General features: G+C 51.6%; 2 protein-coding genes across 2 annotated transcripts; one reads left to right on the plus strand and one right to left on the minus strand.

Annotated features, from left to right (window-relative positions):
- Nucleotides 1-47792: 47792 nt before the first annotated feature.
- On the minus strand, nt 47793-52923 carry LOC308277284 (cystatin-C-like; the record flags this gene model as incomplete). Its single annotated transcript, XM_080716447.1, has 5 exons — nt 47793-47888; nt 48797-48910; nt 49664-49762; nt 51587-51721; nt 52885-52923. 5 exons carry the CDS (start codon nt 52921-52923, stop codon nt 47793-47795), a joined length of 483 nt encoding a protein of 160 aa, XP_080572573.1.
- A 2778-nt stretch (nt 52924-55701) lies between these two features.
- LOC308277285 (cystatin-C-like) lies at nt 55702-57921 on the plus strand (the record flags this gene model as incomplete). The annotated part of the gene is made up of 3 exons (XM_080716448.1): nt 55702-55929; nt 56655-56768; nt 57826-57921. The coding sequence occupies 3 exons, from the start codon at nt 55702-55704 to the stop codon at nt 57919-57921; spliced, it is 438 nt and encodes a 145-aa protein (XP_080572574.1).
- Between the last annotated feature and the right edge of the window lie 13019 nt (nt 57922-70940).

Genomic DNA, 70940 nt, shown 5'->3' on the forward strand with positions numbered 1-70940 from the left:
ATCTTCCTATCTCAGCCTCCCAAGCGCGAGGATTACAAACATGCGCCACCACGCCCGCCTATTCTTTATTTTTGAAACAGGGTCTCAATGAGTTGCAGAGGGCCTAAGTAGCTGAGGCTGTCCTCCAACCGCGATCCTCCTGTCTCATCCTCCCAAAAGCTGGAATTACAAGCATGTACCACCATGCCCTGCGAAAACGACACATTTTTGTTCTTTACGGCGGCTGTGTTAGTTTGCAGTCCCACCGAGAGTGGGCAAGAGTTCCTCTTTACACAAGCATTCACCATCGCATGTGTTCTTGGTAATTGTCATTCTAACTGGAGCTAGATGGAATCTCAGGGTCACTTTGATTTGCGTGTCCCTGACTGCTAATGATGTCGGGCGTCTTTTCACGTATTTCTTGACCATTTGTATATCTTCTTTTAAGAACTATCTGATCAGTTCCACTGCCCATTTATAATTGGGTCATGTGTTTTTTTTTAGCATTCTGTTTTTTAATCTTCTATAATATATTAATTTAACCCTCCACAATACATATTTCAACCCTGATAGTCCTCTGTCAGAGGAGTAGCCAGCACAGATCTTCCCCCATCCGTGGGCTCTCTTCCGACTCTTGGTGGTTCTTGGCTGAACAGAAGCTTTTGACTTGATGTCATCTCAATTTCCTGTTGACACTTACAAGAGGGAATAAGTTTAATATACTTTTCTTGATACACGGTAATTACACATCCTGATGAAGTTCACAGGGACGGAAACATACGTGTGTGTGTGTGTGTGTGTGTGTGTGTGTGTGTGTGTGCCCAGCACACACACAAGACACAGTGTGTGTGTATTTCCTTCCGGATCCCACTCTCCTCCCTCCGCCTTCCCATCTGTATCATCGAAATTGATACCGACAGCATCCTTCTGAAATGATATGACTGGTAGTAGGAATGGAGGTTCTGTCCCGAAGGCATTTGTTAAAACAAGCATCTACTGTTACAAGGCCGTCGTCCTGGCTGTGGACCCGCCGGGGGCCTCTGAGCAGATTTCTTAAGCAGTCTGAATGCTCAGCCTTTAGTCTGACATTCTTCACTAACCGTCCTGGATAAATACAAGCTTTGTCCCTTCTAGAATTTGAATTTCTCTTCATGAGAACAGGAGAGGGTCGCATAAAGCACTTTATTGTCAGCCCGCTCTCTTGTATTTAAGACCCAGAGGCAGGATGCTGGGGCGCATTGGCAGGCTCCTTGGCTGGGCGTGGAGAGGCAGCCTCTGGAACGTGCTGGGAAGGCCATCCAGCTGGAGCACGGAGTGCGGGCCAGGAATTGGTCTGTAACCAGCTACAAACTCTGCCCTCTTGTAAGACCCGGGCTTGCTCAGGTCCTGAGCCCTCCCTGAGCACACAGGCTCCCGCAGCTCTGACCGGCCTCCTTGGGCGGGCCAGCCTTGGGAGTTTCTTCTTCCTTCCCCTGCCACCGTGAAGGCCTGCACCCACTTCCTTCGCACTCTGCCTGGGGCTTGGGGAAAGGCAGAAGTCCCGTCCTTCCCTCTTTCAGTTCCTGCTGCCAAAGCTGGAGCACAGGCGCTGAGGGGCTGGGGGTCCCGGCCCTGCTCCCGCGCTGTCTCGGGGAGCGGGGCAGTCTGGACAGAGCTGCAGGGTGCATGGGTGGGGTCTACAGCTTGGAATTAGCTGAGAGCTTTAAACGTGTTGGATGACATGTTGCGCTTATTGCTGGGGTACGGTATGACATTTGATGCAGGCATACAGTGTGTAATGACGCACTATAAGAACTATCACCAAAAGAGACAAAAATAACAAATGCTGGCTCGGGTGGGGATGAAGGAGACTCTCGCATGCTGTTTGTGGGGCGATAACTTGGTACCGCCAGTTTGGAGAACAACGTGGAGGTTCCTCAGAAAACTCAGAATACAAGTGCCGAGTGGTCTAGCTAGCCCTAGCCCGTCACTGCATCTGTAGTCAACGTGGAATTGGCCCCAGAGGAGCCGGGAACTCCCCTACCAGAGGGCGAATTTCTTCCCTTTCCTTGGGGCCGCTCCACCCCGCACGTACTTACTTGGAGAAGGCAGGGGAGTGACTGAGTCCAGGAAGAACCCTGCCTGCGGTCCCTGGCGTCCTCTCCCTGGTGACGCAGAAAGTACGTCAAAGTCGAGATGACGAGAGGTCAGGCCGCAGTGCTACCTGCAGCTCGGGGCTGGGACCCAGTCAGCGCAGAAGCACGTCGGGGCGGACACCGCACCCTAGGTCTGACCAGGTGCTTGTGCAATGACAAGGGTTTGCTTCCGTAGTCGGGTGGAGCCGGTGATTCTCCCTCCTGCTAGGCTCCCGCCGCCGCTGCTGCTGCTGGGCGTCCAGGGCCACGGCTGCAGACAGCAGGCCCGGCCGGAGCAGCGAGCTCCTGGGAGTGCACCGGGGCGGTCTGTTGCCTCTGACCGGCGGGCTGGCAAGCTTCATGTTGGAGGATTACAGGTTCCTTGTTCACTATTCTGGTACTTACAAGCGAAGGTCCACAGAAACTGGCTGCAGCTTCCTACCTGTCTGTGGACTCACTCTCGCGGGCTTGTCAGCCAGCGCCCTCCTGAACACAGCGGGCTGTTCAAATCCTGCGCGAAACGTTTGCACACCTTGACGGACTAGCGTAAAGACAGTGAACTCAAGCCGGCCCTTACAAGGACTGTCCGGTGCTGGTCAAATGCAAGTCCTCGCTATAGTTTGGAAATGTGCCATGGAAAACAACTCAGAGTAACCTAGTAAACCTTTTACTAGGTTAACTTACACGAGTGAACCAATCTCATATTTTGAGACTCGTAGCCAAAGCTAGCTAAATAAAATTGAGTTTCTCCACTGTGATTTGTAGCTGTGTGTGTCTGTGTGAGAGTGAGTGAGTGAGTGTGTGTGTGTGGGGGGGGGTACTGGGGATTGAACCCAGGGGCATTCTACCCCCGAGCTATACCCCCAGCCCTATTTTTTTTTTATTATTATTTTTGAGACAGGGTCTCACCGAGTTGCAGAAGGCCTCACCAAGCAGCTGAGGCTGGCTGCCCCTGCATGCTGTCAGTGATAGGCAGGCAGATGTTCCCCCTAAGTTGGCGGTTGGCATCTTAGTAGTTCATCAGGACTTTGTTTGCAGACAGGATCGGGCACGTCAGCCTTAAATCAAGTCATGACGATGTTCTCTGGTGTAGGATCGGGCCTGTGCTGCTGAGACGTCCTTGTGCATGGGTATTCTCCAGTACCTGCCGCAGAAAAGCCCAGCGGGGTTAGGGCTAGCAGACAAGGGAGAGGAAGTCGCATGGGCCTGCGCCCTGCGTGTTTATACCATGGGTGCAGGTGTAGCCATGACGCTAGCCCAGGCCAAATGTCATTTCAGTGACGGTGAACATTCATCGCCACTGACAGCAACCTGCGTACAGGTAAAAATGTTACCTGGTACTGCCTGCATGTAAAGAAAAACAAGAATGCAAACACCTTTAATGCCAGAACCCAGCACAGACCCCCCATTGCTTGACGAGGCCCCTGAAGTCACTCGAGAGATTGACTCACATCTTAGTTTAATAAACGGTTTAGGAATGCCAGTCGTGCACCGGGGAAAAGTTATGTGATGTCAGGCCCTGTGCCAAGCCCACACACGCCCTCACGAGGACCGGTGTCCTGGGCCTCCACTGGGACCTAGGCTGCTTCTCCATGGCCTCTTTCCTTTATCATCCATGTGGCCTGTCCCCTGGCCGGCAGCTTCCCCCTGGTGCCGATGGGGAGCCCTGAATCAGAGGCCCAGGCAGCGCAATCACCGTCTTTAGATGGCTCCAAGGGTTTGTCTGAATAAGGAAACCAGACAAGCGAGAAGCTTTGAAACACTACGGGAGTTTCGAGATGTCTCATTGTTTGAAGCTGATAGGGCATCGTGCGGCTTTTGAAATGCAGGGCTTTTTGTTATATCTGATTTTGCTGGTGCGCTGTAATTATACATGGTAGGATTCAGAGACACGTTAACAAATGCACACAGCACTTGGTGTTTCCACCACATCCCGCCCCACTGCCCCTGGTTGACAGTGACACCTTCCTGGGGGACATGGCGGCACTTGAACTTTTCTGCCTCTCCTCTTTCCGCTCCTCCTCCCCCACTATTCTCTCAGCCGCCCTCCTCACTGGAGCCGTCTCTCTCCTTTGTCTGTAGCTCCCACGTACAAGAGGAAACATAGAACCCAACCCTTGGGTTTCCAAGGCTGGCTGATCTGATCCGGCTTGGCATGATGGTCTTCAGGCCAGCCATCTCCCTACAAACAACACACGGGAAGAGCCCGGGCTTCTGAGAGCCAGCTGCCCCCAGACGAAGCATGCGCTCCAATGGACCGTTTGTGGCATCTCTGTGGACTCCAGGTGCGGCGTGGCCCTTGGCTCGGGACCTCAGCACCAGAGCAAGCCGAGGAGCCATAACCCCGGCCTTCGATTTCAGCGGGGACTGGGTCGCCCAGACACCGGGGCAGTGGGAAGCGGCGTCCCCAGAAAGTCGGCATCCTGGGCGGAGCGTCTGATGACACGGACCTGGGAGCCTGGAGCAGGGCATGGGCGGAGACAAGCCACAGGTTCCGGGCTTGCACTTTCATTTCTGTTCATTTTATCTGTGATCTGGCTGACACGTTGCTTGATCTCAAGCAGGACTTCGATACGTCTCCACGGTTCTGCCCTTGAGTTCTTGCTCTTGCCCCTGGCTACAGCAAACATTTTCTCTGGGTGTCGTTTCTCGGGATGCCCCTTCTTCTCCCTCTTTATCCCACTCTCCGAATTGCTCAGGTCCTCTGAGGAGAAGGAAAGCCGGCAGCAGAGGATTACCAGGATCTGTGGGTGGCCACATGACAGCTCGGCTTTGTGTTCCCCCTGACACCACACCCAGGCAAAGTCCCCTGAGCCACGCTGCTGGGGCAGAGATTACCCAGAAGAAAACGTCAAAACCACTTCAACACTGAAAGCAGTCATTCAAAACACACGGGGTGTTTGTGGAACAGAGTATTCCTGCCAGGTCACATCTCTGGTCAAGTCCCCAAGGGAAGAGGCCAGAGTGTGGTCCACACGGGCGTTCTCAGGAGAGGCTGCTGCTGGGCAGACACACGACAGGGCAGGTTTCAGCTGTTTATTCTTTCTTTCTTTCTCTCTTTTGCTGGGATGAGGGCTGGGGACGGAACTCAGGGCTGTTTCATGCAGCTTTTGCTGAGTTACAAGCCCAGCTTGTTTTGTAAAAGATGTTATGTTATTATCTCTCAGGCTCCTGTATTGAAAGCATGTCTCCAGTGTGACAGTATTCAGAGGTGAGATCATTGAATCAGGGCTCTAATCTCATTGATGAGGTAGAATAGAAGAAATAAATTTTAGGTAAAAAGGAGACACATTGGGAAGGAAAGAAAAATATGGTTTTAAAATTGAAATCTCCAGTTTCTTTTCACAGAGCTTGGTTAAAAAAAAAAAAAAAAGCCAGGCCGTACTTTTAAATCATAATGGGAACTGGCTCAGGAAGTTCCCGAGGTGATTAAACCCGAGAGAGCTTCACCTTTTGCCAAAAGTTCCCTTCGCCTCCAGGAAGATCCCCAGAAAAGTCACGCCTTTTTTTTAAAGAGCCTTGAACCCTGGCAGCCCCGACTTCCTGTTTCCACTTCCAGGAGTCCTGTCCCAAAAGAAATCCCCACCTTTTGGGAACCAGAAAGCCTCAAAGAGAAGAGGCCACCATCCATTTCCCTGTGCCCCTTAGCCAGCCCCTTTCTGGGTACCCTATACAGAGGGATTGTGGATGATCCTGGGCTCTCACGCTCTCTGAGGTGGCCCACCTTTCCCCTGAATGTGTATCTTTACTTTACTTGAATTAAAACCTCTGCCTTTGTCTCTGATTGGCGTGTGCTGAAATTCTTCACCATGGAAACCTTGAGCCCAGAGGAGTTATCATGCTGACCCGACATCATCAGCGGGGCAGCCACCAGAGGATTGAGAGTGTGGATGGATGTGACTGAGACAGGTGAAGCAGGATGAAGGAGGTAGGCCCCTGGGGCTGTGGCCTTGGGGACTCCAGCTGGCCGCTCCCTCCCCCCACCGCACCATCAGGCTGAGCTCGGCGTTCCTCTGCAGTGCTGGGTGATGGTGATGTCTGCCTTGGCGTGGGCCAACTATGAACTGTACCCTGAAACCATAAGCCAAATAAGCTTTTCTTCCTCTATGATGCTTCTGGGAGGTTCTTTGGTCCCAGCGACGGAGAAGTGGAGCAAAGTAGTGTTCTATTCATACTGATTTCCTTCGGGCCTCCTAGGAACTGCGTCAAGGAACAGGGCGCCCTGTGCCCTAGCTTATGCTCACAGCCCGCTCCCTGACCCGTGTCAATCAAAAGATACCTCTAGGAGAATATGCTGCTGTGCGCCAGCCAAACCCCTTCCTGAGCTGATGCGCCCGCCCCCAGCTCGCGGTTGCGTTCTCCAGGGATGCGGGCTTTGCTGGGGGAGCCTGAGAGGAGAGTCTCTGCCTCCCAGGGCAGCCCTTGCTAATGACTGTCGGGGGCACGGGGCACCTGCAGGGACCCTCAGGCTCCATCCCCGGGATCCCCTTTGCCTGGCTGCACCCCTGGTCTTTCCCTGCTTCCTTCACCACGATGGAAGCTTCTCCCAAGAATACTTGACAAGAAGAAAAGAGTCCAAGTGTGGCATAGAAAATAAACACCAAGGGATCCACACAGCCCATGAGTTGAGGGTGCCCCGTCCTGGAGCTTTGCTGTGGTTGGTGTTCAAAACAATCAGTGAGTGTCAATTATCTGTGGTTTCAAAAGACCCCCGCCCCCAGGCTCCCAAAGTCAGCGGCTTAAATTGCCAAGGCGTGTTGTTGCTCACAGCTGTCGTGTTGCCTGGGTGGCTCCTGGTCTCCTGAACTCATCCACGCAGCCGTGCTCAGGTGGGGGCAGGCCAGGGGATGGCGGAGCAGGGATGGTCCCATGCAGGCTGGCCGCCTCAGGAAGCCAGGTGACACTTCTTTGCATGCAGAAGTGCTCCAAGAACCCATAAGCAAGCCTGGCGCCAGCTGTTGCAAACATCACTTTCTCTGATGTCTCATTGGACAAAGCAGGTCACACGGCCAAGCCCAGAGCCAGAGTGGGAGGGGTCTCACAGAGTGTGGTTGTTGAGGACTGATGCAGCAGGGACCTCGACCTCCAGCATCCTGTGTGAATCCAGGGAGGGAGTCGTGAACTACACCCTCTGGTTGCAGAAAATATGGTATTTTAAAAATATTTTTACCTGCAATCTCAGTATTTGGGATGCTGAGACTGGGAGGTCACAGGTTTGAAGTCAGTCCCAGACCTCAGCAACTTAGTGAGACCCTGTTTCAAAATAATAAATAACTGGGAGGTAGAAATAAATAAATAAATACTTTTATTGGTATAATGTAATTATACAACATTGTGAGAGTCAAATAAACATGCACACACCACTTCGTCTATTAGAATATATGGCTTTTTTTTTTTTTTTGGTGGTACTGGGGTTCCTGGAAACCTTCTACCTCCAGGCTACACTCCCAGACCTATTATATATGTATGTATGTGTGTGTGTGTGTATATATATATATATATATATATATATATATATATATGTGTGTGTGTGTGTGATATATATATATATATGTGTGTGTGTGTGTGTGTGTGTATATGTATGTATATGTATATGTATGTATATGCATATGTATATATATGTATATATGTATATATGTATATATTTTTAAATTTGGAAACAGGGTCTCTTAAGTCAGCAAGGCTGGCTTCAACCCTGCGTGATCCTCCTGTCTCCACCTCCCAAGCGTGGGGATTACAAGCGTGCACCACCACGCCCAGCTAGAATATACGGCTTTTAAAGACTTCTTATAGAGGAATCAGGCTTCCCCTTCTATCTGGACAGAGATCGGGTCTCCTTGGGGACTGTATAAGGTGTGAAGGAAGTGTAATATCCACCTCTCTGTTGTGCTGGGCAGTGGGACAGGTTGCCAGGAGACAAAAGAAGGTATCTGAAGACAGCATGTGAGCTCCGAGGTTTATTGAAAATGTGTATGAGGACGGTCCGCTGGCAGAAGCTGGACGGGCAGCACACCTGTCCCTCGCGGGCTTTGTGGAGTGACACCTCCATCCCTTGTGAAGTTATTCTAGAAACTGGGTTTCCGTCCCTCACAGTGCCTTGCCTGGTGGTGGCCAGCTGGACGAGCACTTAAGTCGGTCTGCACTGAGCCCTCCACTCTGAGCCAGTTTCTGCAGGGAGGGCGGTTGTACAAGCTGGGCTACAGAGGCCACCACCTCACCTGGCTTGTCTGCCGGGGACCAGCAGCCCAAGGGACCTGGCATGTGTGAACGAAAGCAGAGTCTCTACAAGTAGCATCACTCGCTTTGATTCCCCGCAGGCATGAGAGAAAGCAGGAGTCCTTTGAGATATTTCTCTAGACTTCGGCTCCAGCTGGCTCTCCGTCCCTGCGTGTGGCCAGCTCCTTGTGAGGTGCTCCAGGACGTGTTGTTTTACTGTCCTACAGGTATGACCCAGGAAGAAACGGAAGCCAGGAGTCAAGAGAGCCGAGTTGACCTCGTCCCTATTCATTGTGTGACCTAGTCCAGTGGCTCCTCTGGATAGACTTAGAGGATTCTAAAATACTGAAGAAGATCATCAAACCGAAATGGAGGAAACAAAGCTGGGAACGTCACCAGGTCCTGCCTCTATTTCTCTCGTGTACCACATTATACAAACTAAAACTGGATTCCAGTTTATTTAATTACTCTGCATTTTCCTTATCTACAAGGATAGCCCTACCATGGCCTTCCCACTCGAAGTCCATTTTGTGTTGCTATAACAGAATACCTGATTCTGAGTAGTGTATAAAGGAGAGGTTTATTTCACTCGTGCTTCTCGTGGTTGGAATGTCCCATCCGCACAGCACCAGGGTCCTGTTGAGGGCCCTGAGCTGTTACGGCAGAGCAGAGAAGCAAAAAGGGAAACAGCTCCCGGCAGGAGAGGCCAAGTGTACAGAGACGTCTTGCTTTATAATAACAGGCTGTCCTGAGGACCGGGCCGCCCCTGCGGGCCTCCCCCACTCATGGAGAACAGCATTAATCCTTCCAAGGGTGGCGTGCCATGACTCACTCACCTTCCACCCGGCCTGCCTTCTCAAGATCCGCCGGCCCTCCACCTTGCTACGCAGGGACCGAACGGCCAGCACAGGAGCCTTTGGAGAGAAAAGCCCGGGCGGACCCCAGCCCGTGCCTTTCGCCTGTGTTTCAGCATTTGGTTTTAGGTGTAGAGCACAGCTTGGGAGCGAGAGCTGGGATCCGCTTCTTGGCTGTGTGCTGCACAGACGTGCGGTCTGGGGCCGGTTCCGCGCCAGCAGCCCCACCCCGCATACTCTGTGGGTTGCTCGTGTGCAATGGACGCTCTTAGACGCTGCATCTTCAGGAGAGAGGCACCAGTTAGGACTTGCCAAGAGGAAACGTTTAAAGCTCCCGATCCTTGTCTTGGTAACAACACCATAAGTATGGTGTGCAGGTTGTGAAGGAGGTAGATAGTCAAATGCTCATTTGGAAAACACTACAGGAGACGGAGTGTGGACAGCGCGTGTGTCCTGCCTTCTCTCGCGCGGTCCTGCAGCCAGCCTGGCCATCCGGCAGCTGAGCAAGGCCTTTCTTCTCATCCCGTGGGTCTGCAGACGCGCTGGAGTTTGGGGCTCTGCCGTGGATTGGCTGAGCCTTGGCGCTGCATCCCTGGCGGGAGAGAACGGGCCCTCTGGGTCAGGCTCTTCTTGTGGGGTTCAGAGGTGAGCAGCCAAAGCAGCAGAGTCCCGCGTACAAAGTTAGTCTCCGCCGTTGTCATGCACACTGACGTCCAGTAGCCCAGGCAAGTCGCAGCACCATGGGCAGCGAGACCCGGCAGGATGCTCTACTCTCCCGGAGAGAGAGCCTGCAAAGCTACATGGCTGAAGAGAGGGAGACAGTTGTCCATTCCTCCTGCCACACCTTCCCTAGTGAAACGTGCTCCTCCGGCTGGGCTGTGCCCGCGCGTGGGCCCCCGGGCAGCCTGTGGATCTCATGCTGGTCAAACTATGGCACGCCCCTCTACGCCTGCATCACTGTGAGGTGTCTGGGGAGCCCTGGGCGCTGGGCGGGGCTCCTCCCAGCAAAGACGGCTTCCCTCTCGGGGCTCCGCTTCCCTCTTCGTAAAAGCGAACACTCATGGGCTGGCTGGGTCCTTTCCAGCCAGGTTCTGTGATTCATCACTTGCTGAGTTATTCACAATGGAGACTGCCATCTTTACGCCTCGCCCTGCCAGCCATGGAGCCGGATCCTGGCATGGGTGTGTGTGCGGGGGGAGGTGTTCCGGAGAGAACCCAGGAGCACAGAGCAGGGCGGGCGGGGAGCAGCTGGGACCCATGCACTGGCAACAGGAGGGCCCAGATGGGCGAGGTGGTCATGGCGGCAGGCACCCCGTGCGACCACAGCGAGCCAGAGGGAGGACCCTCTTTCCTCAGCCCCTCTCCCTTGACCCCACCTCTACCACTGCTGTAGTCCCTTTCATCCTAAACCTCCACCACCTGCCCCACGGGGAGATAAAGGGCGTGGGAGCCGGTTCCTAATAATTAACTGACCCGGCTTAACGTGACCCAATTAGCCGGCTTGGCTCTGTGCTCCAACACCCATGTGATGTTGGGTAAGCCGTGAGCTGCCTCTGCTGTCTCGCCATCCAGGCTGCGGGCCGGGATTCCTGGGGCTGAGGCAGGCGCCACACTGCAAGCTTGCAGGGCGTGGCAAGGATACACCGCCCACATTCTCCACCTGCAGACATCTTACACATCTGCCCCCCCCTTTCTGTATGCATTGTATATCCACAGTGTACGCTATAAATACATGTGCATGTGTGTGCCTGTGTGCATGCATGTATGCGTAACAGGGTTTGGGGATCACTGAAGAGCTCGTTGCAGGCATGATTCTTGGCTGTGGTTTGACTGTCTCTCAAAGCCCTTGTGTGAACAGACTCGTTCCCCGCCCAGTATTTTGCGGGATGTTATAAATTTGGGTTTGTCCATGGGTTCAAGCACAGGCTATCCGTTCTGAGCAGGGAAACAATAAAGTGACATGGGGCCCTCAGCACCAGAGAGAAAGCACCGCATCAGCTTGTCCTGTCTCTGATCAGTGACCGCGTCGATCGCCAGGGCGGATGGTTTCCACCAGGTTCCTCCAGTACCAGGCTCCTCTTTTCCCTTTATAATTAATAGGCATTTCATGGCGCAATACTTCATTGGGACTAGCTTTAGCATATGATTATAATTCTTGCCCAAATCAATTATTGTGACCTTGTCAAATTGATGTGCTTCTAATTTCACAGTATTTTCTTATATTTATTATTATTACATTTGTTATTATTACACTTATTATCATATTTATTATTATTTGTTACATTTATTATTTATTACATTGTACTGTAAGGAAACCTCTAGATATGTGTGTATGTATGTGTCTGCCTATTATCAATGGTTTATCTACTATCCACCTGGCTCATGGTCTCTTATTTTATTTGGTGAATGATAACCACTGTCATCACTTGTTCTAATGTTGAAGTGATCTCAGACTTGGCTGTTGGGGGCCCCTAAGCTGCTGCCCGTGCACTCCCCCCACATCCTTTGAAGCTACTACCTTTACTTTTTGACGTAACATGAGGTTCCAGATCCGTGGAATTCGTGGTGAACTTTAAAGCGACTGTCTGAGTGCAAAGTTGCCCCTCGCAGCTGAATGCTGCTCTGCCTAGGGCGCTGGTCCTCAGCTCACAGGGACTGAGATGCTGGGCTCAGGAGACAGGTCTGGTTGTCACTGCTGGGGCAGCAGGTACTAGCGGCATCTCCTGGGCAGAGGCCAGGGGCACTAATAAACACCCTCAGTGCACAGGAGGGCGCCCAAGCAGAGGATCATCAGACTCTGCTGTCCATGCGGGAGGTTGGGGACCGTGTTCTAGGGCTTCTCCATCGCAGAGCTGGAGATACACACAGACACACCAGAATGCTGAGGTCTATTCTGCACTAGCAATAGCTCTATTAAAAGCCATGCTTTATCAGAGCCTGCCGAGGGGTTAGGCCGGTGCCAGGGCCAACAAGGCCGGGACTGGAGCCTTCCGTGAGGCAAGGCCGCTATTGAGGCCTCCGAGGCCGGGATCGGAGCCTGCCGAGGTGTTAGGCCGGTGCTGGGGCCAGTGAGGCTGGGATCAGAGCCTGCCGTGAGGCAAGGCCAGTGCTGGGCCCTCCAAGGCCAGGATCGGAGCCTGCCGAGGGGTTAAGCCGGTGCTGGGGCCAGCAAGGCTGGGATTGGAGCCTGCCGTGAGGCAAGGCTGGTGCTGGGGTCTCGGAGGCCAGGATCGGAGCCTGCCGAGGGGTTAGGCTGGTGCCGGGGCTAGTGGCCGACATTGGAGCCTTCCGTGAAGCAAGGCCACTACTGGGGCCTCCGAGGCCTGGATCGGAGCCTGCCGAGGGGTTAGGCTGATGCCGGGGCCATCGGCTAGCATCAGAGCCTGCCATGAGGAAGGCCGGTGCTGGAGCCTCCAAGGCCAGGATCGGAGTGAGCTGAGGGGTTAGGCCAGTTTCAGGGCCAGCGAGACCAGAATCAGGGCCACCCATGAGGCAAGGCCTCTGCTTGAGCCAGCAAGGTCTGGATCAGTCCACCGGGTAGCCAGGCCACAACTGGGGCCGTCAAGAGTGGGATCAGTATTTGCAATGCGGCATGCACAGAGAAATATCGCAGAAAATTAAAATCAGATGCTTCCCCTAATCAGCAATAACTAGGAGGAAAGGGGCAAGAGGAAGTGGTCGAGCTATAGAAAGGGCCCTATAGTGACGCAACTAAGGTGACCAATCAGAGGGTATGGAATAGGGGAGGATGGAGCCTCTTTAAAAAGCAGGAGGTACATAAACATATGTATCAAAGTTAATCACCAAACAAGCATGGGATTGAGGGAGGAGGAGGGAATGGGATGGGGACTGGATGAGGGCTAATTGGATGATGTGTGCTTGTATATCCTCTCAAGTCTTGTATTCCAATGTGATGTATGATTACAATGCAATAAAAATACAATAAAAATAAATAAAAAAATAAATAAAAGCCATGCTTTCAGGTTGACTGATTCCAACACAGTGGGGTTGATTCCAGAGCTCCCCTTTCTGTATCTGAGACTTTTTGTTTTTGTACAGGAGATTGACCCAGGGCCATCCTACCTCTGAGCCAGACTCTCAAGTACTAAGATTACAGGCGTGCATTGCCACGTCAGCCGAGACCACATTCTTTGACAGCTATAAACCTGGGTCACATCATCAGCATCATAAGCTTCAGTAGCTTGACTTCTCTCAATACAGAATCCCCGCAGATGCACACAGGGCTCCCGGCGTGGTGTCCAACTGACACCTGCCTACCTCCTTGCACCTGCTGTGGTCACGGGCAGCCAGTCTCTCTGGGTGAAGCATGGTGGCTCCCAGAGGGACCTGTGAGGCCCAGACTGATTATGTGCCCTGTGCTCCAACCCCCAGGATCACGGCACATGCAGCGTTGCACAGCGGCTGTAGGTAGAAACTGCGGCACATGCCAGGTGAGCTGTGCCAGGAAGAACAGTGACGTTAACAAGGGGCAGCCCACAATGACCGTGAGCACGACATTTCCCTAAGCACTTGCTATTTACCGACTCACCGAGCCCACCCGACACCAGGTTTCATTATTCTCTCTCTCCACTTTACGGATGAGGAAATTCAGGCACAGGCCAGGTGCAACGGCGCAGACAAAGTCTCTTGGTGATAGATCATGCTGTCGGGACCGCCGCGGGCAGATTCAGGGCTTGTGGTGACAGGGGCAGGGGGCAGTCTCCACCTGTTTTCTTTGGACTCCATTGCTGCAGGCTGGTGTCCCCACTGTCCAGCAGGAGCTTCTCTGGTTACGGTTACGGTAACCTCCATGTTCTCAGGCTCCCTACCCCTGAGCTCAGCAGCCATGACCGGCACAGCTTTGGCCTGAAACACCAGCTTTGCTTGGTCCCCCAAATACCACCTTCTGCTAGACCCCTCTTCCTCCACCGCCCTCTTACCCCTCTGCTTCTGAGCACTGCTGAGTCTGGGTGAGCTCCGTAAACCTCTTTCCTCTGCATCTATGTTCTCTCCCTCTGCGAACGCAGCCAGGCTCAGGACTTCAAAACTTTGCAGGAAACGATATCCCAGCATCTTTATCTAGAGTTTCCCGGCTCCTCCAGGCCTGGAGGACAGAGGCACCCAGCTGTATGCCCAGACATTCAGGAGAGGTGGCATCTCCCCCCTCTCCCCAGCCCTTCCGCTGTGCTGTCCTGTGCTGTCCTGCGGGTCTTTTACCCAAAGCCCTTTTGTTGACTACTGTGCTCCCTCAAACATGGGACCCTGACTCTCTGAGACCGGCAGACCCCCTCCCAAGATGCTCTCTAGTTCCATCCATCTTCCTGGAAACAGCACAATTGATTAAATTTAATGAGTTTAAAATTAAATAGGTGCTGGCGCCATGGTGCATGCCAGCTACTTTGGAGGCAGAGGCAGGAGGATCATAGTTCAAGGCCAGCCTAGGAAACCTAAGGAGACTCTGTGTCAAAATTTAAAAGTTAGGGCTAGAGACATATAGCTTACTGGTAGAGTGTCCCTAGGTTTAGTAGCCAGTACTGCAAAATAAACAAATAAATAGGTCATAGTGGTGCATGCCTGTAATTCCAGCACTAGGGAGGCTGAGGCAGGAGGATCATAAATTCAAGGTCAGCCTGGGAAACCTAAGGAGATTCTGTGTCAAATTAAAAAAAAAAATAGCCGGGCGTGGTGGCGCATGCTTGTAATCCCCACGCTTGGGAGGCGGAGACAGGAGGATCGTGCAAGTTCGAAGCCAGCCTTGCTGGCTTAAGAGACCCTGTTTCCAAATAAAAATATAAAAAACAGGTCTGGGAGTGTAGCCCGGAGGCAGAAGGGTTTCCAGGAACCCCAGTACCACCAAATAATAATAATAATAATAATAATAATAATAATAATAATGGGCTAGGGAAGTAGCTTAATGGTAGAGTGGCCCTAGGTTTAGTTGCCAGTACTGTGAAATAATACATACATACATACATACATACATACATACATACATACATGGGTCATGGTGGTGCATGCCTGTAATCTCAGCACTTGGAGGCTGAGACAGGAGTTCGAGGCCAGCCTCATCAACTTAGAGAAATTCTCAGCAGCTTAGCAAGATGCTGTTTCAAGATAAAAAACAAAAGAAAAGGGCTAGGGTATAGCTCAGAGGTAGAATGCCCTGAGTTCAGTTTCTAGCAACCCCCCCAAGTAGTTGTAATAATAATGATAATAATGATGATCAATTTAAATACTAGCCTGTGGCTGGAGGCTGCCATACTGAATGGTGCAGGCCAGCGTGACCTCAGGAGGAAGAAAGCCTTTTATATCTTCTTGTTTCAGGCCAATATTTCTTTTTAAAAGAAATGCTTTCTGTGATCTAAATGTCCATGTCGCTCTGAAATTCATGCATTGAAATTTAATTGCAGTGTGCTGGTATAGAGATGAGGCCTTAGGGAGGTGACCAGGTCACGAGAAGGAAGCCCTGTGCCCCTCGTCCATGGGCTTGAAAGACCTCTGCCATCACACCACAAGAGGGGGCAGAGAGAAGGCGCCATCTTTGGAGCAGAGCAGCCCTTGCCAGGCCTCGAGCCTGCTGGTGCCTCCGTCTCAGACTCTTCAGCCTCCAGGACTGTGGCCAGCAGTGTTCCGCCAGTGACCCAGTGTGTGGCGTTTCGTTATAGCAGCCTGCGTGGACGAACAGTCTCAACACCAGGTCAAGCAAGGCCTTAGTTCAGCCTGGAGAGATTCATCTGTAGCCCACAGCAGGCATCCGGGAAGGGCTTCTCCTGGGTGTGGTTTCTGTGTGAGTTTTTCGACCTTTCTTGCTTTCCAAGAGCAGCAGTCTGGAAGAACCCCAGCCGCCCGTGCCGCTGACTCCCTCCCTGTGGGCCCCGGGAACTGTTCCTCCGTGGCTGGAGCTGCGGGTGAGAGATAAAAGCAGACAGGCGTGCTCAAGAGCTGCCCGGCGGGTCCCTGCCACGTTGCTGGGATCCTGTGTGTGGGTGCCTGTGCAGGCCCAGAGAGAGGACTCTGGGGCCCAGCGTGGGGTCTCCTTGCTTGAACCCAAGGCATTGTTTGTGACCAGCCCATGGGGGCCAGAGTGTCTGAAGTCATCACACAGTAGGGAATTCTGTCTATCGTCGATAACCACGGAGCTTTGCCAGGACTCTGGGTTCCTAAGGCCCACTCCTGCAATGCCCACTGCAACACCGAGTCCAAGAGGGAGGCACACCCACAGGTTTCACGTGGAGGCCTGTGGCCCGGGATGAGAATATTGCAATTTGGCCTGGGCTGTTGGGGTGAGTTCTCGGCTCAGGAACTCGGGGTCTGCAGGGTCCTTGGCTAATGTGATGGAAAAGAACTTCAGCACGCGCCAGTTAGAGACATGGACAGAGGTTTATTGGGGAAAAGGGGGAGGAAATACATATTCAAGAGAGAATGGGGGCCCCTTAAGATGAGGAAGGCATTTTGGGGAGTTCAGGGTTCTCTTCTTGTAGGGGACTTTCGTGAGGGGTGGGCTGGAGAAGGTATGCGAGGATGAGCTCAGTCCGGTGGTCCCGAGGCGGTTTATGGTGGGCAGGTGGTCTGGCAGCCTTAGGGTGGATGAGCTCAGTCCAGTAGTCCCGAGGCACTTCCTGATGGTCTGTGGTCTGGTCAGCCTTAGGGTGAATGATCTTGGGTTGATTGGGGTCCTCACTAGTTGATTGACAGATAAGCTAGGATATCCTAAATTATAGGTTTGCTCAGAGATATTGTTAATCCTAGGATCTACAGGTTTCCCAGGAATTTGGAAGAGTCAGGCCTGGGAAAGAGAGCTGGTTTGTGGACTAGAGGCTGAAGCACTTCAGCTCCAGGTTCTTATATTAAAGTTATATTTTTACTTTTCCTTCCTGTCTGTCTCCTTTCTACCTACTTATTTCTTCTATTCTACATCAGGCCCATGCCCTGTTAACTGCAACCCCCTGATCTCTCTGTGCGTGGAGGAGGTGGGGGAGGAGGCTGGGTTGAATCCGGGGATGTTCTACCTCTGAGCTGCACCACTAGCCCTTTTCAATTCATTTAGTTTATTTTTTGGTACTGGGCATTCTACCTCTGAGCTATTCCCCCAGCCCTTTTTATTTATTTATTTATTTTTAGAAACAATCCTGCAATCCTCCTGTCGCAGCCTCCCAAGCACTGGGATTATAGGCACAAGCACCCTTCAGGCTCTCTGCCCTGGGCGTGTCCTCGGAGTGAATCAGGGCAGGAACTCCAAGGGGCAGAGCTCCACATCCTCCATTGTTGGCAGCAGGTGCTGTCCTTTGGGCCTCGCCACCCTGCTGGTCTGTGCTGTGGCTCAGGAAAGAGCCACCAGCCGATGGAAGGACCGCTCCTCGACGCTGTGCTGGGTGCAGGAGTTTGAGAGACCAGGGATCTTCCCGGGAAAGACTGAATGGAAATTGAATTCCATGCTCCTCCTGCCTTTGCTGCTAAGTTCATAATCTAGGGCTGAGGGCGTCAGTCAGTGGTGGAGCACTGGTTTAGTACCCGCAAAAGAGGCCCCAGCTTTGATTCCCAGCTTGAAAAGGATTGTCAACTTTTATCCTGAAAAGGGGGTTGAATCTTCCCAAAAGGGAGTAGAACCTCTGGCCCCATTAGAGAGGCACAAACTAAGCACTTTGGGTGCTGTGAAGTGAGAGGTGAATCAGGCGTGGTGGCGCACACCTGTCATCCCAGTACTTGGGAGGCTGCAACAAGAGGATCGCAGGTTCTCAAGGACAGCTTCAGCAAGTAGTGAGACTCTCATCAACCTAGCAAGACCCTGTTTCAAAATAAAAAATAAAACAAAATTGGGCTGGGGGTGTAAGCTCAGAGGTAGAATGCCCTCAGGTTCAATCACACACACACACACACACACACACACACACACACACACACACACACGAAGAGGTGAAGGTTGTTCTGGCTGGGGGTGGTCCGGGAGGCAGGTCCTCACATTTTCATTGGAGGGACTAAGAAACAGGGCAGAGCTACAGAGACAAGGATAGCGAGGAGCCCTCCACGTGGACTGGAGTTTTGGGGTCTAAACTGAAGCAGAATAAAAATGAGACATAGCTAGTAACGAAGTCGCAGCCCGTGGGGACGACCAGCACAGCGTGGGTCCCGTTCGGGAAGCCCGGAGCACGGGGGATGGAAGACGGCCAGCTGCTCCCTTTCCCTGCCCCAAGGAACAGTGCTCACAGCAGCTCAGACAACAGGGGTGTGAGGGCAGCTGCTGCCACGCCGGGCAGGAAGGGAGCTGAGCGTGTGGGCTGTGGGCTGCAGACAGAGGCGGCCAAGAGGGCACGGCCGGGACTCGGGCTCTGCCTTGTGGCAGGGTCTGGGTGTGGAGACGACACCTGCTTGGCAGTGTGGCGGGCACCGGGCAACCTGCGGCCCCAGCTCCAGCCCAAGCCCCTCCCTGGCAGACCTCTCAGATGACTGCTCTGCCTGCCAGTCACCCGTCCTGCCCCTGCCCAGCCCACCATGTTCAGCAAATGACCCCTTCCTCGTGGGCGTCTTAAGGTTCTGCCCTGCGTCCAGTCCTACCCTGGGCTCACCTCTCTGTGACCTGTCTTCTCTAGTGGGGCCCTTTTGTCTTTACAGATGCTCCGAGACATCCGGTGTCCTTTGAACAAGGCTTCTATCCCATGATGCCAAGCGGGACGGACACTTTGGGGGGACCACGATGAAAGAGCTACTGCCGGTGCCACTTAATCCTGCCTGCGTCCTCAGGAGGCGGGTACATGCACCATCGGCTCGAGAAAAAGACCTCCTGATTCTGTTTATTGTGGATTTCCTGTATTTGCTTGTCCTTCACCATATTTCTTAGGATAATATTTGTTTCTAACCTAAGAAAATACTATCCAGATTGCTGCATCTTGTTTATGTAGGAATGTAGATTACACAGGAGTTATGTAGAAATTATGTAGGAAGCAGGTTTGAAGACTGGTGCAGCTGTGCCTCCTACGACCCCGTGGACTTCGGGCCTGAACCTTTCATTTCTTGCTGTAAAGCACAGTTTCCTGCCTTCTCTCCTCTCTATCATTTGAGAACTGCAGGTGGGTAACTGCTCAGCGCAGCAGGATTTCCTCAGCAGCAGGACTCAATTTGTTCATAAAATGGAAACGGAAGCGCTCTCTCAAGGACACACTCCAAAGGCCAGTCCTTTAGAACTAGCACTTTGCACAACAATGCCACGGTGGACCTGGCCCCCTAACGGCGGGGGAATGCACCTTACGGAGGCTGAACGCCTTGTGTGGTCACGCCTCTGGCCCCGGAGGAGCTGTGACTTTCCTTAAGTTTCTAGCTTGTGAGTCTGTCCCACAAGGCTTCGGTTTTTGCTTTGTGACACCCCCACCCCCTTCAAAAATGGCAGATGCCTAACAAACAAAGACATTTGCTCGTGTGCAGAATTTAAGAAAAGCGTCCTGCTCTCAGGGAGCAGCTGTCTGAGAAACAGTTAAGGGTGAGGTTCTGGTTTCTACCAGTGCTCAGATTCGTCCCGCAGGTTATTAAAGCCCAGCAACGCCCTCCGCATCCCGTTTGGAGGCCAAATGCGCAGAGCTATTAACTCGCACACATTCTGCTTCGAAACTGAAGTTAGCTCCCTTTAATTGCGTTGGCATAAGTAAATATCTGTCCCTCGGCGGGCCTGGCTATTAAGGTAGCTTGAAATTAAGTGACTCCGAGGCTCGTGTGGACATCTTTGCCGCAGTTATGAAATGAGGTGACGCTGGGAATTGGGAGTGCTGTAGAAAAGCCAAAATAATGAGGGACTGTCTTCCTCTCCGCTTTCTTCCTTATGGTCTGGATTTCATTCTGGCAATTAAGCACTGCTTACCCTCCACTGCCCGAGGCTGTAAGAATTGCAGAGCAAGCAGCAAGCCTGCCAAACGAAGGCAAGGAGACCCTTCCACTCGGGCAACAGCCGCCAGGCCACGCCTCAGCAGAGGAGCCGCCGTGGTACTTCCAGGCAAGCTCCTGGTCCTCTCTGCCCCCCTGGCCACACAGTGGTCATCACACGTCTCAGCTGGGCCGGCTTGCGGCACCGCCCAGGGTGGCCTCTCCAGCAGGGGGTCGCAGGAGCTGCACTTTGTATCGGGGTGTCTGGCTCCCCTGGTGTGAGCACCCATGGCCGGAGAGCCGGGTGGGAACTGCGGGCCCTCCCTCCACCATCCTGCCCACGCAGCGGGGCATCGAGGCCCGCCCGGATCACAGGGAGGCGCCTAAACCCCCCCCATCTCTGTAGAGCACCAATGACTTGGGGCTGTGTCTTAAAATCACAGAGATTTTCCCCACAGAAGTGATTGAAGACTGGCCCAGAGGAGCCGTGTCCTGGAAGCCCACTGAGATGTTAGTGTGTTCTTCAAAACTCATGTGCTGGACCTTCATTCCCAGCACAGCACTGTTGGGCGGTGGGGTCCACAGGCAGAGCCCTCATTTGTGAGCAAATGAATTCTTCTTCCTGTGGGTTGTGTGTCAGGCATTTGGGTCGCAATGCTGAAAAAGCTGACCAAAACGCAGCTTACTAATGATTTGACTTCACCCTCAGAAATAGTCATTTCAACTGCTACCAATGTCTAGTAGTGACTCGGCTTCAAAGCAAATAAGAGACAGGCCTATTCTGAGCCAAAGATGAGTGGCAATGGCCTTGGGGTATGGATTCGAGGCACCCTGACGACTTGTTCCACCAGGGAAATGGTTACATGAACTTTCATTGTTTCAGGACAGCAGCCAGTCACAGATTGATCCCCTTCCTAACTGCCTGGGTGGCCATCAGATAAGCTGGCTACAGTAAGAAGAAGATCTTTTCTTTGGCTTCCAAATTATTTAGCAACTTGGCTCTAGGGTGGGTGGAGGCTAAGGTCAGCTAAGCTCAGTGACATATTCTGAAAAGGTCACCTTTAGTCAGGGTCTGGTCTGTGAGGCCCAATCGTTACTGGCTCTGAAAGGGCCTGAGGCAAAGGAGATAACGGGCTATCAGCTACACTGTCCCAGCTCTCCACTCAGGAGGTTTCACTCGGCCAAGGTCAAGCAGACTCTTTAATATAGAGGTGGCTTCTTCAAGAACACTTTAGTTCACGCTACCAAGGATGTTTTCCTAGCTGGGCCCAGTGGTGCACACCTGTACTCACAGTTCTTGGGAAGCTGAGGCCAGAGGATCACAGGGTTGAGGCCAGCCTTAGCAATTTAGAGAGACTCTGTTTCAAAATAGAAAATAAAAGGGGTGGAGGGAAGTGTAGTGCTTGGAAGTAGAATGCCTCTGGGTTTAGCCTTTGGTACAAAAAAAAAAAAAAAAGAAAAGAAAAGAAAAGAAAAAGAAAAAGAGAAAAAGAAAAAGAAAGAAAAAAAAGAAAAGAAAAGAAAATATTTTTTTTCCTTTGATCTTTTCTTAGTTGCCGACCCTGGTCTTCTGGTTGTAGTTTCTCAAACCTGAAGATGTCCTGGATTTTGGAAATGTTCCCTCAATTTTGTATGGAAGACGTTATTTCTGTTGGCCTTGTAGTGGCCCTGGGACTTGTTGATTTCCCTCTAAGCCTCGGTGGTTTGGGACCAACTCGATCACTACGTCCTTCCTAGGTAGGCACCCCCAACCCCAATCTTCCAAGAAGAAACCGCCTCTCCGAATTCTGGCTTCTCAGGTCTCTTTTCCTATTCAGGAATGGCTAGTCCAGTCTTGTTATGCGCTGCCAGTAAGTGTTAGAAACTGAACCACATACTCGCAGACAACTGCTGGGGTTTTGACAAGGACTGGAGTTCAGGAGACTTATCTCCAGTCTTGAGTCTTGGCCCTTACCAGGGCTCTTTATCTATTCTTTCTAATGTGTCTAAAGTAGGATACATCTTTTTGACCAAGGGACTGGGGTCCGGCGACCTTCTGGAATTGGAAGTCTATTTATAACACTGAGTTAGAAAAAGCAGAGTTCATGAAAAAGACAGGGAAATAGGACCTCAGATCAGTCCCTTGCTTGTCTGGGACCCATTCAGGTCCTATGCACACAGTATTCCAGCTTATTCCTCCTAAACCCCTACAATCATAAAATATTGTTCCATGAACTCAAGACCAAGGTATGTTAAGCAAACCATCGGAGCTCAAACTTGGGTAGAAGGTGACGGCACCAGGAAGTAGAACAGACACCTCGGTTCCAAGCCAGAGTTTTCCCCCAATCACTGAGATGGACTTATAAGTGTGAAAGTCTTGCCTGATTTTATTTAGGTTTATGAACTGGCTTCTTTTGGGGGTTGATCATTTCTATCTAATTTGTGAGCATTCAAAAAATTTTAAGGCCAGACATGGTGACGCACGCTTGTAATCCCAGCATATTTGGGAGGCTGAGACAGGAGGATTGCAGTTTGAAGACAGCCTCAGCTACTTAGTGAGCACCTTTGCAACTCTTTGAGATCCTGTTTCAAAATAAAGAATAAAAAATAGGGCTGGGGGTGTAGCTCGGAGGTAGAATGCCCCTGGGTTCCATCCCCAGTATCACACAAAAAAAGAAAAACTTAGAATAATGTTCTGCTTAGGCTGGTAATTTGTAAAAAAAAAATAAAAATAAATGCCAAGCCAGGGAAAGAAGCACAAGCTCATAATTCTGGTCCTTGGGAGGATGAGACAGGAGGATCACAGGTTCAAGGACAGCCTCAGCAACTTATCAAGGGCCTCCACAACTTAATGAGACTCTGCTTCAGAATAAAAAAATAAAAAAGACTAGGAGATATAGCTTGGAGGTAGAACACCCCTGGGCCCAATCCCCAGTACCACTAAATAAATAAATACCCACAGGCCAGTTTGGTGGAAGTGTCTTTCACACAGGAGCATGGGTTGTGAAGTTCGGCCCACCGGGAGACGGGAAGCACAGCGATTTGCTAGCTCCCAAGACAAGCAGGTGCGGCTGGCCAGCATCTTGGGAAAGGCTGGTAGCTTCTCCTTAGACTTCCTTCATCCCCCTCCATCGCTCTGGGCAGTTCATCACCGGCAGAAGTGAATTGCACGGTGCGGCCGCTCTGGCTGTGTGGTTTATGTAATAACATGCTATGGGTGTGTGTGAGCTTCTAAGTGGGAGCAGGGAGGCTCAATTCACTTGGACTTCCCTGAAGCAAGGGAGTCAGATTCAGTTCTAACACACAGTCCTTCATGTTGTAAAAGAGTAGCGTTCGGAGCATTATTTTCAGAGCTGTTGACTGAAACTTTATGAGATTTTACTTTATGTCTCAAACCCAGGCTACCCACACTTGACTCACTGGGGAGAAGATATGAACCACTGTCTTCCTTCTGAGCTTGCGAAAAGACACGGATTTCCTGCCCCCGTTACAGGGGAATATGACCTCAGCCCAGATAAAATTTAGCTTCTCAATTAATTTTGCCCAAAGGCTTTTAAAAATGTCTCCCAGTGCGTAAGCTCAACCAACCATGGACAAGCACGGTTCTAGGCTGGTTTGGGGCCACATCTTTTTACAAAGGCTGTACAAGTGGGCCCTGCCATGCAGGAATGGAGGGGTGGGGGTTGCATTTGATAAGTAAAGTCAGTGTTTTAGTAAACAGAGCTGTGTTGCTTTTGAGGGTGCATAATAGAAACCCACTTAAAGCACTTAAATATTAAGTGGATTGGTTCTCTCAATAGAAGACGCCATCCGGAATGCCTGGGAGGGGCGTCTGGGAGCATGGGGTGGGGTCTTCACCCCCTCCTTTGCCTCCTTGGCTACACACGCTCCTGCCTCCACACCTGTGCGCTCTTCTCTCTGCAAACTGCCCTCTCTGCTCTCCCCACGCCTTCCCCCGACCCCAGTGTCCACAGCCCAGGTTAGTGGGCTGAGACCAGGAGATCCGTCCGCTCAGTTGGGCAGAGCCAAACAAGGGGTCTCTGTCCTGGTTCCAGACCTTGAGAGGGTATTTTATTGGCTGAGCTGGAGCCCCTGCCCACCTTTGACCTTTGACCTGACCCACAATGGCCAGGAAGGAGGTGCAGTGGAGAACTCGAGGTGGTCTCTCCCAAACCATAGCATCCCCAGAGGTGTTTGTTAGCCAGAGTCATAGCCCCAAAGGTCTCCATGTCCCAACCCTTTGCAGCCTAGGTATGCACGCCTTATGTGGGAAAAGGACTATTTTGTGTGTGTCAAGTTAAGGATCTTGAGATGGGGCGATTTCCTGGGCCGTGCAAGCAGGTGGGCCTCAGGTGAGCCCTTACGGAACGGAGGCAGGGGGTGAGGGTCAGGGAAGGAGGTATGAAGGCAGAGCCTGGCTGCGAGCATGTGGCCTGGAGCCACGGGACTCGGCAGACTCCAGGACCTGGGAGTGGCCGGGAGCAGACCCTCCTCAGCCTCCAGGAGTGAGGCCTTGTTTCAAAATTAACAAATAGAAAGAGCTGGGGATATTGCTCAGTGATAGAATAGAATACCCCTGGGCTCAATTCCCAGTACCAAAATAAATATTTTAATGGAGTTGACCACATACGCACAGCTAAAAAAAAAAAAAAAAAAAAAAAAAAATTCCGAATCAGGTGGAGTTGGACACTCCAGGCCCCCTCTCACCAGATTTGGACTTCACAATCCTCTCCAGAATCTGCCTCCTTTCAGCCAAGCTCACATCCTCCATCACGCATATACTAGAGTGACTTTATCAGGCACAGGAAGGCGATAATACACCTCTACAGCATATGCAATTTGACCAAGTCCTTTGAATTTTTTCCCCTGTTTTTATCTTGCCAACCAGGCAAGAGCCTCAACCGTGGGGCCTCCACGTTTCCACGGGTTCTTTTTAAAACTCTGCTGAACCAGCTCAAGTTAGCATGCTGGACTAGAAGGCCAGGCCACCCTGCCACCCTGGCTGATAGCCACCCACCCTCTAGACATGCGACTGGGCCGTCTCAGATCAGCCACTTTTCAGCCAGCCTGTCCATAGACCTCAGATGCAAAGGACACCAGAAACAGTAGACCTCAGCCTCATCCAGGTGACCAGGTAACTCCAGACAAATGCCCAGTAATGCACAGACTCGTGAGCAATAGTAAATACCTATTCTGTGTGTGTGTGTGTGTGTGTGTGTGTGTGTGTTTGTGTATGGTACTGGGGGTGGAACGCAGGAACTTTTCTATCTCCGGACTATACTCCCAGACCTATTTTATACTTTATTTACTTATTTATTTATTTATTGCAGATCTGGGGAATAGAACCCAGGGGCATTCGACCTCCGAGCTACTTTTTTATTCTTTATTTTGGAACAGGGTCTCACTAAGTTGCTGAGAGCCTCACTAAGTAGTTGAGGCTGACTTCGAACCTTGTGATCCTCCTGTCTCAGCCTCCCAAGCACTGAATTAGAAGTGTGCGCCGCCACACCTGGCATAAATACCTATTATTTTCTTTTCTTTATATATTTTTTTGTGGTACTGGGGATAAAACCCAGGGGCATTCTACCTCCGAGCTACACCCCAGCCCTATTTTTTATTCTTTATTTAAAACAAGGTCTCATTGAGTTGCAAAGGGCCTCACTAGGTAGCTGAGGCAGTCTGAAAACTGTAATCCTCCTCTCTCAACCTCCCAAATGCTGGGATTACAAGTGTGTGCTATCACACCCAGCTGTACTTATATATATTACTAGAGATTGAACGCAGGAGCATTCTATCTCTGAGCTACACTCTCAACCTTTTTTTTTTTTTTTTTTTTTCGGTACTGGAGGTGGAACCCAGGGACATTCTACCTCCAAGCCACATCCCCAGCCCTATTTTTTATTCTTTACTTTGAAACTTATTTATTTATTTATTTATTTATTTATTTATTTTTTTTTTTTTTTTGCGAGTCTGGGGATGGAACCCAGAGGCATCTGACCTCCGAGCTACACCCCCTGCCCTATTTTTTCTTCTTTATTTTTTGAAACCGGGTCTCACTGAGTTGCAGAGGGCCTCACTAAGTAGCTGAGGCTGTCTGGGAACCGCGATCCTCCGGTCTCAGCCTCCCGAATGCTGGGATGACAAGCGTGCGCCACCACGCCCGGCTTGAAACTTATTCTTTTAAACGACTGCATTATGGGTGCTTTGTTACACAGTGAGAACTAACTGGTGGTGTTGGCTCTGGACCTCCTCTGTTTAATTAGGGTGCTGGCAGGTTCAGGACAACGGCCCCGGGGAACAGCATTTAGTCTCAGAAACACAACGAATTTGATTACAAGTGACAGAAATCTAATACAAAATCTGGCTTGCTCAAAAAGAGGAATTTACTGGTTCACAGAACCAAGCTGGAACAAACTCAATAGTGCCATTGGGACTCTTGGATGGCTGGAGCCAGAGACGTGAGCTGCATCCCAGCTCCTCTTTTAAATCCAGTGGAGTCACGTGCGATGGAAAGGCTCCTTTAGAAGAGAAACAAATGAAGCCGGGCGTGGTGGCGCACGCTCGTCATCCCAGTACTCGGGAGGCTGAGACAGGAGGATCGCGGTTTGTGGACAGCCTCAGCTATTTAGTGAGGCTGCAACTCAGTGAGACCCTGTTTCAAAATAAAGAATAAAAAATAGGGAGTGAAGCTCAGAGGTCTAATGCCCCTGGGTTCCGTCCTCAGTTTTGAAGAGAGAGAGAGAGAGAGAGAGAGAGAGAGAGAGAGAGAGAGAGAAAGGAAAGGAAGGAAGGAAAGAAAACAAATGCAAGAGTAAGCCTGAGTCTGAAGTGTCTTTATGCCTTGGGACAGGCAGAGTGAGGTGGACGGCAGGTTTTACTTTGTGTTCCTGGCTCCGTGGGACCCCGCTGCTCTTGGTTTGCCCCTGTGGGCTTCCAGCCGACGGCAGAATCAGGCCGACTTCAGTTGCTGGTAGTTCACGACGGAAGCTGTCATCCCTTCTGGCTGCCTGGTATCAGATCCATCGTTCTGTATTTTGAGAATCCTCTACCAAAAGTGGAGAATCTGCTCCCGCTACATACACGGGAATGCTGCCTGGCCCCTCCCAGCCTCCTTTGCAGCTCACACAGTCATGTGACTCCGGGCCTCTGCCAATCAGACACCTGTCATCAATTTACAGGAAACCCATAACTCACTGTCTTATTAATGCTTTGCAATTATACATGGTAGTGAGGTCCAGTGTGATACACACACACACACACACACACACACACACAGAGTTCATGGTGCATTTCCCGCCACATCCCTCCCCACACATTAGTGAGTTTGGCAGGATATTTCCGCATGTGGCCACAGTGTGGCTTGCGCTGTCTCCTTCCCCCATCCTCCCTCTTCCCCTCCCTCCCTCCCGTCCCCACCCGCTTTCCACTACTCTGCAGGCCTCTCCGCTTTGCTGGAAGGTCCTTTCCTATTTTTCTCTCTGGCTTCTGCATATCAGAGAAAACAGACGACCCTCAACCTCCTGAAATGGGCGGATCTCCCTCAGCAGGTGTTTGCCGGTTGCATCCATTTTCCTGCAAACTTCTCTTTATGTCAATCTGCTTTCAGTTGAAGGTGGGTGGGGCTGAGAGAATCGACTGATGGTTTTCCTTGGAACGACAGTTAGTGGAGTCTGGAGCCACTTCCAAAAACAAGGGGTGGGGGATGCCTCTACCTGGAGCTGGGGCAGTGAGCAGAGGTCCTCCTGGCTCCTCAGGTCACTTGCAAGAAAGCATCTCTCAAGCCCCGGGGCCCATCTTACCTCTGGGCGCTCTAGGGGCTACCCTCCCTCTGCCTTACAGAGACTCAGAGCAAAGGAGCACTCCAACGTCTGCAAGAGATGCATGCTGGGGAAGCAGGCCTGCTAGCGGACGTGGGAAGGTCTTGTCTACCTGTCTCCCACCCTCTCCAGCGGGGAAGGTGGCTGTTCCCGTCTAAGGGAGCACGCCCTTTGCCAGGGTGGACTCTGCAATGGCCCTCTGCCCTGACCCCTGCTGCAGGGAGGCTCCTGGGCCACCTGGCTCGCACCCTCCTCCTCTCTGACTCAGGCCCCTTGGCTCGCAGAGGCGGCAGCCATGGCAACCTCACGGGTGCCCTCAACCCTTGCTGTGTGACTCCGGGGAGGGCGTGGGGGCCCATGTTGACCTAGCAGGTCCCTTTCTTGGGAAATTCACAATTGGAAGCCAAACAAGGTCGAAGCAAAGACTTGTCAGAGTCAACAACATGTTGGCCAAGACTTTCTATTTTACATTTCCAAATATATATTTATTTAGTGAGCAAAACCCCTGGCAGATGCTGAAGAAAAAACGATTTTTTGCCCAGCTTTAACATCTGTTTTTTTGAGGGAACAGGGATGCTGGGATCTTATGAGCGAGGATCCTGAAAGGCCAGAGGAGGAAAGTCAGGTGGTTTGGAGGAACGAGGAAGACGTGCAGGAAGGGACAGAATCAAAGAGGCTATGAGCCTTGGAGAGGAAAGCCAGGCAATGTCCCCTGTTGCCGGGACTCCAAGTAGACTCAGGATTGAGCGGCGACCACCAGTCATTGGTGACTCGAGGCCCCGGTCGTCCGACCAGCAGTGTGCTTGCTCCGGGGGCTTGGAGCAAAGCCACGCCACAGCAGAGTGGCCAGCTGGGCTCAAGGGCCAACCTTCCCTTGCCTGGATACCAGCTTGAACTCCGTCCTGCCAGCCATAGCAACCTGACTTGAGCTGTCTTTGGCAAGTAGTTTAAGCAGACCCCCACTCCGCAAGCCACTCTCTGGGACATGTCACCACTCCGGGGGCTCAGCAGCAGCCCTCGCTAGCAAGCGGGGACTCTTGCCCTGTGGCCGTGTGTATTTGATTCTGGATGGTCTCGTGACCCAGGCTTGGCTTCTCCGTAGCAGAAAGTTTAATATAACGAACCTCGAGGCACAGGGCCTGGCGTTTGGGGCTGAACCGAGTTTGTGGCGCCACTCCAGGGAGACTGCCTTTTCCGGCTGTCCCTCTGGGGCTCCCTGTCTCCCGGAAGGACAGATGGCCAGCCCTTCCTTGAGCTTCTGAGGCGCCCAGCCACCTCCTGTCATGGCTTGGAGATGGAATGTTCTCTGGAAAAGCTCACGTATTGGGCAATGCAAAAACAGGCAGCGGCCTACGTGTGGAATGCTAATCGTCCCCATAGAGAGACTGGAGGAATAGTCGATGACGTAGGTTGTGCCGTGACATTGGCACATACTCTCCTCAGCCAAAGATGGGGGCTATGCAAGATGGGGGCTTTGTGGTGGGGCGTGGCATCACAAAGGCAGGGGAGATGAAATGTTTTAATTGTGGGAACCTGGTCCTATTTAAAAGGAATGCTGAGCTGTAAAACGCCAGGCACCTACGAGCAGTGGAACTTCTGTCCGAGTACTGAAAGGGAAGCACTGGTCCAAGGAGTGTGGACCTCACTTTGACAAGGATAGTAATTTGCCAGTGGGAACGGGCAGGGAGGCCAGCCTCAGCCCAGAACAACGACAGGGATTCTCAACATCACAGGAATTCATTCCTGCAGGGCTCGAGCAACCGTCCGCCTAGCCACTCAGACTCGCCCCCCAGGGAGTGCGCTAGTAGATCTTAAAGTGCCCAATACTGTAAGTACACACCCAGGACAAGGCCCACTGAATGCTCCCACAGGATATTTCAGTCCATTACAGAAAAGACAGTAGGACTAATCTTAGGACGGTCAAGTTTAAACATTAGGGGTATTCAAGTAATTACTGGAATAATAGACTCTTCTTATACAGGAGAAATTCAGGTAATAATAAAAAGCCCAGTCTCCCAAAAGGGAGAGAAGATTACCCAATTTCTGCTTCCTATTGGTGTTTCTGATAGAGAAAAGAAAGGGAGGTTTGGCAGCGCTGAATCCCACATGCTCAAGGGGGCCTCTATGTTTAAACAAACTCAGAGCTGACCACGGAGCGCACTATTCAGGGAAAAAGATTCTCTGGACTGGTGGATTCCCGAGCAGATGCACCTGTCGTATCTGCCTAACACAGGCCAACTCAATGGCTACCCAAGAAGTTAATTGCTCAGTAGAAGGTGTCGAGCCCATTGGTGCAGACCAAATCCAGAAAAGTATAAAGAAGTTATGGTGTGAAGGACCTGGCGGTTTGATAGGAATTACTCTGCCTTATATTACTAAATATCACAATTCACTTATGTGGCTGAGATTTGCTTCAGCCATGGGGAGCGGAGCTAGTAATTTCTAATAAAACAGATTCACAGCACCTAAGGCATGCACTGTAATGAAAAGAATGGGGTTTCCTGACAGTAAAGGCTCGGGAAAACATTTGCAAGGAATGTCTGAACCTACAGAAGTTCACACCAATCCTGGCAAACATGTTTTGGGGTACCCTTCGAGCAACAACAAAAGCCAGGACCCACAAAAGTGGTGTGGGAAAGTGAGCGATCTGTATGGGCTGTTAATGGTTCCTTATGCAAAAGAAATCACTGGCCTCACAGGATTTAGTAAAACAACGGTTGTTTCAGGGGCATACTGAAGAATCACAATCTCCCTGAAATTCACTTGCATTGGTGATTAAAAAAAAAGAAATAAAAAACAGTGGTGGTTGTTAATTGCTCTCAGAGGGGTAAATGATGTTACACAATCCACAGGCGCTCTTCAACCCAGTTACCAAGCCCCAGTGCCATACCAAAGGATTGGCCTTTGATTGTACTGGATTTGAAAGATTATTTTTATACTATTCCTCTACACGCTAAAGACAGTCCCCGTTTTGCTTTTTCTGTCCTTAGTGTTAATAATAGAGAACCTATAAAATGCTATCGGTGAAGTGTATTGCCTCAGGGTATGACTAATCCCCCTGCCATGGGCCAATACTATCATCCATTGTGCGGACAATATTCTTATAGCCGCAACCACTGAAGAACAATTCCAGAGGCATGTGATTGTGTCCAAGAGTGCTTACATGACAGAGGAGGGTCAGCTCCAGACAAAATGCAAACTAATACACCAGTTAAGTGTTTAGATAGGGTGGCTGCCAAGCCACAAGAGATGCAAATTAGAAGGGACAGTCTAAAAACAACGATTTTCAAAAATTATTAGAAGATATTAACTGGTTGCGGCCAATGTTAGGGATACCTACTCATAATCAAGCCATTTGTTTGCTTAATCTCCAGGGCAATCCATCTTTAGATACCCCAAGAATCCTGACGAAAGAAAGAGAATTAGAACAGAAAGATGCAGAGTTAGCCGTAAAATGCATTTTTAACTGGAACAGATGCCCAGCTACCCCTCTGGTTCTTAGTTCTCTCGACTCCTCCTTCTCCGGCAGGAATTACAGCACACGCTTCTGTGCCAGTCAAACGGGTATATTACAAAATATGAAGCCACTGAAAGCGTTGTGTCTTGTGTGGAATTACTGTCTACTGTCTTACATTGGGCCAGAAAAGATGTTCACAAACAACTAGCTGTGACCCTGCACTGATTATTTTACCATTGACCAATGATCAATGTTCAGATTTACAGTCTTTGTCTTATGTCCTTACAAATGGCACTTACAGTGTTATTTGTAAACGGTGACTGCACAGTGGCCGTCGTAAATGGCTATCAGCAATGGCGATCCCGGCCTTGTGTGAGGTTGTATTTCTTCCACACCCACGGCCAGCACTGGAGCAGCCCAGGATGCAAAACAAACCCGCGGCCTGGCCCTCCTCCTGCGCCAGAGGACAGCAGCCATTGACAGACAATAGCGAATGCCTCCCAGCTGGCCTCTCTGCTGTCTGCCGCCACCTCCCCAGGTCACTGCAGTGACGCCTTTTATTTATTTATTTATCTATCTATTTATCTATTTATTTGGTACTGGGGAGTGAACGCAGGGGCATTCTACTGCTGAGTTCCGCTCCCAGCCCCTTTTATTTTATTTTTACTTGACACAGAATCTTGCTAAGTTGCCGAGGGTCTCACTAAGTTGCTGAAGCTGGCCTTGAACCTGTGGTCCTCTTGTCTCAGCCTCCCTAGTGCTGGGATTATCGGAGTGCAGCACTGTGCCAGCTAGCTCATCTATAAAGTCAGTGCAGCCCTTTTCTCTTACCTTCCATATTTTTGTCAGTGCACTGTAATCACACATCATAGTGAGGTTCAGAGCGATAGAAGCCTGCATGCCCCATCTGAGAAGCCTCACTGCAGTGTCGAGGATGAAGATGAAGTGTCTCCTTTCCCCCACCAGGTGGCGCTCCCTTCCTGTCCCTGGAGTGGCCTCCAACTGCTCCCTCTGTGAAGACAGGCCTCCGGTCCACCTGGCTCTGGTTCACCACTACAGGACCTGCTTCCTCCTCCTCTTCTTTTTCTTTTTCCTCTTCTTCTTCCTCCTCCTCCTCTTCTTCTTCTCCTTCTCCGTCTCCTTTTCCTTTTCCTTCTCCTTCTCTTTCTTTTGGTACTGGGTATGGAACCCAGGGGCATTGTTCCTGCAAGCTACACCCCAGCCCTATTTTTTAGTCTTTTTATTTGTTTATTATTATTATTATTAGTGGTGATACTGGGGTTCCTGGAAATCTTTCTACCTCCGGGCTACACTCCCAGACCTATTTTATACTTTTTTTTATTTGGAAACAGGGTCTCTTAAGCCAGTGCGGCTGGCTTCGAACCTGCTGATCCTCCTGTCTCCGTCTCCCAAGTGTGGGGATTACAAGGGTGCGCCACCACGCCCGGCTTAGTCTTTTTATTTTTTGAAACAGGGTCTCACTGAGTTGCGAAGGGTCTAAGTAGCTGAGGCTGTCTGCGAACCACAATCCTCTGGTCTCAGCCTTCCGAATCCTGGGATTACAAGCGTGCTCCCCCACGCTGGCGCATCCTTCCTCTCCTTCCCGCCCACCTCCATCTCTTTCTTCCCCTCCCCGACTGGGCTCTGGGCCGCATCCACTACCTCCTCACACCCGGGCGTCTCCCACCAAGCACTTTGCTCGTTTTCCCTACCCACTGTCACCCAGCCTCACAGCCCAAGGACCCTTGTCCGTCTTCCTCTAATCTGCACCTCTGGGAGGGTAAACAGTGTCTGGAGTGCACTGAACAAGTATCCCTTGGTAGCATGTCACCAGATGATCACAGCAGGTACAAAGCTACGTCTCTCAAACACCGATGTTCCCTTTCATAAACGCCCCTCCCGCCTGGCGTGGTGGGCACGCTTGTAATCCCAGCATTTGGGAGGCTGAGACCGGAGGATCGCGGTTCGCGGACAGCCTCAGCTACTTAGTGAGGCCCTCCGCAACTCAGTGAGGCCCTGTTTCAAAATTAAGAGTAAAAAATTGGGCGGGGCGTGTAGCTCGGAGATCAAATGCCTCTGGGTTCCATCCCTAGACCCGCAAAAAAAAAAGTAAATAAACGCCCCTCCCCTCCACAGAATTTGGTGTGTGGAGGGCAGCGCCTTCCATAAAACCTGCATCAGGGCTGGCAGCAAACACCAAATCCCCAAGCACTTTTCCACCACCTGACTAGGAAACGCCAACACAACACTGGAAGCTCAGCTTAGTTTCTTGGCCGTCAGTCACAGGGGAAGCCAAGCTAGTTTACTTAGATGAAAAACGTCCAAAGTCCGCTCACGTTTCCTGTGTTACTACTCTCTGACAGTACTTAGTAATAATTAGGCCTATGGTCAAGGGCTTCCAGACAGCCATCTGGGGAATCCTGGGGCACCCGAGCTTTCTCAGCACCGCGGCTGATGCTGGCTCTGGAGCTGGGTCTGGAGCGTGTGACAGTGACAGCTGCGGTGTCATTTCCTGACTCGTTACACATCGTGGTCGAAATGGGTGTCTGTGGAGAGAACAGGGACGACATCCTGCAGGCAGACGGCAGCCGTTACCAGGGCATCTCAGAGAGGAGCAGGCATTCAGATGCCACCGCCGATGGCCGTTCCAGAGAGTGCCTCGGCAGGAAACAGGACACCCGGTGCTGTCTGCTGTCGGCGTTATCCATCCACAAACACCGGTAGGGTCACCGTAGGCGAGCACTGTGGGTGTGCAGTCAGCAAGCCTACATACAGCCCGCCTTCGCCTGGATGATCTGGGTGCAGAGTGCTGAGCCAGCGGAGGCCATGGTGGACCTCATCCAGCCTGTCCACCGTGGTGGATTGGCGCTGAAGATGCCTCAGCCCGCTGTGCCACCTCCCCACCTCCTGCAGAAGCCCCTGTACAGAGAGCACACTTGCCTTCAGTCATAAACCTGGACCACGTCGGCCCACACAGGTACCGATCACACAGGCGCGGGGTAGGTGCCTCCCATAGACACAAAGCCATGCCAACCCGCAGGTGAGCACCAGCACCCCAAGGCAGAGCTTGGTCAGGCGTGGGGGCTGCCACTGTCCTGGCCGCTGGGAGTGCCTGTCCCTTTAACTAGAAAGCAGCAATTCAACCTGATGCCTATGTCTACTCCTAGACATAAAGCAAAGGAAGTATTGCTTCAGTGGAAATGTGTGGTTTGTCATGAATCCAAGCCGTGGCTCTCCAGCGGCCACTGAAGTAGTGTGCGAGGCTCTCTTGCTTGGCTCAGCGATTTCCAGAGCCCTCGTGGTGTTATGGTTGGGGGCCAGTGACACCAAAGATCTTTCAAAGCATAGCACGGGCTCAAAAGCACCAGCGGTCACAGCAGGGAGTATCACGTTCTCAGGGGCTCGGTGCTTCACGGTGTGTTTCATTTTTTACTTTCTTTTTCCTTTGGTACTAGGGATTGAACCCAAGGGCATTTCACCTCCAAGCAACACTTCCAAGCCCTTTTTATTTTTATTTGTTTTGAAACAGGTTCTTACTAAGTTGCCGAGGGTCTCACCGAGTAGCTGAGGCTGGCCTCAAACCTGCGATCCTTCCGTCTCAGCTTCCCAAGTACTGGCGTGCGCCACAACACCCAGCCGTGTACTCATGAATGTCCTCAGTGGCACCTGGAATGGCAAAGTGTTTGCAGAGGGAATCCAGTCTAGTTTGCTCAGATAGATCAGAAAGCCACTGTGCATGGCAGCTGTGGGCTCAGAAAACAGCGCTTGGAGGTGTGCTGAGGCGTGAAGTCTGAACAGACTCCCTTCTCCTGGCTGCAGAATGGACTGCATTAACAGGTATGAATAGCACCCGTGCGCATTCACACCGGAGCTCTCGGGTGAGCAGGTGATTGCAATGAGCCGCAGTATTTGAAAGGAATCTTTATATTCTGAGCAACAGATCTCAACATGGGCTTAAGATAATCAGTGAACCCCATTGTAGACAGGAGCTCTTCTGCAAAGGCATTGTTCCGTTTAAGGTTCCCAGAAAGATACAGGAGCAATGACTTCTATAGTCATCAACTGCACTGGCCCCAAAGAAGAGTCAGCCTGTCTTCAAAGTTTAAACAAGACGCTGGCTGCTTCTCTCTAGCTGTGAAGGTGCAGACGCTGCTCCTTCTGAGTTGAGGCTGTCTCTCTCCCCTGAGTGCCTGCCCCTCAGTGCTGTCTCGGCCTTTCTGGGTAACTCGCCACATTGCTTTGCTTACAGAGGCGGGATCTTCCTTCAGCCTCCAGCCGGATCCCTCCCGACCAACCCCATGATCACAGCAGGACTGGCCGGGCACGGGCTGGCTTGGCCTCCACCACTCCAGGACCATCCTCCCAGATACACCAAGGGCTCAGCCCAAGCCACCACGCTCACCATAGGACCAATGGTCACAGGCTCGTTTTCAGACACACAGGGAGGGGTGAGAGGAGTGGGTCGCTGTCTGTTCCAACACCGCTTGTCTCTTTCTCTCCTGGGCCACGATCCGACCCAGGCCTGCACCGCCCAAGGCTGGGGGCTGTGTGAGCTGCGGGGTACCCCGGGAACATGTCCTCACAGTCTGGGGAAGGAGGGCATGGTGGTTAAGGAGCCGCCGGGGAAAGTACAAACAGGAGGCTGACCCGAAAGGGCCTGGGGCCAACTGCAGCCGCAGAAGTCCCTTTCTGGGAAGTCCAGGAACAGGGGACAGGAGTCTCCAGGCCCGAGGGGGACATGAGCACACACGAGGCACACAGGTCACCAGGGCCACTTGATGGAGGGCCAACCCTGCTGTAGGCCTTCACTAACATTCTCTCTGGCACAGGAATGGGCATTTGAAGGCACATAGAGCACCTCCTGTCCAGCGTGATGTGTGTGTGTGTGTGTGTGTGTGTGTGTGTGTGTGTATCACTGTGACTCTCACTGTGATGTGTAATTACAATATACCAATAAGAGTGTATAAATAAACCAAGTACTTGTTAAAAAAAAAACAACAGCAGCAACAACAAAATGCACCTCATTCAAGGTGACTTTTGAAATCAGGTAAGTTTTCCAATCTGGGCACCGTGAACAAAATCTGACTCCATGACCACAGAGGGGAGAGGCAACAGTCAACCCTGTGCCCTAGCTGTACCCTCTGCCCCCCTCTCTCTGGCAGGCGGGGTCTCCCTGATGCCTCCCTTCGTGGCCCCCATGCACACTGCACTGTGCCCACAGGCGCAGGTGAGATTCCAGGTCATGCCCTTCCGCCAGCGGCTCCTTGTCCCAGGAACAGGCGGGCCCCCCGGTACCTGGCCTTTGTGTGTCTGCTCCCTCTGCCTGGTGCTCTGTCTCCTGGTGGGGGCCAAACCCCTAATCCTTCCAGGTCCCAGCGGACGGCCACCCAGGTCCAGCACAGCATCTCTCTCCCAGGCTCCTGTTTCACCCACAGACTTGTCATCGTGGTTAGTGTCCATCCCCTTCCCACAAACACGCACCTGAGCTGGGCGGTGGATGCCAGAGCCAGCAACACGTGTACCACGGGGGCTGGAAACTGGGCCAGTCCAGTGGGCAGAGGCCTTACTGTTGGAAAAATCCACCAGATTCCAGAGACCTGGTGAGTAGACACCATCCAGGTGAAATAAGAGAAGGAGAATGCCCTCATGTATTGAAATATATTTGTCTGTTACCTTAAAAGATGAAAATAACTTTGTCTCGTTCTTTCTACTGTTTCAAATGTGTTTGCTGCAAAAGCCAACACTGTGTGCGGGTCCTCTCTGTGGGAGAGGCTCCGCCAGCTCAAGACCAGCACTGGGGTCTGGCCCCAGGCAGCCCTGGAAAGGTTTGTTTACTGAATTATAACATCCAGGAACTAGTAAGTCAAGACCTTTTCCCAAATAAAGGTTAACTCAGTTATTTTTGGCAAAGGATGCACCAGGAAAGGACTCGGGGCTTGGGCTTTCAGAGGCAGCACCCTTCCTTTGGGGATCCAGCCCCTGACCCAGGATCCTTGACCTCTGATATCCCAGAAAAACAATACTAATCCTTTCAACTGTTTTTGTTTCTTTCTTTTTTTTTTTTAGAAACAGAGTCCAGAAGCCACAGGCTTTCAGGGCACAGAGAGTGTGAGACCTTGGTGGAGGACACTAGGGTGACCTGGGCTTGGGATTGCTCAGAAGGAGGGACAGTGCTGGGGCAGGCATGGCCTGGGGAGCAGGATGGGGGTAGAAGAAGGAGGGGCCCAGGAGGAAGGAATGGCTGGGAGGGAGGCCTGCATGGGGAGGAGGACAGCAGAGCAGGAGGCACAGGGAGGAGGAGCAGGCAGGAGGGGAGGAAGGAGCAGGGGCTGGCCTCAGGAGGAGGGAGGAGAGACCTGGGATAAAACAGGCAGCTGCAGGTGCTGCTCAGGCTCTGGTCTCCTCTTGCTCTCTGCTCCCAGCGCAGCTCATCTTCAGCAGACATGGCCCGGCCCCAGCTCCTCCAGCTGCTCTTGGTGGCCTTCCTGGCCGCGGTGGCCCAGGCCAAGAGCTCTGTGGACCAGCAGAAATTTGTGGGCGGCCTGCAGTGGGTGGACGTCAATGACGAGGATGTGCAGAAGATGCAGGACTTTGCCCTCAGAGTCTACAACCAGGAGAGCGAGGACCCGTACTGGAGTAAGGCTGTGAGAGTCCTTCAAGCCCACAAACAGGTGGGTGCGGGCAGGGCTTGAGCCCCAGTGCCCAGCCGCCTTCTGTCCCCTGGCCCTCATCCTCCCCATCAGCGCCCTGCGGAGGGCCGGGAGTGCACGGGAGCCCGTGGCCTGACAGTCCTTATCAGCCAGGAGCCCAGCACCTGCTTCTCAGCAAGCCTTTGAGTCCTCTATTTTCTGCACCCCATCTCCAGGTCCCAGGGCCCCTGCAGCTCAGCCTGCAACCTGCATCTGGCCCCCTGGTGCCCGTTGTCCAGCTGAGGCTGAGTCTTCCTAGTAGACCCAGAGCTCTGCCTCCAGAGGCCTAGGCAGCAGGGCAGAGCGTCCTGAGTGCTGCAGGAGCCTCCCTGCTCACACCAGCCCTGGGCACCTGAGCAGGGACTGTGCCTGGGCCTCCACAGCCGGCTCAGCACCCTGCCTCCTCCTCTGAGCCTAGCTCGGGCTATGGATCCTGGCTTCAGCTCTTACAATGCTTTCTTGCTGTTGGAATTGCACAGAGGGAGGCAGGTTGCAAGCTGGTCTGAGCGGTCCTGCTGAAGGACTGGCTTCGAGCTCTGGGTGATGGTTTTGGCAGCTGGTGAATGCAGGCGAGAGCTCTGGGCAGCACATGTCAGCTCAGCAGCAGACCAGGCCTGTGTGTGCCACGGCCTGCAGTGTGTGAGCGGCTCCTACTCTTTTCTCCATAGCTTGTGGCTGGAGATAACTTCTTCCTGGACATACTGATAGGCCGAACTACGTGTTTAAAGACCCAGCCCATCGCAGACGACTGTCCCTTTAACGAGGAGTCAACTGAGCAGAAGGTATGTGCCTGCTATGAGCCAGGGCCACGCGTGCAGGCAGAGGGGTGTGTGCGTGTACACACCTACAAGTGAGTGAGTTTGGGAGGGTGTGTGCACATATTCTTGTACATGTATGTGTGTACACCTGTGTGCACATGCGTGTGTTGGAGTTTGATCACATGTGCTCCTGTGCTGGGTAGCTCAGTGGCTCATAAATAATAAATACCTGTGATGTGGGTGCCCAGGAACGGTCTCAGATGGCCACAGACCCCAGCACCTGTGGGGTGTGCGCAGTGAGGTTCTGGGTGGACACAGGATGCATTTGCATTGCTGAGTGGGTTTGCCCTGGGAATGAGGGTCCTGGGAATCTACCCTGCAAGCTCCTGGGAGACCCTGGGCCAGAGGCACAGCTGCAGGGGAGGGTGCTGGGAGGGAGAGGACTCTGTTCAGTCCCAGCCTCCACCACTGCACTCCTGCAAACAGAGCAGAGGCCTGTAAGGGCTCAGAGCACCTGCTGCTGCCCCTGCTCCCGGTGCCTGCCTAATGTGGACAGATGGGGCAGGTTCTGTGAGCCAGGGCTCTGGGGAGAGGGGTCCCTGCTACCCTACCCATGCCGGCCTCTGTCAGGGGTACAGCCTGTGCCCTCTTCCCTCTATGGACTCCTGGCCCACTAGTGATGAGTGAGGGAGACGAGGCCCCAGCAGCCCTCCCTGCTCCCTGTGCTCCTGGGTGCAGCTCCTAAAGGCTGAGCTAGGAACACCAAGGATTCAGAGAGGGCCACGCCTCCTGCTGGTTAGAACCCCTGGGCTGGGTGATAAGTACTCACTGCACAGCCAGGCTGAGCATCTTTGAGCCGCCAGGGTGGGGCGATGAGCAGACACTGCACAGCCGGCTTGGTGTCCGGGGCTGGAGGGCAGGGTGTGCCCTGGGCCCCTCTGTCCTCTCTCCACCCATCACCTCCCAACTCGGGGCATCTTCTCCTTTCCTGTGCCCTGCACTGATGTCTTTCTCTCCCTTTTGCAGGATTTGCTCTGCTCTTTCCAGATCTACAGTGTGCCCTGGGAGGGCACTGTGTCCATGACTGAGTACAGCTGTGAGGATTTTGGACTTTTAGCCTAGACTGGGCTCGCTGACTTCCCTGCTTCCTGTCGACCCCCTGTAGTGTCCGCACCCTTAGCTGTGTCCCAACCCTGCAGGAGTCTCCTTCGTGTATGGGCTCAACAGACCACTGGAGAGGCTTTTCCGGGCAGGTCGTGGACACCTGAGCCACTGCCTACTAGTTCTCACTCTTCTAATACTCGAGGGTTGATGTGCACCAGCCCCTCCCACCTTGATCAATAAAGAAGTGGCATCAACTCTCTCTCTCTCTGAGTCCTGCTCTCTGGGGAAGGGTGTGAAGGGTCTGGGGTCTGTCTGGGGTGCACAGGAAGGGTCTGCAGTGGGCAGTGGTGTGTCTGGTGTGCTCTGGGCTGGTCTGAAGCTGGTGGGTGGTCCCTCTGGGTACACAGGGAGGGTCTTAGTGGACATGAGTCTCTCTTAGAGCACAGGGAAGGTCTTCATGGGTGCGGTCCTATCTCAGGAGCACTGGTCAGGAGTTATAGTAGGCGGGTCTGTCTGGAGCACAGAGGGAAGGGTTTGAAGCAGGTAGAGGCTGAGGTCCACTGCTGCCACTTTGGGGGGTGGCTGGTGAGGGCAGAGGGGCCTGGGCTCATAGGTGGGCAGCTCAACTCTGGGCAGAGGAGCAGGAGGAGCAGGGACCCAGGCTGCCACCCTGGGATACCGGCTGCTGACTTTGAGCAGAAGTCAGTGCCTACAGGGACCGGCTTTGACCCGTGCAAGGTGACAGCTTCAGGCACTACCTGTCTCTCTCTCTCAGGTTCCCAAAGTAAACACACAGGGATCTCTGTCCTTTTCTTCCCACCAAAGTCTGGCACCTGGGGAGACAAGGAAGGAAAGTTTGTTTGTCATGTGACTTTGGGGAAATGCCAACCAGACCCAAGTCAGGAGCTAACTAGAGCCCCAGGCAGCGCTCTGAGCACAGGACAGCAGCCCGCAGGGTCAGGACCCTCCAGCCCTTGTCTGTCCAGGCACAAAGCTGACACTCAGCAGCTGGGGGCCACCTGGACTCACTTCTACTTCCATGCAGGATGCTGTAGTTAATATCACCTCTATGTCTGCGAGGCTCCATGGCACAGGGCTCTCCCCAGAACCAGGAGGCACCAGCCCTGAGACCAGGCGTGCCTCGGCCCTCCCACACTGTCATGCCTGTTGAGATCAGATGAGATCGGGCGCGTTCAGGATGGTGTGGCCGTAGACTCTCACTGTCAACCCTTCTGGGGCAGAGGGTGAAGTCCAGCTTACAAACGCACGGCACCCAGAGCTGCAGTAGGAAGCTGTCATGAGGCCACTGCTGGGACCACTGAGGCCCAGTGACTAGGTGAACCCCTAAAGCCGCCAATGAGAGCATCAAGGCTGTCACCCTATGAACTCCGGGGAGCAGGCCCAGAGCTCATCAGGGAGCCAGGGAACTTCTCTATCCCTGCAGACAAACCTGTCACCCTGACCTCAGTGAACAGAAGCCCTGGGAATGAGGCTGTTTAGTTCCCAGGATGCCTAGAGCTCCTGAGGTCTTAGTTGGCCAGTGAATGCAGGGGTGTGGGGACCTAGTGTGTCACACACTGAATTTTAGAGCTAAAATAAGTTAAAATAATTTATTTTTGTTATCTACATTTCACCTCAGTAAATGGTGTATATTTCAGAACAATTAATGGTAACAACGACTTTGAGACATGTGCCAGGGCTTCAGTATGCAGCAATCAGGGTTCTGAATTGGAGCTCTGGGTTCTGAACATGTGCTCGGAGTTCTGAACGTGTACCGTAGGTTCTTTTTCTTCCTTTCTTTGTTTTTTCTTTTTTCTGGATCTGAGGATGGGACCCAGGGGCATTCGATATCTGAGCTATACTCCTTGCCCTATTTTTTATTTTTATTTTGAAACAGGATCTCACTAGTTGCGGAGGGCCTCACTAAGTATCTGAGGCCATCTGTGAAACATGATCCTCTTGTCTCAGCCTCCCGAATGCTGGGATTACAAGCGTGTGCCACCACACCTGGCTTGTACACAGGTTTCTGAATGGGGCACAGAGTTCTGAACATGTGCTCAGATTACTGAACGTGTGCTCAGGGTTCTGAATGGAAGCTCAGGGTTCACAACTGGATTGAGTTATTTGAACATAACTGGTGCTGAGGGTTATGAACATGTGCTCAGGGATCTGAATGTATCTCACAGGTCCTTATTGGTGCTGAGGGTTCTGACCATTTGCTCAGAGTTCTGAATGGATGCTCAGGGTTCATACTGGGTGTGAAGGTTTTGATCATATGCTTAGTGTTCTGAACATATGCTCAGGGTCCTGAAATGGTGCTGAGGGTTCTGCACACGTGCTGATGGTTCTGAAGGGTGCTCAGAATTTACAGCTGGTGCTGAGGGTTCTGAACATGTGCTTAGGGTTCTGAATGTATGCTCAGGGTTCTGAAAAGTACTGAAGGTTAGGAACATGTGCTCAAGGTTCTGAATGGGTGCTTAGGATGGACAACAGGTGCTGAGGGTTCTGGGTGTGTGCTGAGAGTTCTCACCTGATGTTCAATGTTTTAAACACGTTCTCAGGGTTCTGAACCCTTGTTCAGGATTTTGAATGAGTTCTCCCAGTTCTGAATGAATACTCAAGGTTTTATATGCATGCTCAGGATTCTCCAGGAGTGCTTAGTGTGCTGAAAGGATGCTCAGGGTTCTGAAGTTTTGGTCAGTGGTTTTGAACATGTCAAGTTTCTGAACAGGTGCTCAGGGTTCTCAATACGTGGTCAGTTTTCTAAATGGTTTCTACAGATTCTGAATTCAGGTTGAGTGTTCAGAATGTGTACTCAAGGTTCTGATAGTGTGCTCAGGGATTTGAAATTAAGTTATGGTCCTGAACATTGGCTCAATACCTTATAGCCAGACCTAACAGTGTCCACAGGTATAAATGATATTCTCATATTCAGCATATATATATATATATATATATATATATATATATGTGTGTGTGTGTGTGTGTGTGTGTATGTGTGTGTATGTGTTATATATGTATGAACATATATATACATATATATACATATGTAGAACATATGTATATATGTTCTAATTGTCACTAATTTCTTAATTAGCCCTCTACTGCCACAATTTAATGGCTTAAAATAACATAAACATAAACTACAAGAGTCCTGAGGGTAAGGGATCTGAAATCATGGGTGTGTCTGAACAGGTTTTTGTGAACCTCAGGGCATGTCTGCCCTGCCTCCATCAGCTCCCTGTACCTCCCTCCTCATCCTCAGAGCTTCCTGCCTCTCCCTTCATCACTGTCTTCCAGCTTGCCCCTGGCTGAGGCCATGTCTTCTTAAAAGGACGTAGGGATTTTATTCAGCACCCTCTTCCCATATTCCTAGGAAATATCACATTTGAAATAATAATTGATCACATCTTTAAACCCTTCTCTTTTACCTTAGAGGGTAATGCGGCAAATAGTATGAGATTAAGATTCAAACATCTTTGTGGAGCCATTACCGAGTCTGCTATCACAGCCTTCAGAGATAACTTTTGTTTTTGTTTTTCTTTTTCTGGATCTGAATGTTAGAAACAGATTTGAGAGAAGCCACAAATGAAGAAAAACAATTCATGAAGCCCAAGGTGCCTAGCAAGGTGCGTTGCTTCTGCAGGGAAGGGTGCAGCCAGCACACTGGGCAGTCCACAGGCTGTGAACCCCTAAGGCACAGGGCACGTCGCTGCCCCCCATTGGCTGGAGTCAGACTTCACACTCTCATCTGGTTGGCTGCTTTTTCCTGGCCAATTTTACAAAAAGAGAAACATGAACCAGTGCATTCTGGAGTGGGATGTACAAACACGTGTACAAGAGGAACAAAATGGAAACCTAGACGACAGATACATGGAAGCTGCCAGTTTCTCTTGATCTTGTAACCTGGATAGAGAGATTGCTTTCCTTGCTTAGCGTTTCCTCTTTCGTTAAAATAGGCGTTTATTCTTTTCTGTGAAATCGGTTAACCTGAGCTTACTTTTACCATCTGAGTTTGCAATTAGAAAAATGTCTTCATGATACAGGGGCCAAGCTGGTTAGTTGAAACTGTCTCCTTTACTCTATGGACTAATCCTCATATGAGAGGGTTTATACAACATCCTATCAGAATCATTATGCCGTTACCCATCCACAGGTAACCTAGGGTGTCATTGATCCAGGTGATTTTTGGTGTTTGGTTATTTAGTTAACTTTTACACGTGGAAAGGTTCTGTGGGTTTTACAAATGTATGCCAAGCTGCAGCCACCCTACCAGGAGGCAGAACATTCCACCATCTTGAGGGTCTCCTTGAGCCTTCTGAGTCAGTCTCCAATGAAGCGCACCCCAAACTCTAAACCCCTGCTCTGGTCCTGCACCCACGGCTTGCCTTCTCAGAACTCAAAATCCTTCTCTGTAGCATTTTAGATGCTCGGTTAAGTCTGGGGAAAGGAGGGCAAGTGGTGAAGGAGGGTCCCAGGCAAGTGCAAACTGGAGGCTGAGCCTGAGGGGCACGGCGCCTCCTAGTGGCTGCAGAGGGCTCTTTCCAAAATCCAACACAAGGGAAGGGGGAGTCCAGGGACACATGGGGTTGCCAGGGCCCTGAGGGGACAAGAGCACACACCTGATTCTAGGAGGGACACCAGACACTTGGTGGAGGGGTCACCCTGCTGTAGGCCTTCACTGACATTCTGTCTGCACACATAAATGGGCATTTGCTTGCACCTAAAGTACACCTGGCACCAATGATGTGTGTGTGTTAGTATCACTTTGATCCAACTATGATGTTTGATTATAACATACCAATGAAAGTAATCAAATAAGTCAAGTACTTGTTGAACTACGGCAGCAATCGCAGAAACAATAAAGCAAAGCTCGTTCAAGGTGATTTGTGAAATCAGTTAAGTTTTCCAAGCAGGAAATTGTGAGCAACGCTGGCTCCTCTACCCCGGGCTGTCCCCTCTGCCCACCTCTACCTGCCTGCCGGGGTCTCCTGATGCCTCCCACCGCGGCCCACAGCACAGAGGAGATTCCAGAGCATACGCTTCCCGCCAGCAGCTCTTGTTCTAGGGACAGGCAGGCTCCACAGTACCCGGGATAAGTGTGTCAGTTCCCTCTGCCTGGGGCCCTGTTTCCCTGGTGTGGGCCAAACCTCTTACCCTTTCAGGGCCCAGAGACAGGACCACCATGATGAGCCTGTCCACATGTAAATGTTAACTGAATAACCAAAGCTGACTGGCAGCCCTCTCTCTCCCAAGCCTCTCTTTCACCCCCACAGTCTCCTTATCTTGGGTAGAGTTCATCCCCTTCCCCACAAACATGCACCTGAAGCTGAGTGGCAGATGCCAGAGCCAGCAGCACGTGTGGCCACGGGGGATGGAAATTGGGCCAGTCCCAGTGGACAACAGCCCTACTGTTAAAAATACCCAAAGACTCCAGAGACCTGGTGAGGCCTCACCAGCAAGGTGACATGTCAAGGAGGATTACCCCAAGTGTTGAAATACGTTTCTCATGTTACCTTAAAACACAAAAGTAACTTAGCCTCTCTCTGTGATTCAACTGTGTTTACTGCAAAAGATGAAAGTGTGAGTGGATCCACATAATATTTGCTGTGTTACCTCCAAGACATAAGAGAGGGGCTTGCACATGTGACATAATTAGGATTTGAAATGGAATATTGACTAAGAATACAGGGAAGGGGAGCTGTATAATTCCAAGGATCCTTAATAAGAAGAGGCGGCCTCGGCAGTGTCCAAGCTAGAAGAGCAGGATGGAGGAAGAGGCAGGAGGCTGTGAGGATGAGGACGGAGTCATGGAGCTGAAGGAGGCAGGGCAGACACGCCCTGAGCTTCACAGGAACTATTCCCACACACCCTGGATTTCAGATCCCTGACCCTCGGGACTCTAGTAGTTTATGTTATTTTGACTTAAGGCACTAAATTGTAGCAGAAGAGAGCTAATCTAGACACCAGTGGCCATTAGGACATATACATCAGAGCTGAGAATGAGACAATTATACCTAAGAGCACTGTAAGTCTGGCTATTTGGCAAAACCCCTATTCAGGACCCTGAGTTAAAGTTCCAACCCCTGAACACTTGAGGAGAACCGTGAGTACTCACTGAGAATCCTGAGCACCTGTTCCGAATCCTGACAACAAGTGCAAACCTGGAGCAACCATGCAGAACATTGAGCACCAATTCTCAGCCCTGAGCTCCAATTCACAGTCCTTAGAAACCCTTTAGATTATCAGCACTTGTTGATCACTTTGAGCACCTGTTCAGAACACTACGTACATGTTCAGAACACTGACCAACAGCTCAGAACCCTGAGCAATGTCCAGCACACTAAGACCCACTTGAGGATCCTGAGCACTCATTTAAAACCTGAGCACTCATTCAGAACTCCAGAGCACTCAGACAGAAACCCGAGCAACAGCTCAGAACCCTGAGATCATTTTCAGAACCAAGAGCACCTGGTGAGAACCCTCAGCACATGTCCACCAACCTCAGCACAGGCTGTGAACCCTGAGCACCCTTTCAGAACCCTGAGCACATGTTGGAACCCTGAGCACAAATAAAGAACCCTGATCATACATTCAAAACCTAATACAAGTTCAGAACCCTCAGCACGAGTTCAGAAATACGAGATAAAGTTCAGAACCCTTTAGGAATTCACCTAGTCACTGGGCCTCAGTGTTCCCAGCAGTGGCCTCATGACAGCTTCCTACTGCAGCTCTGGGTGCCGGGTGTTTGTCAGCTGGACTTCACCCTCTGCCCCAGAAGGGTTGACAGTGAGAGTCCACGGCCACACCATCCTGAACGCGCCCGATCTCATCTGATCTCAACAGGCATGACAGTGTGGGAGGGCCGAGGCACTCCTGGTCTCAGGGCTGGTGCCTCCTGGTTCTGGGGAAGAGCCCTGTGCCATGGAGTCTCGCAGACATAGAGGTGATATTAACTACAGCATCCTGCATGGAAGTAGAAGTGAGTCCAGGTGGCCCCCAGCTGCTGAGTGTCAGCTTTGTGCCTGGACAGACAAGGGCTGGAGGGTCCTGACCCTGCGGGCTGCTGTCCTGTGCTCAGAGCGCTGCCTGGGGGCTCTAGCTAGCTCCTGACTTGGGTCTGGTTGGCATTTCCTGAAAGTCACACGAGAAACAAACTTTCTGTCCTTGTCTCTGCAGGTGTTGGTCACTGATGGAAGAAGTGGACAGAGATCCCTGTGTGGTTACTCTGGGAACCTGAGACAGACAGGTCTTCCCTTGGGCTGTGACCTTGCACAGGTCAATGCCGGTCCCTCCTGGCACTGACTTCTCCTCAAAGGCAGCACCAGCTCCCAGGGTGGAAGCTCAGGACCCGCCTCCTCCTGCTGCTCTGCCTATAGCTGAGCCGAGACCTGTGAGCCCAGGATCCTAATCTCTCTCACCAGGTACCCCCTAATTGGCATCAGTGGACCTCAGCCTCCACCTGCTACCAACCCTTCCCTGTGAGCCCCAGACAGACCCCCCTACTGCAACCTGTGCCCTGTGCTCCTGAGACAGGATCCCACCAATGCAGACCTTCCCTGTGCTCCAAGAGAGACTTCTGCCCACTAAGACCTGCCCTGTGTACTCAGAAAGACCTACCAGATTCTGACAGTCCTGAGCACACCACATAGACTACTGCCCCCTGCAGACCCTTCTTGTGCACCCCAGACAGACCCCAGACCCTTCACACTGTTCCCCAGAGAGCAGGACTCAGGGAGCATTGATGCCACTTCTTTATTGATCAAGGCGGGAGGGGCTGGTGAAAACCAACCCTCGAGTATTAGAAGACAGAGATCTAGCAGGCAGTGGCTCAGGTACCCACGACCTGCCTGGAGAAGCCTCTCCAGTGGTCTGCTGGGGCCGCGCACCCAGGAGACTCCTGCAGGGCTGAGACCCAGCTAAGGGTGCGGGCACTACAGGGTGTCGACGGGAAGCAGGGAGGTCAGCGAGCCCAGCCTAGGCTGAAAGAAGGAAATCCTCACAGCTGTACTCGATCATGGACACGGTGTGCTCCCAGGGTACACTGAGGATCTGGAAAGAGCAGAGAAAATCCTGCAAAAGGGAGAGAAAGACATCAGTGCAGGGCACAGGAAAGGAGAAGATGCCCGAGCTGGGAGATGATGGGTGGAGAGAGGACAGAGGGGCCCAAGGCACACCCTGCCCTCCAGCCACGGACCCTGAGCCAGCTGTGCAGTGTCTGCTCATCGCTCCACCCTGGCGGCTCAAAGACACTCAGCCTGGCTGTGCAGTGAGTACTTATCACCCAGCCGAGGGGTTCTAACCAGCAGGAGGCGTGGCCTTCCCTGAATCCTTGGTGTTCCTGGCTCAGCTTAAGGAGCTGCACCCAGGAGCACGCTGAGCAGGGGAGGGTGCTGGGGCCTCATCTCCCTCACCTCACTCATCACTACTGGGCCTGGAGTCCATAGAGGGAAGAGGGCACAGGCTGTACCCCCGACAGAGGCTGGTGTGGGGGGAGAAGCAGAGTCTGCTCTCCCCAGAGCCCTGGCTCATAGAACCGGCCCCATCTGTCCACATTAGGCAGGCACCAGGAGCAGGGGCAGCAGCAGGTGCTCTGAGCCCTTACAGGCCTCTGCTCTGTTTGCAGGAGCTGCAGTGGTGGACTGCTGGGACTGAACAGAGCCCTCTCCTTCCCAGCACCCTCCCCTGCAGCTGTGCCTCTGGCCCAGGGTCTCCCAGGAGCTTTCAGGGTTGACTCCCACGACCCTAACTCCCAGGGCAAACCCATTTAGCAATGCACATACATCCTGTGTAACCCAGGCCCTCCCTGTGCACACCCCACAGGTGCAGGGGTCTGGCCACAGCTGTGACAGCTCCTGTACACCCACACTCACAGGTATTTATTATTCATGAGCCAGCGAGTTACCCAGCACAGGAGCACAGGTGATCAATCCCAAAACACACACATGTGCACACAGGTGTATACTGGTTCTTGTACATACCTTCTGCTCAGATGGCTCCTCCATCAAGGGACAGTCGTGTGAGATGCGCTGGGACTTTAAGCACGTGGTTCGGCCGACCTCTATGTCCAGGTAGTACTTATCTCCAGCCACAGGCTATGGAGAAAGGAGTAGGAGCTGCTCACACACTGCAGGGCCGTGGCACACACAAGCCCTGGTCTGCTGCTGCGCTGACATGTGCTGCCCAGAGCTCTCGCCTGCATTCACCAGCTGCCCAAACCATCACCCAGAGCTCGAAGCCAGTCGTTCAGCAGGACGCCCAGACCCAGCTTGCAACCTGCCTCCCTATGAGAAATTCCAAAATGTCATCTCTGTGGCAAAGTAAGATGAAAGCATTGTAAGACCGAAGCCGGGATCCTTAGCATGAGCAAAGCTCAGAGGAGAAGGCAGGGCGCTCGTCCGTCTGCGGAGGCCCATGCACAGTCCCTGCTCAGGTGCCCGGGTGTGGTGTGAACAGGATGGCTCCTGCTCCACTCAGGACACTCTGCTTTGCTGCCTGGGCCTCTGGAAGCAGAGCTCCGGGTCCACTAAGAAGACTCAGCCTCAGCCAGACAACAGGCACCAGGGGGCCGGTTACAGGTTGCAGGCTGAGCTGGAGGGCCCTGGGTTCTGGAGCTGGGGTGCAGAAAATGCAGAGGAGTCAGAAAGGCTTGCTGAGAAGCAGGGGCTGGGCTCCTGCTGGTGAGGACTGCCAGGCCATGGGCTTCTGTGCACTCCCAGCCCTCTGCAGTGCTCAGATGGGGAGGATGAGTTCTAGGAGGCAGAAGGTGGCTGGGCACCTGGGCTCAAGGCGCCTGGGCTCAAAGCCCTGCCCGCACCCACCTGTTTGTGGGCTTAAAGGACTCTCACAGCCTTACTCCAGTACGGGTCCTCACTCTCCTGGTTGTAGACTTTGAGGGCGAAGTCCCGCATCTTCTGCACGTCCTTGGCATTGACGTCTGTTGCCGACTGATAAGTAAAATAAAAAATTAAATGCGAGTAAAATAAAAATAATGTGCGTACGGCGGAGTGTGAAAAACACGAGAGAGGTCCGGTACACATGGCATGTAAAGTTTTAATGGCACGGCTCTCCCGGGGATCAGGGCGAGGCACCGTGGGGCCCGCGCGCCTGTCCGAAGCTTGAGGACGCGGGCTCTCCTTTTAAAGGCATGCATCTCGCGAGATGAGGGTTTACTCGCGGGAATGCCCAATTCTCGCGGGGGTTTCAGCCCCTCCCTTGCCCTGCAGAGGTCATGTGACACAAAGTCACATGAGTGCAGGACCCAACTTAACCCCGACTAATCTCAGTTGGGTCGTTATTGTCCGCTCTCGGTCAAATCCTCAGAAAGATGGGGCAAAAGGCAGGTGGAGTTCTGCAGAATCTTATCTGCAGCGGTTCTTTCCCCTCTATGAATTCCTTAAGTTTTTAGGTACGACGCTTTAGAAAGAACCTGAGATGGACAAAGGCTTCTTGAGCCAATGACACTTTATTACAAAAAACCCAGAAATTTATACTCTTCACCAGTAAAGTTAATGATAAAGAGAAGAGGGGGTGAATGCAATCACTGTGAAATAATAATGAATGACATGTAAACAAAGGTAATAAAACTAGTCCTTCAGCTGGCTGTTGATCTTCGAGAGATTAACTCCCAATCCTCTCCAAGGTCTTGCAGATAAGCAGTTCCAAAGGGCGACCTCCCAGGAGAAACAGGCATGCCCAAGGCTTGGGGGCTTCTCGGGGGATCTTCTTTAACTTTCTTGGAACTTTCCATCTTTTGGGCTCAGTTCATATAGCAAGTGTGGGGAGATGTGGTGATTCAGATGGATGTGATAGAGTTTCTTCAGGTGTTGGCATCTTATCTTCTAAATCTGAAAGCTTAAGCAAACTCACAACACAGTTTGGCAGACAAAATACCACAAACAACACCACAAAGTTCTTGGTTTTAATTGTCAGATGTATTTCCTTAACTGCTGAGCACTCTTCTTTAGACAACAAGCCTATTAAAAGCCTACTCATCTTTAATAATCCATTTCCCTGTCACAAACCCTCTGCAACCTGCTTCTAACTTTCTAATTCCTTTCTTTCCCAGTTGGGACTTTCTTATGATAAGCTCTTCTTCATGCAGAAATGCTTTTCTTACTCTTACACGGTATTTCCTTTCCTTCATACATATATATTTAGAACATCTGTCCTTTATTTTGTCATATCCATTTCTAACTATGCGGTCAGTCTCTCTGTCTCCAGGAATGCTCATACTGAGGTAAAAGTCAACAATCTTTCTCCTTGGGTCTATTGTATTTGAGCAACTAAGTTGTTTATCAACTAAATTGCTTTAAGGTCACACACAAGGTTTTTTCTTCTCTGTCTCTAGGCAGGATCTCCAGGGTAAACAGTTACCTTGAACTGAGCTACCTTACCGGAGTTAATGGCTTAACCTAAGTTAGTGATTGGAGTGAGGGTCGGAGACCCTTTGTAATTGCTGCAGCTGGAATGCTTATCACAGTACCTGAATTCTGGCCAGTTTCTCATTATTGTTGAGCAGAGCAAAGGACGTTTAGACAAATTATTAGAGAGTTTATTTCCATGGACTCAGTTTCTTTTTATAGTCCTGATTTCACATCACTGGAGCAATTCGTGTAGAAAGTTAAAAGAAATAATAGTGAAGGGTATCTAAAAGTGGGGTGTACTTTGGCCAGAGACGATACCTCCTTCTCGGGGCTTTTTTGCCGATTAACTATGTGGAGTGGGGTCTCAACACATAGATGCCGAGGCAGCAGGATGTCTTGGCAGACGTCCACCTCCTTCAGGCCGCCCACCAATGGCTGCAGGTCCTTAGAGTTCTTGGCCTGGGTTGCCGCGGCCAGGAAGGCCACCAAGAGCAGCTGGAGGAGCTGGGACTGGGCCATGTCGTGCTGAAGATGAGCTGCCTTGGGAGCAGAGAGCAAGAGGAGACCAGAGCCTGAGCAGCACCTGCAGCTGCCTGCTTTTATCCCAGGTCTCTCCTCCCTCCTCCCGAGGCCCGCCCCTGGTCCTCAGGTCCTACCTCCAGGTGCTCCTTCCTCCCTCCTGCCTGCTCCTCCTCCCCATGCAGCCCTCCCTCCCAGCCTTCTCTTCTTCCTGGGCCCCTCCTTCCTATACCCTCATCCTGCTCCCTAGGCCATGCCTGCCCAGCACTGTCCCTCCTTCTGAGCAATCCCAAGCCCAGGTCACCCTGGTGTCCTCCACCAAGATCTCACACTCTCTGTGGCCTGAAAGCCTGTGGTCTCTGGACTCTGTTTCTCCATTAAACAGTTGACAGGTTCAGTATTGGTTTCCTGGGTTATTGGGGGTTGGGGTTTTCCGGGATCCTCGGTCAAAGCAAAGGTGCTGCATCTGAATGCCCCAGCCCCGCGCCCTTTCCTGGAGCATCCTCTGCCAAACACATTCCTGAGTTAACCTTTATTTGGAAAAAGGTCTTGACCTTCTAGATCCTGGATGCTTAATTCAGTAAACAAACCTTTTTAGGACTCCCCTGGGCCAGACACCTGGGGCTGGACTTGACCCTGTGGACCGTCTTCAGCAAACAATACCCGCACGCATTTCAACTTTAGCAGTAACACATGTGAAACAGAGATAGAGAGGGGCCAATGATATTTGTGCTTTTTAAGGTAACGTGAAAAACGTATTTCAACACATGGGGTAATCCTGGTTGACCTGTCACCTTGCTGGTGTGGACTCACCAGGTCTCTGGAGTTTTGGGGTATTTTTAACAGTAGGGCCTATGTCCACTGGACTGGCCCAGTTTCCAGCCCCCGTGGTCACATGTGCTGCTGGCTCTGGCATCTACCACCCAGCTCAGGTGCGTGTTTGTGGGAAGGGGATGGACACTAACCACGATGACAAGTCTGTGGGTGAAACAGGAGCCTGGGAGAGAGATGCTGCGCTGGACCTGGGTGGCCATCTCCTGGGACCTGGAAGGATTAGGGGTTTGGCCCCCACCAGGAGACAGAGCACCAGGCAGAGGGAGCAGACACACAAAGGCCAGGTACTGGGGCCCGCCTGTTCCTGGGACAAGGAGCCGCTGGCGGAAGGGCATGACCTGGAATCTCACCTGCGCCTTTGGGCACAGTGTAGTGTGCATGGGCGCCATGGTGGGAGGAATCAGGGAGACCCCGCCAGGCTTGAGGGTGGGCAGAGGGACAGCCCGGGCACACGGTTGACTCTACAACATCCTCCGTGTTTACAGAGCAGCTTTTGTTCTCAGTCCCCAGCTTGGAAAACTTACCTGATTTCAAAATCACCTGAACAAGGTTTTCCTTATTGTTTTTGGTGTTGTTATTAATGCTGCTGTTAACAAGCACTTGGTTAATTTTTACACTTTCATTGGTATATTGTAATTGTACATCGTAATGAGGCTCAAAGTGAGACTAACACACACACATCATGTGGCATACAGGAGCGTACTTTATGTGCAACCAATGCCCAGTTTGGTACCCAACAGAAAGTAGTGAAGGCCTACAGCAGGGTGACCCCTCCGTCAACTGTCTAGTGGGCTTGCAGGCATCAGGCGCATGCTCATGGCTCCCGGCGGCCCTGGCAAGCCCATGTAGCCCTGACAACCCCCCTTCCCTTGTTCCTGGACTTCCCAGAGAGGTTCCACTGCAGAACTTGGAGGCGCCATGCTCCAGAGTCTCAGCCTCCAATTTGCTCTTTCCCTGGGAGACTCCTTACATAACCTGTGTGCCCTCATTCCCAGACTTAACCAAGCATCTGAATTGCTACAGAGTAGGATTATCACTTCCTGGAGAAGGCAAAGCTGCAGGTGCAGGAACCAGAGCAGTGGTTAACAGCTTGAGGTGTATTTCAGAGCAGACAGACTTCGGAAGGCACAAGGAAACCCTCAGGGTGGTGGAATGTCCTGCCTTCACGTTGGGTGGCTACAGGTTGGCATGATTCGTCAAAACCCACAGAACCTTTTCCACATTAAATGTTAACTAAATAACCAAACACTGACGGTCACCTGGATCAATGACATCCTAGGTGACCTGTGGATGAGTAGCAGCATAATGATTTTAACAGGATGTTGACAATCCCTTGCATGCAAGCATTACTCCAGAGACGTAGGAGGCATGCACCCATACTTGAAACTGTTTTCTAATTGCAGACTCAGATCACAAAAGTCAGCTCATGGTAACAGAATTCACAGAAAAGAATAAAAGCCTATGATGAAAGCAGAGGAAACTCTAAGAAAGAAAGCAATCTCTCTCTCCAGGTTACAAGATCACAGAGAAACTGGCAGCTTCCATTTGTATCTGTCGTCTAGGTTTCCATTTTGTTCCTCTTGTACATGTGTTTGTACATCCCACTCCAGAATGCGCTGCTTCGTGTTTCTCGTTTTGTAAAATCTGCCAGGAAAAAGCAGCCAACCAGGTGAGAGTGTGAAGTCTGACTCCAGCCAATGGGGGGCAGCGACGTGCCCTGTGCCTTAGGGGATCACAGCCTGTGGACTGCCCAGTGTGCTGGCTGCACCCTTCCCTGCAGAAGCAACGCACCTTGCTAGGCACCTTGGGCTTCATGAATTGTTTTTCTTCATTTGTGGCTTCTCTCAAATCTGTTTCTAACATTCAGATCCACAAAACAAAAATAAGAACAAAAATAAAAATTATCTCTAAAGGCTGTGATAGTAGACTCGGTAATGACTCCACAAAGATGTTTGGATCTCAATCTCATACCCTTTGCCGTGGTACCCTCTAAGGCAAAAGAGAGGGGTTTAAAGATGTGATACAATTATGATTTCAAATGGGATATTTTCTAGGAATATGAAAACAGGGGGCTGAATATAATCCTTAGGTCCTTATTGGAAGACATGGCCTCAGCCAGGTGCAGCCTGGAAGACTGTGATGAAGGGAGAGGCAGGAAGCTCTGAGCATGAGGAGGGAGGTACAGGGAGCTGATGGAGGCAGGGCAGACACGCCCTGAGGTTCACAGGAACCTGTTCAGGCACACCCATGATTTCAGATCCCTGACCTCAGGACTCTTGTAGTTTACATTTATGTTGTTTTAAGCCACTAATGTGTGGCAGTAGAGGACTAATTTAGAACTTACTGACAATTAGAACATATGTATCTATGAATATGAGAATATTATACGTGTGGACACTGTGAGGTCTAACTGTGAGGCATTGATCCCATGTTCAGGACGCTGACCAAAAGTTCAAATCCCTGAGCACACGATCAGAACCTTGAGGACACATTCAGAACACTCAACTTGAATTCAGAATCCATAGAACCCATTTAGAATCTGACCACATATTGAGAACCCTGAGCACCTCTCTCTGGGAAGTCTAGGAACAAGGGAAGGGGGCCGTCAGGGCTACATGGGCTTGTCAGGAAAGCCGGGGGCCATGAGCATATGCCTGATGCCTGCAAGCCTACCAGACAGTTGATGGAGGGGTCACCCTGCTGTAGGCCTTCACTACCCTATGTTGGGTACCCAAATGGGCACTGGTTGCACATAAAGCACGCTCCTGTACGCCACGTGATGTGTGTGTGTGTGTGTGTGTGTGTGTGTGTGTGTGTGTGTAGGAGACCAGGGTGACCTGGGCATGTGATTGCTCAGAAGGAGGGAGAGTGCTGGGTCAGGCATGGCCTGGGGAGCAGGATGAGGGTAGAGGAAGGAGGGGCCCAGGAAGGAGGAAGGGCTGGGAGGGAGGGCTGCATGGGGAGGAGGACAGCAGAGCAGGTGGCACAGGGGAGGAGGAGCAGGCAGGAGTGGAGGAAGGAGCACCTGGAGGCAGGACCTTAGGACCAGGGGCGGGCCTCGGGAGGAGGGAGGAGAGACCTGGGATAAAAGCAGGCAGCTGCAGGTGCTGCTCAGGCTCTGGTCTCCTCTTGCTCTCTGCTCCCAAGGCAGCTCATCTTCAGCAGACATGGCCCGGCCCCAGCTTCTCCAGCTGCTCTTGGTGACCTTCCTGGCCGCGGCAACCCAGGCCAAGAACTCTAAGGACCAGCAGCCATTGGTGGGCGGCCTGCAGGAGGTGGACGTCAATGCCAAGGACGTGCAGAAGATGCGGGACTTCGCCCTCAAAGTCTACAACCAGGAGAGCGAGGACCCGTACTGGAGCAAGGCTATGAGAGTCCTTCAAACCCACAAACAGGTGGGTGCGGGCAGGGCTTGAGCCCAGGCGCATTGAGCCCAGGTGCCCAGCCGCCTTCTGCCTCCTGGAACTCATCCTCCCCATCTGAGCACTGCGGAGGGCTGGGAGTGCACAGGAGCCCATGGCCTGGCAGTCCTCACCAGCAGGAGCCCAGCCCCTGCTTCTCAGCAAGCCTTTCTGACTCCTCTGCATTTTCTGCACCCCAGCTCCAGAACCCAGGGCCCCTCTAGCTCAGCCTGCAACCTGTAACCGGCCCCCTGGTGCCTGTTGTCTGGCTGAGGCTGAGTCTTCTTAGTGGACCCGGAGCTCTGCTTTCAGAGGCCCAGGCAGCAGAGCAGAGCGTCCTGAGTGGAGCAGGCGCCATCCTGTTCACACCACACCCGGACACCTGATCAGGGACTGTGCATGGGCCTCTGCAGATGGACGAGCGCCCTGCCTTCTCCTCTGAGCTTTGCTCATGCTAAGGATCCCGGCTTCGGTCTTACAATGCTTTCATCTTACTTTGCCACAGAGATGACATTTTGGAATTTCTCACAGGGAGGCAGGTTGCAAGCTGGGTCTGGGCGTCCTGCTGAACGACTGGCTTCAATCTCTGGGTGATGGTTTTGGCAGCTTGTGAATGCAGGGCGAGCTCAGGGCAGCACATGTCAGCTCAGCAGCAGACCAGGGCCTGTGTGTGCCACGGCCCTGCAGTGTGTGAGTGGCTCCTACTCTTTTCTCCATAGCTTGTGGCTGGAAATAAGTACTACCTGGACATAGAGGTCGGCCGAACCACGTGCTTAAAGTCCCAGCGCATCTCATACGACTGTCCCTTGATGGAGGAGCCACCTAAGCAGAAGGTATGTGCCTGCTGTGAGCCAGGGCAGAGCGTGCAGGCAGAGGGTGTGTGTTTGTGCACACATACATGTGAGCGTGTTTGGGAGGGTGTGTGTGCATCTCCGGGCACATGGAAAGCTGCCTGCATACATGTGTGCACATGTGTTTGGAGGAGGTGATAACATGTGCCCTTTTGTTTGGGAGCTGGGTGGCTCAGGAATAAATACCTGTGACTGTGGGTGCACAGGAGCTGTCAGAGCCATGGATAGACCCCAGCACCTGTTGGATGTGTGGGGGGAAGGCCTGGGTGTACACAGGATGTATGTGCATTGCTAAATGGGTTTGCCCTGGGAATGAGGGTCCTGGGAGTCAACCCTGCAAGCTCCTGGGAGACCCTGGGCCAGAGGAAGCAGCTGCAGTTGAGGGTACTGGGAGGGAGAGGGCTCTGTTCAGTCCCAGCCTCCACTACCTGCAGCTCCTGCAAACAGAGCAGAGGTCTGTAAGGGCTCAGAGCACCTGCTGCTGCCCCTGTTCCCAGTGCTTGCTTCTCATGAACAAGCGGGGCAGGTTCTGTGCACCAGGGCCTGGGGAGACCCGACCCTGCTACCCTCCCCATGCCACAGGGGTACAGCCTGTGCCCTCTTCCCTCTGCAGCCTCCTAGCACAACAGTGCTGGGTGAGGGAACATGGGGTGCTGAGCAGCCCTCCCCTGGTCTGCGTGCTCCAGGGTGCAGCTCCTTAGAGGCTGTGCCTGGGACATCAGAGAGCCAGGGAGGGTCACGCCACCTGCTGGACATGAGCCCCTGGGGTGGGTGATGAGCAGACACTGCACAGCCAGGCTGAATGTCTTAGAGCAGCCAGGGTGGGGCGATGAGCAGACACTGCACAGCCAGGCTGAATGTCTTAGAGCAGCCAGGGTGGGGCGATGAGCAGACACTGCACAGTTGGCTCAGTGTCCGGGGCTGGAGGGCAGGGTGTGCCCTGGGCCCCTCTTCCCTCTCTCCACCCATCACTTCCCAGCTCGGGGCATCTTCTCCTTTCCTGTGCCCTGCACTGATTGTCCTTCTCTCCCTCTTGCAGGATTTGCTCTGCTCTTTCCAGATCCTCAGTGTACCCTGGGAGGGCACCGTGTCCATGATCGAGTACAGCTGTGAGGATTTCCTTCTTTCAGCCTAGGCTGGGCTCGCTGACCTCCCTGCTTCCCGTCGACCCCTGTAGTGCCCGCACCCTTAGCTGGGTCTCAGCCCTGCAGGAGTCTCCTGGGTGTGCAGCCCCAGCAGACCACTGGAGAGGCTTTCCCAGACAGGCCTGCTCCTTCTTGCTCTTCAAATACACTGGTGTGTGGTGCACACCAGCCCCTCCTGCCTTGTTCAATAAAGAAATGGTGTCAATTCCTGAGTCCTGCTATCTGGTGTGCACAGGAAGGGTCTAGCAGGTGGGGTCCGCATGGGGTACACGGGGAGGGTTTGCAGTGGGCAGAGGTCTGTCTAGAGTGCACGGGGAGGGTCTTCAGTGGCAGGGGTCTATCTGGGGTGCATGCATGGGGAGGGTTTGCAGCAGGGGTCTTTCTGGGGTGCACCGCTAGGGTTTTCAGTGGGAAGGTCTGTCTTAGGTGCACGCGGAGGGTCTTCAGTGGCAGGGGTGTATCTGGGGTGCACGGGGAGGGTCTTCAGTGGCAGGGGTCTATCTGGGGTGCACGGGAGGGTCTTCAGTGGGCCCCCACTGCTCTGATTTCTGCACCTACAGCTCTGCCTCCTCCAAAATGTCGTAATCCTACTCTGTAGGCATTTTCGTTTTCTGCTTAAGTCATACACTGTGCCCGTCACTGCTCCCTTAAACAAGGTCCACTTGTGTAGGAACATGGGTTGTCTCTGACTCCAGCGCCCGTCGGCTGACAGATCAGAAAATAATTCAGCCAGGCACAGTGGCATGAACCTGTATTTCCAGTACTCGGGAGGCTGAGACAGGAGGATTGCAGGTTTGAGGACAGTCTCAAGTACTCTCAGCAACCTCCTAGCAAGACCTTGTTTCAAAAACTAAAGCGGGGTCTGAGGGTGTACTCAGAGTTAGAGTGCTGAGTTCCTTTTTCTTAGCGTTGTATAACTAACATTGTATTGTACGTGTCCTTCCGACTATATAATGGATTTACAGAGTATTTTTGGAAGAAAGCAAACCAATATAACAGGGAGGCAAAGAACAAAATGAACAACAAATTCATTGTTGTTGTGGTTTTAGACAGTGAACTCTATGGAGTTACTTTATTTTAAAATGTCCTTAGTTGACAACAGAAGTGGCCCCTGATGGCCCCGGGAGCTTACTTCAGTTCTGTGTACCTCAATTTTGTTGTGCAACTTGGAGGAAGAGTACTTCTTCTATAGGGCTGTTCTGATGAGATTTGGCAACACATCATCCATGCCATGCCCTTTGAGCAGCCTCAGGCTTTTGTAAATATTAAAAACATGACACCAGAATTACATTTTGCATCTATATATGCAGCATAGAGCTCAGAATGCTCAATGATCTTCCTGCCGACTTATACTTATTGATAGATTTTTTACTCACTTACGTATTTTTAAAAACAGAGCTATAATGCATATGTTCTAGACTTCACCCTCTTAAAGCATATAATTAATAGTTTTCAGTATATTAAAAAAGCTGTGACTCTATCACCTAAACACGTTCACACCAATGCGGCCCAGCTCCACGGCGCCAAAGACCCATCTCCTCTCGTGTCAACCCAGCCAAGCACTAATCTGCTTCTGAGTCTACACATTTGCCTATTCTGGATATCCCATTAAAAAAGGGAATCCCACCTTACAAGGGGAGTAAGGGAGACCTTTTGTGTCTACCTTATTTCATTAAAAAGTATTTTCAGGGTCTATTCATACTTTAGCATGTATCCATACCCCATTCTTCTTTACAGCTGAATAATATTCCACTGCGTGGTTTAGCCCACATTTTGTTTTTCCATGCACCAATTGATAGACATTCATGTTGTCTCCAACTCTGGGCCACTATGACTTAAATGTCTATGAGCATGACTGTTCATTTTTCCTGGGAGTGTATGTTTCAGTGCTTTGAGGTATATACCTAGGAGTGAAATTGCCAGATCATAGGATAATTTTATGTTTAACTATTTGAGGAATTGGCATCTGCTCCATTTTACAGTTCTACGTTTAATATAAGAGAGTTCCAATTTCCCCACATCTACTCCAATCCACGTAATTTATATACAATTTTTCTTATATACAATTTTATAACAAACCAATTTTATAAAACTACCTTGGATTAGTACCAATTTAGTTTTTATAATATATTAGAACTCTGCTCCTATAGAGTTTCCTTTTCTCTCCCTCATATAGTAACTATGACGTAGGATTGTGGTTTTGATTGTACTTGTCTAATGACTAATGATGCTGAGCACATTTTCTTGTGTTTGTAGGTTCTGTCATCTATCTATGTATCTATCTGTCTGTCTATCTAACATCTGTCTATTTATCTGTCCATTATCTATCTACCCATCCACCCAGTGGTACTGGGGATTGAATCCAGTGGCGTTCTACCTATGAACAACATCCCCAGTCTCTTTTATTTGTTATGTTGAAACAGAGTCTTGCTAAGTTGCTTAGGCTGGTCTTAAACCTGAGATCCTTCAGCCTCAGCCTCCCCGGTACTGAGATTACAGGTGTGCACCGCTGTAACCAGCGGTGTATGGTTTGTATATGTCCTTTAAGGTGAAGGTCTGTCCAAACATTTTGTTTGCTTTTAAACTGAATGACTTGCCTTTTCTGATTGGGTCATATGAGTCTGGACCTGAGCCCCTTGAGCTGCAGTTTGCAAAATTTTTGTCCCATTCCACACGTCACTTTATGTTGGCATACAGAGAAGTACACAAGCTTTGAAAAAGTTAAATTTACCTATTTTCCTATTTTGGGGATGTCTTTTAGTGTCATATCTCAAAAACTATTGTTTAACTTAAACTTATAAAGAATCCAAACAAGCCGGGCGTGGTGGCATGCACTTGTGATCCCAGCATTCGGGAGGCTGAGACCAGAGGATCATGGTTCGCGGACAACCTCAGCTACTTAGTGAGGCCCTCTGCAACTCAGTGAGACCCTGTTTCAAAGTAAAGAATAAAAAATTGGGCATGGGGTATAGCTCAGGGGTCAAATGCCCCTGGGTTCCATCCTCAAACCCGGAAAAAAAAAGAATTAAACCTATGCTTTCTTCTGTTTTGTTTTTGTTTCATAATTTTAATGCTTACACATAGCTCTGTAATGTATTTTATCTTTTATCATGGAATCCTTCATTGAAAAGACATTTCTTCTATTAGACATTAAGTAGCTTGTCAGGTTAGGTGCTCACACAGGTGAGGGGGCGATTTCTGGACTCTGTTTCACCTCGTTGATCTCTGTCTGTCTCTCTGCCGGCGCCATGCTGTTCTGATCATTACAGCTTTTAAGTAAGTTTCAAAACTGAGAAATGAGTCACGCAACCGTATTCGTCTTCTATCGGGTTCCCTCCACTATTGGAAGTGGCACACTGAAGACTTCAGGCTGTTTATTTTAAATGGTCCATTTCCCCTTCAATTAAAACCAGTTTTGTTCTGTGTTTTGGTTCTGTGGTGTTTGGTGCATACATTTTTACAACCAGGGTATCTTCCTGATTCAGTGGCACCTTTCTAGAGTGTTCTTCTTCTTTTAATAACTTTTGTCTTAAAGTCCATTTTGCACGCAATTAGTATAAGCTTCTTGCTCTCCTCCAGCTCTGGCTTGCATAGCAGACCCCCTCTTATTTTTAGGAACTCATTTTGAGCTTTCCTATTTAGATGTAAAGTGCCTCTCTGGGTGGGGAGTGGTGGCGCAGGCTTGTAATCCCGGTGCTTGGGAGGCGGAGACAGGATGTGGCCTTGGGGACTGGGCGTTGACTTCGTCTTTCCTGTGTGTTTGATTTGTGGTGCTAGGGATTGACACGGGCTCGGTAAGCACTCTCCCTCTGAGCTCTGTGCCTAGCCCTGTGCCTATGTCTTGAATCCCCTGGCTTGCTGGCTCGCTGGCTTGCAGAGCCCTTGCTCTGTCCCCCTCTCTCTGCACGCCCTGAGTCAGCTCATCCCAGCCTCAGGCAGCAGGGCCACACGCCATGGGCCCGACTCCTGAAACCAGGAGCGACCAGTCCCCGATGGAAATCCTGCCACTTGAGCACTGTATCAAATTAGGTGGACTCTCAGGATATCTTCTGTGCAGCTACAACTTGCGTTTTTATGAATGGCTGGAACAATAAAGTAGGAATCGCCTTATGAAATTTTTAGAGAGAAGCAATTTGGCTGTGATAACTGACACTTTGGAGAACTGAGCTGGCTCTCACAGTGCCCGGCGAGAGCAGTGCCAGCCCAAATCAAGAGAACGACGCCTGGGCTGGAACGGAGGCGGCCCTCCAAGGGAACAGCGAACCCCAAGATGACATCTGGCAAATGAGGGGTGACGTTCCAAGGAGCAAAGAAAAAGACCTGCCTGTCAGAAGCGGTCACGAGCATCTCTGAAATCTTGCGAAACGGCCGGGTGATGCTGAGGATGGGTTTGACCCGGGAGACGGTGGCAGTCTTGCCTGCCAAGGTGCACATTGGCACACGCAGACCTCTCGCTTGCTTGCACACACAGGTGGAGAGTCTCACACATGCACGAGCTCCCCTTGATCCCGGGTTTCTGACCCTCAGTGAGGAGACTGGAAAGAGCCCCTGGGACCCTCCTTCCCTTCTGTCTGGGGATGAGCAGGCTTTCTCAGGACCAGCACTGCCCCAGGCGGTCCTCAGAGCCAGTGCCCACCTCTCTGGTAATCCCACCGGGCGCTCCCATGCCCCAACTGCCGGGGACCAGATAAATGTGCCTGTGGCACACCGCAGTTCAAAAGTTGCCAGCTGTGGCCCATTCAATTATAGAAAGCTCTCTGGTGCCTGGCATTTATTAATCAGAGCTCTCCATTAACGAAGCCTTCTCCTTAGCAACCAAGCAGGGATAATTGATGTTTAAGTGATAAGCTGAGGACTGTGAGACTCTGAAGTGCCTTCTGAAGTACCAAGAGAGATTCATATTCCTATAGCGTCCCCGCAACTCATTTTTGTAGAACAAAGAGCAGAGTAAAGACAAGTGGGAAGGATGCTTAGGTAACCAAGATGGCACTCATTATTAGATCGGGAGGGTCCAAGTTAGAGAAGGGCTTAGAAAAGAATCTAATGCAATTTTACAGACGAGTAAGTGACACCCACCATTTTCACACACAAATAATAAAGCCAGATTCCGAGCCCCTGGTTCCCCCCTTTCTCTACCAGCAGCCCCCCGTGTCACCTAACCCGCTCTCCAGGGCACCTTGGGGTGGTCAGATTTGCCTTTGTCCGCTGGGATCTTCTTCCCCTCTGATGGGCATCTGTCCCCTTTCAGTGGTTGCCTCTTTGAGAGACGTCAGCTGGCAGACTCTGCCGCCACAGGGCTGTGGCACAGAATACAGTGGCTGCCAGAGGGCAGCTGTGGTTGCCGGGGAGTTTCAGTGATGAGATCCCCAAAGAGAAGAAAGCGTGCAGAGTTGCCATCCGGAGAAGAGCAACCTTAGTCTACAATCCTACTCCACATATGCATATAGTTCTAGGCAAAATGGCGCACATCCATCTGCAAGCATGCTGCGGTTCGCCCAGTCCTGGTCCTGTAACAGTGCACATCTGCGGCTGCGCGGGAGTCCTGGCCTTACCGCCAGGCTGGTGGGGAGCCACTCGACCCAGACAGCATTGCACTGGGACCAAACACTGACAACAGAGGGTGCAACCGGTGACTATCATTCCCCCAGTCACCCAGGTGAAAATAGTCAATACCCTCTCCAGGAGGAGCCCAGTGAGTCCCACGAGGTGGTGAGCGGGTCCTCCTGAAAGGCTTGAGAACCCTGTACCGCCAGATCCATCTCTGCTAAGGCTGACTGTGCCTGCAGCTGGTGGTCTGGAACGGTCTCCAGCACCCTGCGTGGAGAAGGGCACACACTCCACCCGAGCAGCGGCGCGCTGTCTAACGCCATTCTGTTATGCAAAACCACCTTCCTTCCACATCTGGATGGTTTCGCCCATTGAAAGACAACGAGCCTGGAGGGGTATGTTTAAAGTTTCTGCCACGCGTAGGACTAAGGCTTCTGCCTGTAGATCTGCATTTTTGTATCACCTCCTGGAACAAAACTGAAAGGTAAATCCACCACGAGGTCGGTGCGCGTGGTGCGGGCGGTGATATACAGGGTAATCACTAGGTTTATGGGAAGGTCAGGGGTATCCATCCCTGTATACATGGGCTCCCCAGGTACACCTTCCTGTCCAGTGGGCGGGGAGGCCTGGCCAGCCATAATGTCTGCAAATGCAGAGAGCCCTCGCACCACAGGTTGGTGCTCTGTGAAGGAGTGGCATGCTGACCAGGTTCTGGGGGCAGCCGTCCAGCTCTTTGGTTACAGACGGGTTCACCGGCCCCCCCACTAACCAGCCCCATGTACTTTCTGAGGCATAGCCGTACAGAGTGAGTGAGTTATTATGGTCCGGGCACAGGTCCTGTGCTATGCGGCGTTGCCCATCCCACTCGGGGCTGCTATGCTTCCAGTTTGTAAGGTAGTCCAGCTGTCTGCAGTAGCGAGGGCGATTGACCATGGGAGACTTCGGCTGCCTCCATTGGCAACTCAGTGCAACCCCAGCAATGGGAGGTGTTGACCCCCTGCCACTGCAGCCGGGACAAAGTCCAGGCCTCTGTTAGTGCTTCGCCTGGAACAAGAAGCTGTCAGATAGGCTGCTACCCGGAATGACCAGGAGGCCGGGAGCCACACCTCCACCTTGGGTTGTTTCTCCTGGGGATGCTCCTCCAGAGAGGGCCTGGGGTGCTCACCTCATCCTGTGGCTGTGGCAAGTGTCAGAGGCCAGCTGTGGTGCAGGGGAGGTTTCAACAGTGAGACCCTCAGAGAGGTCTCCAAGTGCTGGAGGGTGTGTCCCCAGCCCTACTCTGGCTGCCAGGAGACCTCAGACAGATGCCCCCAGTTGGGCCTCCTCTGCACACCACTTGCCCTGTGGTGTTGTCTCTGCCACTTGTCCAGTCTCTGTTTCTTGGTGTTTTAAATATATGACTCTTAGCCGGACGTGGTGCCGCATGCTTGTAATCCCAGCATTCGGGAGGCTGAGACCGGAGGATTGCGGTTCACGGACAGCCTCAGCTACTTAATGAAGCCCTCTGCAACTCAGTGAGAGCCTGTTTCAAAATAAAGAATAAAAAATAGAGTAGGGGGTGTAGCTCGGAGGTCAAATGCCTCTGGGTTCCATCCCCAGACCCGCAAAAAAAAAAAAATATATGTGTGTGTGTGTGTGTGTGTGTGTGTGTGTGACTCTTATTTTTACATTATGAAACGTTTTGTGGCCAGCTGTCTCACCTTGCCACTTGGTGAGCGTATCCATCATTTAAACACTCAGTAAGGATATTAAAGAGGGAATTCTAGAAAATGATAGAAAAATGGTCTGAAGAGAGAGAAGAAACCATGTGCGGCCGCCATCTGCAAAACAACTTGATTCTACAATCTGTTCTTTATAGATATGGTTCCAGGCAAAATGGCACGCATCCATGCCAGTGTGGACGTGTGCAGGTATGCTATGTTTTGCACAGACAAGCTTATAAAATGGAGTGCACATGTGGGCTGCGTGGGGTGCGCAGGGTCATGTCCTTACCGCCAGCCTCTACTTCTTCTGGGCCCCACAGCGGTGAAGGGTGTAGGCCCAGGAGCCCAGGCTGCCTGGCTCCTGGGCTGTGGGATTTGGGGTGAGTTCTTTGCCTTTGCTGGTCTCATGTGGAAGATGAAACGATGCCATATTTGCTAAGTAACAAGTGCTCGTTGTGTAATAACGCCCTGCGTTAGCTTACTGAGGGTTCAGGAAACTGTCCTAAGTCTTTGGACAATACTCTGTTCTAGTGTTTGTTCAGTAAGTGACACTCCTGAATGTTTACCCTCAACGCAGGAGGTAAGCGAGGTGTGGCGGGACATTGCCCCATGCCTCCTTTGTGGTGTGAATCTTGGCTTCAGTGAGGAGAAAGGTGTTGAAAGTGCCCGGCGGCCACCTGCCAGCATCCCGTGCCTGTGACTGTGCCCCGAGCTGAGGGGCTTGGGCCCCTCCACTCAATGGCAGAGCTCACCAGAAAGAGGAAGACACAATGAAAAAACTGACCGTGGGAAAGTAATGCACCAAGTAGAACTTATTTTTCCACCTGAAATCCCTTCAAGAGAAGCCAGATATGTTCTGGACGAGCCAAAGCGATCATTCTCGTGTTTGGGCCACACAGAGGTGGCCCATTCGAAACACAGTCGCTCAAGCAAGTGTGTTCGGCATTTTTTGTAGGAGAGGGGGTAGGTAGATGGTCAAGTGGCATCTTTAGGAAGATTCTCTTTGTCCCAGCGATGATTGAACCATGGTTCCACGGAGCTCGCGCATCACTGAAATGTTAAGATATGGCAAATACGCATTCGTTTAGTAGCTCTGCTCATCTGTTGGACACAGTGGATGACGAGCAACTTGATATGCTATTTTCCAATAGCCCAAACAATTAACTGCACTGTTAAGAACACTGCTAACAGTGAAGTTAGCTATCCAGGAAGATCACCCTTGAGTTATGGATTGACGCGTAAAGCCTAGGTGAAAGGGCCACTTTGGAGAGGGCCCTTTAGAGACTGCGCGGCTCTGAATTTGCTCGGGTATTCTAAGCCAGACTCCCTCTCTGTCCTCGAGCACTTTTCTGTGTGGACTGTGCTTCCGTGCTCTGCCCTTGACGTCACTCATGGGAACTCAGGTGTGGTCGCTACAGCAGAGGACGCTGCAGTGGTCCCCATGCCGGGCTCCCTGTGAGGCCCACGGGAGCACAGCCATTCCTCCAGGAGAGGGAACCTGCCCCCGAGGAAAGCTGGTTCTCTTCTCTCTGCAGCACAAGATGTGTCCCTAGCCCTGCAGTGGCTGCCAGGAGACCGCAGATGGATGTCCCCCCAATTGGGCCTCGTCGGCACACCATCTCTCTGCCACTCGTCCAGTCTGTTTTTGGTGTTTTAAATATATGGCTTTCATTTTTACATTATGGAACATTTTATGGCCAGCTGTCTCACCTCTCCGCCTGGCGAGCGTATCCATCATTTAAACACTCAGAAAGGATATTAGAGAGGGGATTCTAGAAAAGGACAGGAAAATGGCCCCGAGCTGCCCTGAAGCCACAGATCCATCACGCCGCACTCTGCCAGACCCCAACGCCTGCCTTCTCCGCCGGCTCTGCTGAAAACACGCGTCCCTCCCAGGTAGGCTCGGTGACTGATGACTGCTCCCACTTCTCCTCATAACTTATAAGTGGTGATCAATTTCCTGGCTACTTCTTGCTGGCATTCTTCATAAGCGAGTGTAGACGTGAAAACCTGATGAATGATCAAAATGGCGCTCTGAGTGTGCTGGGTGAACTTCCAGACTGCGCCGCTGTGTGAGAAATGGCCACCGGTCCCGGAGACTGTTCAGTGGGTAGCACAGGCACGCGGCTTGGGGCGCACCCTCGAGGAGGCTGTGCCCAGCGTGCTGCATTGCTTTCCACGAGCTCTTACAGGTTTGCTCTGCTAAGACCAGCTAGTCATTCATCTACCTATTCTGGTACTGGGGCTTGAACCCAGGGGCATTCTATCTTCCAGCTAGCTACACTCCAGCCCTTTTATTTTTTATTTTGAAACTGAGTCTTGCTAAGGTGCGGAGGGTCTTGCTAAGTTACTGAGGGTGGTCTCTAACCTGCCATCCTCCTGTCTTAGCCTCCTAAAGTTTGGGATTACAGGCACATGCCACTGCACCGGGCTATATAACCTTTTACATGTACTCTGATTGAAGAGGAATCCATGATTCAGATGGAAAAGGTGATGCCCGGTGAGCAGTGGGGTCGGGATGCAGAGAATGTGTGCCTAGAAGATGTCATCGTCCTGGAAGGATGCCAGCCACTCACAGGCATCAACAGACCTTTCTAGGCCGCCAAGCATCCAAGGGACCACAAGTTAATTAAAATAAGGGCGAGGCTTCCAGGGCTGGGATGGAGACGCCAAACGCCTGCTCACAGCTGGGCTTGGCAGGCAGGCTAGATGGTGACCCGGAGCAGGCATGTGCTGAGTGACAGATGGCCAGCCAGACACGGAGGCGTTCCCATTCTGTCTCCATCTGTTGGGCACTCACATGTGGGGGCCACACACTGTAGACCCCATGAGCTGGATGGAGCTGGGGGCCATGCTGTCTTCAAATAGCTCAGGTGAGGGGTGGAGAGCAGGTTTGACTTTGTGTCCTGAGTGGTGATTCTCCTGCTGAAAACACCGAGGGAGTAGTCTTTAACTTCCAAGATGGAACTATGGACTTTTCTGACCCAGAATAAGTAAATTCACCCTTGCAAGCAGTGCAAAGCACATGGTCAGGCGTGGACAGGGACAGGAGCTCTGTGGAGCCCGCAGCACAGGGGGCACTCCACCCCAGCCCTGGTTCCAGTGGCCACTAGACACTGGACACGCAGCCTCCCAGATGGACCTAGACACGCAGCACTGGATACACAGCCTCCCAGCTGGACCTTCAGTCCCAGCCCCAGCAGAGAACACATGGGAAGAGGAGGAGTAATTACAGCTCCCTGCACAACATTCTTGGAAAAGAGTTGGCCGGGTACGGAGGTGCATGTCTGTACTCCCAGTCCTTGGAAGGCTGGGATAGGAAGATCGCAGGTTAGAGGCCAGCCTCAGCCATGTACTGAGACTCTCAGAAACCTAGCAAGACCCTGTTTCAAAATAAAAATAAAACGGAGGGTGGAGTATAGCTCAGAGACAGGATGCCGCTGGGTTCAATTCCTCATACGAAAACAAACAATAAAACCAGGAGCTCAAATCCTGAACAGGGACAACCAGCTTCTGTGTGTTACCCCAGGTTCCATTTAGCCAGATCTCATGTGTTCCCTCTCCACACCCGCGTCACGACTCTTACCTCTCCTTGGGGGATCCCACAGTGGGCGGCTCTCTCACCTCCGCCACCGTGCGGGGACGTATGCTAGGCTCCCCAGAGCGCGTTTAAGTGCCTGTGTCTGCCTCGCATTTCTTCCCTGACTCTCCGTCTTCCCACTGCGGGTTCTCATCAGTTTCTCCGCCTCATTCAGTGCTTATCGGAACCTGACGTGTGATGCACATTGTACACGTTGCACGCTGGTGTCGCTGCCGTGTCTCAGGGTCAGAAAAGAATCTCCAAGAGAGAGGGGAGAGCTACGGGTGGATCTGTTTAGGAAAGCTAGGCATGCACGTTCAAGGGAGAATGCTGGGAGCTCCAGAGTGAGAGGCAGTTGGGGTCCTGGCTCCTCTTTTGAAGGTGACTTTCATGAGGTCTGTGACAAGGCTGTCAGTCTAGTGGACACAGGATGAATCAGGGTGTCCCGGTCATCTCCCGGGTCCTGATGGGGCCCTCAGGACATGGCAGACTCTGTTATTTTGATTGTTACAAGCTGGGCTTGCCTTGGGATGTGTCCTTGGTTTGCAACACAGAAGGTGGGCTCACTGGGGTCTGCAGTCAGAGCGCTCATTCTTGGGACTCCCGGAAGCCTCTTCCTGGCTGCCTTCCAAGGTTAAGTTCCCATAGTTGCATGGATTTAATCGTTACCTACCTGCCAGGAGTCCCAAGCCCTTATCTCTAGGCCTTGTCTCCTCAGAACTAAACTGCAATATTTCTCTGTTTCCAACTTACCACCAAGAAGTTACTAAAGCACTTATCAGCCACTATGCCCTAAACTAAAACAATTTTAAGTAGTGCAAACTCAGGAGCACAGATTTCTGATACATCTCACTTGGGTTTGAATTCCACTTCTGACATCTCCATTCTTGAGCCAGTGCTACATTCCGTGAGTCTTGGCTCCGTATCCACACGGTGGGTACCAGTGCCCCCTCCAAGTAGCTCATGAGACTCCTCTGAAACTCTACTTGCAGTGACTGAAATAAGTGTTTAGGAATTGGATTCCAATTCTCAATTAATTCTTTTCTGACTCCCACTTTCCAAAGTGCAGTGGTTGTGTTTACCTTTAAACCATCCAGCCTATCTTAGACCTTCTATCCATCATTGATCCATCCATCGATCCACCGCCCACCCAGCCATTCATCCACAGCCCATACATCTATCCGCCTCTCCATCCACCACCCACCCACTTATCCATCCACCTACCTGTCCTTTCATCCACCCAACCGTCCACCCACCCAGAGCAACAGAGAAGACTAAATGAATCTCTTGACTGAATATGTCATCTAGTTTACTATTTAACCCATTGTGACAAGCCCCATGGTGATGGCGTCATTACTTTCATCCCCACGAAGAAGCTGGGGCATGCAGAGGTGCCTGCGTGAAGTTGGCCTTGGCTGCAACGCCTGGCGCTCATCCCGACGTCACCAGCTTGCATGTGTTCATTTGTGCACGTGTGTGCAGGTGCGCAACTATTCGTAAAATGACACGTGGCCATCATCAAAATCAAGACCCAGAGCTCTGCCTTCACCACGGCTCCCTCCTGCCACCCCTGCTAGCCACACCCGTGCCGCCTGCATCCCATCCCTGTCCTAGGCTTCAGCCTCCTCTAACCTGAGCTCCAGCTCAGTGAGGGGATAATTCCACAAATTTCACAAAAAGAAATCATACGGCACGTATTGCTTTCAGATTATCCCTTTCCACCCAATATAATTTCCATGAGGCTCATCTAAAATTGCCATGTAGCTGGGCGTGGTGGCGCACGCTTGTAATCCCCGCGCTTGGGAGGCAGAGACAGGAGGATCGCGCAGGTTCGAAGCCAGCTGCGCGCGCTGGTTTAGGAGACCCTGTTTCCAAAATGAAAATGTAAAAAATAGGTCTGGGAGTGTAGCCCGGAGGTAGAAGGGCTTCCAGGAACCCCAGTACCACAAATAAATAAATAAATAAATAAATAAATAAATAAATAAATAAATAAAATTGCCATGTATCTTTGTCCACACCTTGTCCTGCTCAACACTGCCCCTTGGATGGGAAACTGACTTCGTTAAGCATTAATGTTAATTTTTAGTTAAGGCAGCATTAAAGCATAGTTTTGTAGAGTTGCTAATCCACTTGATGTGAGCTACACTTGAAAAGGTCACACAGTGTGAGGGACCCACCA

The sequence above is a fragment of the Muscardinus avellanarius genome, assembly GCF_963383645.1.
Source record: "Muscardinus avellanarius genome assembly, chromosome: 19".
In the NCBI taxonomy this organism is placed as follows: Eukaryota; Metazoa; Chordata; class Mammalia; order Rodentia; family Gliridae; genus Muscardinus; species Muscardinus avellanarius.